The sequence below is a fragment of the Adiantum capillus-veneris genome, chromosome 8 (genome assembly GCF_014529385.1).
Source record: "Adiantum capillus-veneris isolate H3 chromosome 8, ASM1452938v2, whole genome shotgun sequence".
Lineage (NCBI taxonomy): Eukaryota > Viridiplantae > Streptophyta > Polypodiopsida > Polypodiales > Pteridaceae > Adiantum > Adiantum capillus-veneris.
In genome coordinates, this window is record NC_140938.1 from 49825592 (window position 1) to 49897680 (window position 72089).

General features: G+C 42.1%; 1 protein-coding gene across 3 annotated transcripts; it reads left to right on the top strand.

The window, feature by feature from the left end:
• Positions 1 to 8007: 8007 nt before the first annotated feature.
• Positions 8008 to 39030, top strand: LOC147452116 (digalactosyldiacylglycerol synthase 2, chloroplastic-like). Of its 3 annotated transcripts, none has more exons than XM_086517910.1 (8): positions 8008 to 8164; positions 8443 to 9201; positions 9311 to 9343; positions 9460 to 9547; positions 36334 to 36830; positions 36936 to 37202; positions 37297 to 37643; positions 37890 to 39030. In XM_086517910.1, exons 2-8 carry the CDS (start codon positions 8476 to 8478, stop codon positions 38425 to 38427), a joined length of 2496 nt encoding a protein of 831 aa, XP_086374036.1. In that variant the 5' UTR covers positions 8008 to 8164; positions 8443 to 8475; the 3' UTR covers positions 38428 to 39030. The 3 variants fall into 3 exon arrangements, with proteins under 3 accessions (XP_086374036.1, XP_086374038.1, XP_086374037.1); XM_086517912.1 differs by having other exon boundaries at positions 8018 to 8164; positions 8452 to 9201; XM_086517911.1 differs by lacking the exon at positions 8008 to 8164 and having other exon boundaries at positions 8171 to 9201.
• The last annotated feature ends 33059 nt before the right edge of the window (positions 39031 to 72089 follow it).

Sequence of the window (72089 nt, forward strand, 5' to 3'; positions counted from 1 at the left end):
AGCGTTGCGACCCTCCATGATTAATATGAACCATTGCACGTCGAACAAGTAGACAAAAAATCCTCTATAATCGATCCTCAAAATCTCTTGGAGCGTGCCGAAGTAAGTGAGTTCCGCCACCACAGGGTCTGCATCAAAGGACCGTTGTCGACTAGACTGTTCAAATTTTGCCATGATTCCACAATCTTGCTTTTTGTCGATCCGTTCCACCCTAAAATGTCGACCTTTACACCATGCTGCTCTGTATGACTTATACTACAACCAACAAAGATTATGAGTGGCCGTTCAAACATCTAGAAAGTCACTAGTCGTACATTGCAAACTTACCTTGGTCGCGCAACCCCAAAAGTACACCCACTCTTCTTCCTCAGTCACTTCTTCACCACACCGTTGTGCGCTTTTCAATTGGTTGTGCAACCATCTTAAGCTCATGAATGTTGGTAGGCTCTCCAGACCCGTCGGATAGTGCATTGGTGGTTGTCTTCCTCGTCTCCACTCGATTCGTGCCCTTTGTCGCTCTTGCTTTGCATCCTCATATTGTGAAATCCACTTCTGCATGACTGGATTGTAAAGCATGCAAAATCGGTTGATTTTAGCCTCTAGATCTTCCGTCATCTTCTTCTAACACCGAGATTGCACATGACAATTCCAGATATGCGCTCATCATCTATGGTTCGCCATAGCGTGTCCCGAGCTTTATCAAATCCGTCTAGCCACTCTCCAATGTACACTAGGGACTTTGATACCAGCCAACCTTCTGCCATGCTACCCTCCGAACGTGCCTTCTGACGCACATATCCCTTATGCCAGCTATTTCCACCTCATCAACTATGTGAACAAGAAGATGCACCTGAATGGTTAGCATGGTAGTAGGAAAATGTTTCTCAAACATGCACACAACCTCCGCAACGTTTAGTTTGGTGAATGGTATGGAGTCTACGTTGATCTCGTTTTGTGAGATCCATTGCACCAACTTCGCAAGTTTGTAGGATGTGTTACAGACGTCAAGAGACAAACATCCCTCAATGGCAACCGGTAAAATAAACTGCAAAACACGTGCAACAATGATTTTAAAGTCCACACACAAATTTGTTACACAATTCCCACTATGATATACTCCACTATGAACATACCTGACACATTTTATGTCAGTCGTGTGACTTCAAATCGGTAAGCTTTCCTTCTTTAGTAAAACACGTTCGGAGCGAGTGCATTACTCCAGTGGGGGTCCGCAAAGATCGAATGGTCTCTTTTACTTTGCGTTCTTGGGCTCTTGTGAAAATCCATGGTGCTTTAGGGAGTTTTATCGATCCATCGGACGCTATTTGCGGACAATATTGCTCCATACGATCCACATTTCTAAGGTCAACTCTGGCTCCCAAAGTATCTTTCTTGCCGATCAGATGATCCCATAGTAGATTACCCACATTCTTGAATATGTGCATTGGATCGAGCAAGTGATTGATCATGAGTCAGGGCCAATATGGTAACTCATACCATAGAGATAGTCTCTTCATCCCTGGGGGCAATTCGTCATCACACATCTCCTTCTGCTCTAAACATGCTTGTGCAGACATCCTCGGTGGCTCTCTTCCCAAAAATTCATCGCGTAACACATGATTCTCTGGAAGATATGCTTGATGACCTTTGTAGATTTGCTTCTTCAATGAGGGCGCCCTACGTGCATTCAGTCTAGGTCCACATGTGACACATGCTCTATATCCGCTTGTTTGAAGCCCTGCATGTATACACATGATAATAGATCATCTTGAGAAAAACCAAGATTTACAGTGTCTGAGTGAGGAGTGTAAATAGATCACCTGAGCATTCTGTTAATCCGGGATAGTCATGCATGGTCCACATTAGAATGCCTCTGATCAAAGCATTCCGTTGACCTGTGTGTCAGCTCATATCCACCACCTCTATGCCAATCCACAATTGTTGTAGCTCTTCAATAGTGGACGAAGATACACATCCATGTTCTTCACTTCATATCGCCCCGGCACAATCAAGCTTAGCCATATGTGCCCCTTCTTCGTAGTCAACCACGGGGGAATGCTGTAGTTGACGATGACAACGGGCCATGCACTGTAAGATGTTGATCTTTGACCAAATGGATTTACACCATCCATAGCCAAGCCTAAGCGCAAATTTCGAGCTTCCCTGGAAAAATCCGACCATGTTCCATCTATATGTTTCTAGGCTGCACAATCTGCAAGAATCTGTAGCACACCATCCGAAGATTTATTCTCCTCATGCCATGATGCTAGGGCGGCCATGGACTTACATTCGAAGAAATGCTTGATGCGAGGAAGCAGAGGAAAGTGTCGCAAATCTACTCGATATCTTTCGGAATCACATTTCGGACACTTCTTCATGTCTATGTATTCCCCTCTGAAAAGAATGCACTCATTAGGACAAGCGTGGATCGAATTGTAATCCATCCCCAAGTTTCGCAAAATCTTTCTTGCTTCCTCTCGGGAATCTGGCATCACATTATCAGCTAGTAGTATGTGCTCTTTGAGCAATCTACACAACATAAAAATACGGTACAATTGTGTAAAAATCTATCAGATCATTATACATTTAGAGTTTTATTAATTAAAGTAAACTAATTGTAATAGATGACTTGAAAAGCGCTGTGACGCTAGTGTCACTCCATCCAAACTTTGTCTGCATGTTGAGAAGAACCAGGAGCGCTTTCAATCTAAACACACATGCTCCATTATACAATGGCGTATCGGCTTCACTTTTCATATCATCATAGACAAGCCTTTCTGAGTCCATGATCGTCTCGATCATTTCATCAATCTCGGACTGAAACATTGCCTCGTTGGGAATGTGGTCTACATGATCATCCCCGAGCTGTCAGAGGCTACATCTTGTGGCCTCACATATGCTGCTTGACCAAAGCGCCTACGAGAACACGTCTATTGGGTTGCAAGATTGCTACCTGTTGGCCAGCGTCAGAGTCCGACGAGTTATAATTGGCAACAACTCGATCTATAATAGATGGATCGAACTCGCCAAATTCACGAACATGCTGCAAAGAAACACATCTTGTTCGTTGCACAACATGCTTGCAATGATTACAAGGACATAAGATCCTCGTTGAGAGATAGGTGTTTCGGTTGGACGGTCCCACATCCTCGTCACTACTCATAATGAGGGTAAAAATCTTATAACCTGGACAACAAATTTAATCTTCTATTGGCATTCTTCGTCTTTTACCCCGCACACCTCGGTCTAGAGGTGCACGGAGATCAGAACCACCGGGTTATAATCTCGTCTTTATTGGTCAATGCTTATATTTGTGGGTACAAGAAATCTACACACCCACGTTTACATGATAGTGCATGGTGGACAAAACCCCTTTGCCTCTTCTCTAGCTGTAGCATTTCACAGCATCTTAACATCCTTTCACAGTAGATCTTTGTTTGTAGCATGCAGGTACGCCATTCTTGCAATGTAGCTGATGTCTACTCAAGGCACTTAATTCTTACTCTAGATTTGACGGGATGTGGTGTGTGACCCTTGGAATCGTCATCTTGCATCACTAATTTCTGTGTAGGCTCAATTTGCTCTTCCATTAGCTGAACATGACGGCTTATTGTATGGTAGCAGCAGTCGAACATGCAGGTGGAATTGCTAGTCCGCATGGGCTATCGAGGCTGTGAGCGCAGGAAATTTTCTCGCCATTTCTTCTAACCTTATCTTAAACGATAAAAAGAAGAAAATGGTATAACCCTTTCTATCACCCAAGTGTGGTAGATTGGTTATGCCAATTCCCTCTTCAATAACAGGTAAATAACCTAAATCTAATCTAATATAACATAAATAAACCTATATTAATAAACCTAAATCTAATTTAATATAACGTAAATAAACCTAAATCTAATCTAATTTAAACTTAAATGAACGTAAATCTAATTTCACGTAAGTCTACATCTAACCTAATCTTTAACGTCTTTTGGGATAGTTTCCTGCGACGTTAAAACTCTCTTCTTCTTGTGTGTGTGTGTGTGCCAATAAAAAGTGAAAAATGGTATAACCTATCACCCAAGTGTGGTAGATTGGTTATGCCATTTTTCCTCTTCAATAACAGGTAAATAACCTAAATCTAATCTAATATAACGTAAATAAATCTAAATCTAATATAATATAACGTAAATCTATATCTAATGTAAATAAACCTAAATCTAACTAAAAATAAACCTAAATTTAATTTAATTTAACTTAAATAAACATAAATCTAATTTAACGTAAGTCTACATCTAACCTAACCTTTAACGTCTTTTGGGATAGTTTCCTACGACGTTAAAACTCTCTTCTTCTTGTGTGTGTGTGTGTGTGTGGGTGTGTGTGTGCCAATAGAAAGAGAAAAATGGTATAACCTTTCTATCACCCAAGTGTGGTAGATTGGTTATGCCATTTTCCTCTTGAATAACAGGTCTTGAGTTCAACTCCTCGTCGGCTAGATTTTTAGGTCTCTTTAATTAGTTTCCTACGACGTTAAATTAAACTCTTCTTCTCGGGTGTGTGTGTGGGTGTGTGTGCACGCCAATAAAAAAAGGAGAAAAATAGTATAACTTTTCTATCACCGAAGTGTGATAGATTGGTTATGTCATTTCCCTTATGAATAACAGGTCTTGAGTTCAACTCCTGTCGACTAGATCTTTAAGGTCTCTTGGTTAGTTTCCTACGATGTTAAGACTCTCTTCTTGTTCTTCTTTTCTCTCTCTCTCTCTCTCTCTTTGTTTTATCTCTCTCTCTCTCTCTCTTTTCCTCTCTCAATGTGTGTGTGCATTCTTTGTTTATGCATGTGTGTGTGCGTTTTTTGTTTATGCATGCTCTCTCTCTCTCTCTCTCTCTCTCTCTCTCTCTTTTCCTCTCTCAATGTGTGTGTGCTTTCTTTGTTTATGCATGTGTGTGTGCGTTTTTTGTTTATGCTTGTGCTCTCTCTCTCTCTCTCTCTCTCTCTCTCAAAAACACAATGTGTGTGTGTTTGTGTGTGTGTGTGAGAGAGAGAGAGAGAGAGAGGGAGAGAGAAAGAGGGGAAGGGAACATGAGAGTGAGGAGAGCGAAGGAGCATACTTGGCTCTCCTTCCTCTCCTCGTGTGTGTGTGTGTGTGTGTGTGTGTGGAGAAGAAAGAGAAAGAGAGAGAGAGAGAGAGAGAGAGAGAGAGAGAGAGAGAGAGAGAGAGCGTTACCTTGCTTGCTTGAGCGCGCGTCGAAAACTCAGATCTGAGATCTGAGTTTTCGGACGCTCTTAGTTATTTTTTAAAGCCCTGGTGGCATCGCTATAAGCGTCGCTATGTTACATAGCGACGCTTATAGCGACACCGCAAGTAACATAGCGATGCTTATAGCGACGCCGTGCTTTTTCATGTTTGAGCGTTGCACTATGAGCGTCGCTACTATTAAACACCTCTTGTAGTGTCATGTGTTGAACACCCTAGAAACAACGAATGGACAAGCCTAAAATTTCCTCTTGCCAAACTCAGTGAAAAGAAATTTGCATGCTCGAGAAAATGATTTTCCCCGAGCACTTGGAGGGAAAAGGATTTCCAAAAAGCAGTGCTCGTGGTAAATTGTGTCTCGTCTTAATAGCGTACCGGTTTCAATCTAAAAAATGCCAGTCGAGGGCACGATAGTGTTTGGAAAAAAGCATTTATTCAAACATACAAAACTTCCTTTCCTTGGATTTGTCGAGAGGAAATTTTAGAGAATCAAGTTAATTTTTCTGGTCTATACACTATTTTTCTCTATTTTGGAGCTTACTTTCTTAGCATTTCCTCTTGGCAAAATCAAGGTATTATTTAGTGCTCGAGAAAAATGTGTCCTTGCTTAATATCGTGCCGTTTTCAATTTCCAAAGCGCCGATTGGACCCAAGGGGAAAAGTAGAAATTCCGCCCCAAAGTAGAGGACAACAGTGTAAAAAACTTAAAAAACAACGTAACTTGTGAAAATCTCCTCTTGGCAAATTTAAGCAAAGGAATTCTGTATGCGTGAATAAATGCTTTTTCTCAAACATTGCTATTATTATAGCTTGCGTATGACGGCTGTGTCGAAGGTGACGTCGTGCTGCCTGCGGTGGGAAGCAAGGCTCAACTTTCAAGTCTGGACGCAAACTCGCAGAGGAGAGGAGTTTTCTTGTGCCATGAGCATTGTTCGGGGAAAATGTGTCTCAGCTTAATATCATGCTGTTTTCAATTTCAGAAATGTCGATTTAGGGCAAAGGAAAAAGGAGACATTATGCCACTAAATAGAGAAAAATAGTGTAAAAACCTTTTAAAAGTTTCCTTATCTTCTAAAATTTCCTCTTGGCAAATTCAAGAAAGGATTCAATTATTCAAGCAATCAGAAGTTGTTGTGTAGGCAAGCTGGAAAAGTCTATACCTAGCTTTTCATTTTAATATGGAGGATGGAGATTGGAGAAGAAAGATTTGACAGGTAGGCTATGTCGCTTTGTACGTGATCAGCAGTTTTCGAGGAAAATGTGTCTCAGCTTAATATCTTGCTCTTCTCAATTTCAAAAATGCCGATTGAGGGCACGGGAAAAAGAAGAAATGCCGCCTAGAATAGACAAAAATAGTGTAAAAATCTTTAAAAATGGCCTAATTTTCTAAAATTTCCTCTTGAAATAAACAAGGAAAGGTGCCAATATTGTTTTCGAGAACATCTATCGTGCGGAGTTGCGATTGGTCACATAGTGCCTTGATTTGTGTGCGTGAGAGTGTCGTGCAAAAGTAATGATTCTCTCTCTTTCTCTCACACACAACCACGTACAAATTAACATGAGGTAATGCAACACGCAAGGCAGTGTTCGAGAAAAATGTGTCTTAGCTTAATATCATGCCGTTTTCAATTTCCAAAATGCTGGTTGAGGGCAATGGGAAAAGGAGAAATTCCGCCCCAAAATAGAGAAAAATAGTGCAAAAACCGATAAAAACAATGTTATTTTTTAAAATTTCCTCTTGGCAAATTCAAGGAAAGGAATTTTGTATGATTGGAAAAATGAATTTTCTTGAACATTGACGCAAGGGACATCAGGCGACTGAGGACTCAGGCTTGAGCCTCGCACGCCCAACGCTAATTCGACCTCGCATCCTTCAAGGTGCAATCGTGGGAAACTGTGCCTTGACAACAATGTTCAGGAAAAATCATTTTTCCAAACATACAAACTTCCTTTCCTTGAATTTTCCAAGAGGAAAATTTGGAAAATTAGGCACTATTTTTTGGGTTTTTACACTATTTTTCTCTCTTTTGGGGTGGAATTTCTCCCTTTCCCCTTGCTCTCAACCGGCATTTTCGAAATTGAAAACGGCATGGTATTAAGTTGAGACACATTTTTCCCTTACACTGCTTGACAAGCTTGACTCTTGAGGCAATGAGACGTGCTGGCGACTCGCGAGTTCACCTGCACTATCCTGCAGTGAAACGCTACGCCATCAGTTCATGCACGATGGTTGGACGCCCTATGCCAGTACGGTCCAACGTGTTGCAATGCAAGCTTATGTAGCTATCAACTCACTCACCAGTGACGACGATAATTTCTCTCTGTGTCTCTCTCTCTCTCTCTCACACACACACACACACACACACACACATACACACACACTGTACAATGTACACACAGATGGCGTGCACGAAACAACAACGAGTACGACTTGCATTTACTACAAGGCTCCGTCAGCTCTGATCACGAGGGGCACTGCCATTGTGCAACATACGTGAACTGTTCTCTCTCTCTCTCTCTCTCTCTCTCTCTCTCAATGACACAGACATAAAGTCTATCGAAATCAGTACTGCAAGAACAAAATCACTGAGCTCACGAGTGCACCTGCAATGAAACGCTTAAATAAATAATACCCGTCCACGTGGACGCCATCGGTTAAAGAACGCCTAAGGTGACCCAATACTAGGGCCTTTCTTTAGAGGCCAAAAATTATAAAGGTCGAATGAGCGGCTACAAGCATTCAACCACGCGCCTACATTTAGGTGAACCAAATGAGGGCCTGCCACGTGGTAGCAAGCTGGCGAGGAAGCCGCTCGAACTTGGAGAGAGAGAGAGAGAGAGAGATAAATACACAAATCGCACCCATTGTGCCGTTCGGATTTTCCGAATATGCTTGCTTCGAAGTCCAATGGTGGTGTACGCAGGTACGCTCTTCCCTCCACCCTCCCCGCAATCTTTGCTCTCTGGCAGGCTGGGAACTTCCTAGTAGTGCATGCGGCATGTTCTGTGCTTGTTCATGTTTTGCTTGTTCAAACCGCCCTTCGCTTCTATGTCGCATCTGGTCTGGATTCAGTCATGATAATGATGTCCGTGTTGGGGTTGCGTCCTCCCATGTGCTCCTAGCATTTCTAGCTACATGCAACCACATCATTCTTTGCGAGATAGCCATTCATTACCTAAGAAAGGACTAATGCAATTTCAGTTTATAAAGGGTGAGTAGATTCTAGCTGCTGCCATGGCTCCTTGGGGCCCAGATTCAGAGGTCTCCACAGTGACAGCAGAGAAAGCAATCTCGTTCATATCCAAGAGTTGGCTGGATGTCCGGAAGAGTGCGGATGAGGACTTTAAGAGGATGAGGGCAAGGGCAAAGTCATTCACTGATTTAGCAAACTCATTCGACAGGGAGCTCGAGAATTTCAGAAAGGTTTCCCTTAATTTGGGCTCTGGAAGTAGCACCTCTGGAAGTTTTTTTAGGTCCTTCAAGGACAATGGAGGTCTATATACAGCTTTAAACAAGTCTCATTTGGAAGACTTGGAGTTTTTGAGGAAACCACTGTCTCAATTCCGGCGCTCTCACTCAAATCCAGATTTGGCAAATCAGCAGAATCAGCTTGTTGAGAGACGAGCGGGGGCTGGGAGCAAGCCTGACCTCTCTTTGTTGAAGCGAGCCTTGATTCCTCGAGTGAATGAAGAGGACTTCTATTTGAAGGGTGTTGAAGGAATGAAGAAACAGCGTGCTGTAAGAAATAGAAAGCCTATTGTCAGGGAGTGGCATGGAACCAAGAGTAGTCAACACTCGCCAAAAGAATCCAAGCCCTTGCCTGAAGAGTGGGAGCCCTTGAGACGCATGAAAGAGAGCTGGAGGGATTTGGAATCAACAGCTACTTCCAGCAAATCTCCTTCTGAGTTTTTTGATAATCTGAAAACAACTCAGCTGTTTGAAAATGTCAAGAAAAACTTGGTATGTGCTCTTGTGCTTATGTTTCCGGTACGCTTTTCGTGTGTAAACTTTTGGAGCTGTTTGTAAGTTTGACAACTTAGGGCACTTTGCTACTTATGTGTTTTTGTAGAGATTGTCGCTGACCAGTTATGAGGAGGGAAAGGTGCATTTTATGTTGCTAATTGTAGTTGTAAAAAAGTTTCTCTTGCAAAGCAATAGACTTTTGCGTTTCTTAGATTGTTTGAGTGGTCTCATTTTTTGAATTAATGTCCTTATCAGGATGTGGCTCCCTTGGATGTGCCAGAGCTGTTGGCATATCTTGTCAGGCAGTCAGAGCCTCTGCTAGATCAATTTGGTGTAAAAAAAGGTATGCTTTTTTGTAATCAATGAGTGTTGGATATGCTCTATGTTTGTGTATGCATGCATTTATAGAGGCTCACATAAATTAGAACATATATGTAGTAATAGTGAATGAGGATACATGCATAAAGTGTACCTCTATACAAATGATAACATACTGCCCATGTATGTAGATATTCATAGTTACGCACATATGTGTGTGTGTATGTATATACATGTGTGCATATAAGTACATTGCATTTCTCCATACGTTTGACAACACAAATATACACAAGAATATTTGTGTATATCTATGTACGCTGTGCGTGCGTGCGTGTGCATGCATGTTTTCTTGAGGATGTATTTTTGATGTCTCATTGGAGCAAAGTTTCGACACATGATCAGCTCACACGCACATCAGTGACACAAATTGCAGCCCTGATCGTCTCTATTTAGTGAATTTTCCTTGTCCTTGTGTCGAGTAGGCAAAGTGGTTATCTTTGGGAAAGATAAAAGAGTGTGCTTCAGAGACGACAAGACTATGATGGGGTCCATCCAACCCATACCAGTTGTAGTGTTTTTTTCCTTGTTGCATAAACTAATTGTGTAAGAGGCTGTGTCTCATGTAACGATGCATCTTCAATGATGCCCAAAGTGATGGTGACAATGGCATACCTGCTGTTTTCTCTTGAGGTCAAACCATATCAACCACAATGTCGCCTCTATGGGGCTCCCTATCAAAGGAGCTGCTGCAGATAAGTCTAGGGCTGGGGTTCGTAAAGCCACAAGGCCGTTGCTGTCAATGGAGATGAAAAAGAGAAGCATGTGATTCCTCTTAGGCTGATGATTGTTGGCTGCTTGTACTTGTATGTGGATCTCCACACACATGGATAAGGAATAAGCCAAGGGTCTCTTGTATAGCAATAGATGCACTAGGGCCGTCTTTAAAATACTTTAAATCACCATCTGACGTGGCTTTAGTTGTAATTGTTACCATTGAAGGAATATTTGAAGGTGGAACCTTAGTGCTCTGAAGACTCATTTGAGAGAGGAAACTCGGAAGTGTGTGTTGACACTCTCATGTGGAGGTCTATTTTGAGGTTGTTCCCAAGTGTTCAACTATTTGCCGCTTCCTCCCCTAGTATACTTGAACAGGGTTATTGATTGAGTGTATCTGTGTGGTTAACTTTGTCTCTGAGCTGTGCTTAATCTCGCTGTATCTACTACTCATGCCCTCTCTATCATACTGTTGTGTGGCTTTGCAATTGTCATTTGTGACAGGCTATAGGGTTAGTGTTTTCCTCTCTTACGTCAAAGAGGGGGTAGAGCAGTGCCTCCATGTAAGGGCAAGGGTCCTACGGTGGCTATGAGGGCAAGGCCTGCCACATGTTAGGCATGTATGCTAGGTGGGGCCCTATAAGAGGGCATGCTTGGGAGGTTACTAGCATGCGTGAACTCCCATGCAAGGCGTTCCTTTGGGGTTATTAATTAAGTGGCCTCTCTTTGGCCAAGCCCCCTCCAAAGAGCTCTTCCCGCGAAGCTGGAAGCCATGCGGCACCATGCAAAAGTTGCAGCTAGAACAACCCATGCATGCACATAAAATTCTATAAAAAGGAGAAATTTCCAAGGCCCTTGAGCCTCGTAGCGGACGTAAAAATTAATAAGCAAAGAAATCTCTCAAGCAAAGAAAGATCTCGCTTTTTGACTACAAGACGGGCAATTGGATGAAGCAAGGTGGTTTGGATATATTTTGTGGTTGATTCTGTTGATGAAAGTTGGCGATGGGCTGATGGCTGAAGACGTTGGGTGATGGGCTGAAAATGTTGAAGGTGCTTGTGCTGCGGGTGCTTGTACTTTGGTACCGGATGTTTGGAGAGGTGACGCCTAGGGTCTCCTATATAGGTGCAAAAATATGGGTCGAGCAGTGGCAGATTGAGCCCCCACTACTTCGTATGCAGTTATTACCTAGGCTTGGGATTGATGGTGCTATATGGGAATATTCCCCAGTGCCTACACCTAGCAGATTGTAATGTGCAGCGGAAGTGAATGATGGTGTAAGCTCAGGATGAGCTCTGATACTAGTGTAACGAGAACGGGCACTATGTGCCAACAAAAAAGAACAAACTAAATAACTTTAAGTACTTCAAATGAGAACGCAATTGAAAGAGATGCACGACACACGAGACAGGGAGTGGTAGAGTTCCACTGTAAGAGAGTACTGGCACCAAACTCTGGTGTTCCTTTCGGTATTTCTTTGTATTGCTTCAACTCACTACAAGCCGGTACTCTGTCCTCTGCACTCCCACGTGGAGACGTGCCTGAGACTGAGCCCACAACACACATTTGAAGGCCCTTGGCTTCTCAAAAGCAATTACATGGAAAGCTTCAATGTCTAGAAGCATTTGGCCCAAGGCAGACACTGAAACCAGCCAGCGCAGTACGCGGAAATCCGTACAATGCCACGTCAGCACAGTCAACACGATTTGCGGTAGTTCGTACAATGTCACGTCTGCATGTCAGCGCGAATGCCGGAATGTTTGTACAGTTCAACCACGTCATCAACTTCATAATGTAACAAACTTGGACACCCCAAGTCTAGATTCTGTCGCGACAATAGGGATTCACTTAAAATACTTCACAATTAAAGAGTCGACACGGCCTGGCATAGTTCCGTGCCAAGAGAGATTGGCCCCAAAGATTGGCGCCCCCTTTTGGTATTTCTTTTTATATCAATCTTTGAGCAAAGTATAACTCTCGCGGGTCCTCGCTGTAACAGACTTGGACACTCCAAGTCAAGAATCAACCGCGACAGCACCAAATAACCACTTCAAAACAAGTCACAGATCACAATAGATGTACACTAGCCCGACGGAGTTCCGTGCCTAGAGATATTGGCCCCAAAGGTTGGCGCCCCTTTCGGTATTTCTTTTTGTATTAATCAATCATCAAAGTACAAGAGAGCGGTTAGGGTTTCACTCTCAGACTCTCCGTCCAGATGCTCTGAGAAGTGAAGCCCTCACCACTTATTTAAAGATACAAGGGATGCCCAAAAGCAGAGCCCCAAAAGCTTTTAAAATAGAAAGCATCAGTTCTCTCTCTCTCTTAGAGAGTCTTTTCTCTTTTTTAAAAAAAAAAAAAGCAAAATTCGCGTCACTCATCATTTTCAAGTTTTTTTTTTCAGCCTCCTCGATTTCCGGAAATTAGGGTTTTTGGCAAAAATTAGGGTTTGTAGGAATTTTAGGGTTTCGGGCAGAAATTAGGGTTTCTGCTGTCCGCCACGTCATCACTTTGTGACATACCCCCCTCTTGAAAGCATATGGACATACCCTGTCATACGAGTTCATTGTATGGACAAAAGTGACTTACTCCACTCAAATGGACAGACCCTCTCATATGAGTTCAACCATCCAAAGAAATGTTGGATAAAATGACACTACTAACCGATCTTATACGACAGGATATTAAGATTGCTCAAGATAGATAGAAGAGTTATGCTGACCCAAGACGATCTGCCATACTTTTTGAAGAGAGCGATATGGTATTTTTGACAGTGAAACCCAAACGTAGTGATGGCTGATTTTTCAAAATCAAAGAAAAAGAAAAAAAAACATATTTTTCCTCTGTTGGAGCCTTGGCGACACTGTTGGAAGGCTCGGCACCGCCTGGTAAACCCCACGACACCTCTACGGGCATGGCACAACCCCCCCTTCGATTGGCCAGCCTTATCACCTCAGGCCCCCGCTTGTCTATACACCAGCCTAGCCGACCGCCCTCGGTTTCAGATACCCCTTCTCTCTTTCCCTCCCGTAGTTTATTCCCCCACGGCGGGCATCGGATGAAATAACCCCCCCCCCCCTCTCTCTCTCTCATTTTCCCTACATACCTTTCTCTCTCTCTCTCTCTCTCTCCATTCCCCCCCCCCCCCCTTACTGGCCACCCTCGGCCAGGTGCAAGCCTCGAATACTCACCCCGACCCCTCTCTGGTTTTTCCTCTCGCGCTCCCTTTGGGTCGAGCCGCATGTGAACCCCTCACTCTCTCTTTAACTAGACAAAATCAAAGTCATAGTATATCTGCCTAGGCCTACTAAAACGAAACAAGTGCAATCCTTCATGGGACACTGCGGATATTATTGAAGACTGATATATATGTATGTAGTCATCGCACAACCTCTGTATTGTTTGTTAGTCAGTTTTGACAGGACTGAGGAGTGTGAAACTTCATTCCAAAAGCTTAAGGAAAGCCTTGTATCAGCATCTATACTTAAAGTTTATTATATTGCTAGAGTTTGATTTCACAGTGGTGGTCAAAAAGGGTAAAACACATCTACAGGTGGATAATCTTTCAAGGCTACAAAACGGGGAAGCTTCTGAAGGAGTAGATGATGACATACCTGGCGCTTATCTTTTCAATATTGAAATGATACCCAAATGGTCTCAGGAAATTGTCAGCATTCTTTCCTTTGGAGGTAGGTTTGATAACAAGGAAGACAAATCCAAACAACAAACAATTTGACAAACAAAAAACTTTCAGTTGATTGCAGGAAGGCTGTATCATCTAGGCTCGGACCAAATTCTACGATTGTGTATAAATCCGGAGGAATTCGAGTGTTATCTTGAAGAAGCACACATCTAGGATTGTGCATTTCATTGTTCACCAATGACAACACATCAAAGACTGAAACAATTAGGGGTTTATTGTCCAACTATGTATGCTGTAATCGACCGCGATTACGCCTGCAAAACCGACAAAAGCCATAAACCGTCTTAGCAGACACTAACTGTTAGTACCTACGTACTAGGAACACACATCTAGCACATGTACAAAATCGACAGTCACATCACACGACATCACCGGACATCACCGGACATCACATGACATTCAACATTCATTCGGATCTTAGACCATGATTTATCGACAATGTAGCTAGCAATCACATCTAGGTCCAATCGGGACCTCATCGATGTCCGATTGACTAACCCCTATTGCAACCATGTCTATTCGAGATCAATTAGACCAAAATGCTGCAGTCATTTTGTCTATCAGTTCCTGCACTCACAAGAAGTCAAGAACAAATTAGAATCATAATCAGGAATTCCATTTCATAAAGTCATCCAGCAGAATACTGTCAGCTCTCAGTATCCCTAAAGCTCAAAGAGACATCAGTGACTTTAGTATCAAAATCGAGGCATCTATTGACAAGGGAGCGGAGTGACTCCCCTCTTGTGCATCCCACTGCACCAGATCTCCGGCCAAGCTGAATTCTGGGTTCCGTTTGGAGTAGACTATGCTAAACCAAAACATCAAGGTAAAGTTTCACAATCCGAGGAGTATCTGCTAGGTCCTCCTCCTCCATCCACTTCGCATCAAATGCAGGAAAGTTCTTGAACTTAACCAAGAACCGCCTTCGGACTTTACCTTTCTTTGTATCGTTATGTGCCAAAATCTGTTCATGAACAAGGATCTCCTCGTTTTCTTCCACTTTGGGTTGCTCATCAGGCTCCCCATCATCAGGCACATGACCCTTAACAGGTGTCAAGAGACTCACATGCAATGCATTGTGAATCCTCCAAGTATCTGGCAGTTTCAATCGGAAGGAGACATCATGTATCTTGTCAGTGATCTGGAAAGGTCCGTAGTATCGCATACTAAGCTTTGGAAAAAGCCTCTCCTTTCCCTTTTTCTTTCGTAGGCGTGCCTTCTCAAAAGTAAGAGCACCCAATCATCCTCCTTCAGTTTCAAGTCGCGACGACGGCGATCCGCTGCCTTTTTTTGTCGTTCTTGAGACTCTTGCAAAGTCTCGCGAACCTTGGCAAAAGCCGTATCCAAATCTCGCGAATATTCATCCGCTTCCAATATCTAATCTTTCGTGCTCAGGAAGGATGGAACCTTCGCAGCACTTTCAACAATCTCACATGGCGTCTTCCCCGTCGAAGAGTGTATCGTGTTATTGTAGACAAATTCCACCGAAGGTAAGTTCTTTTCCCATTGAGTCTTCTGATCCGAGATACAAGACTTCAATAAATCTAAAATCACTGAATTGGCAATCTCAAATTGCCCGTCAGTCTGCAAGTGGAACGATGACGAGAACTGCAACTGCGTGCCAATGTTCTCCCAAATTGCCTTCCAAAACAAACTCATAAATCTGGGGTCTCTGTCGGAGACAATCGTCTCAGACGTGCCATGTAATCGGAAAATCATCGTGATCATTCTGTGTAATTGGGAGATCAAAAATGAAATCCATTTCAATACTTTTCGAGGGGCCGGGTGGGTATGGGTAAAGGGTGTAACAATCCCTGTGCCTTATGCCTGTCAAACTTGACCCTCTGGCATACTAAGCAACTGCGCACAAACTCTTCCACATCCTTTTTGAGTCTCAGCCCAAAGAAGTATCTCTCTACCCCTTTCATGGTGGTAGCAATGCCGCGGTGACACATAAAAGGTGGATAGTGGCATTTAGTCATAACCTTATCCCTCAAAACAGCTGTGTAATGCACAACATAGTCTTTTTCATCAAGTAGCCTTCCCGAAGGGAGTATCCAACTACTGTCTCCCCATCCCGTATCCGTGTGAAAATATCTGCAAAATTTGTATCTGTGGCATACTGATCGACCATATCCTCGAAGCTCCTAGATGTATTGCGGAAATAGCCAGAACCAACGGTTTCCGAGACAAAGCATCTGCCACCACATTCTTCTGTCCCTACACATGGACAATCTGGAAGTGAAACTGTGACAAGATGTTCGTTTACCGCATCTGCTTTTCCGAAAGCTGCTTCTATGACAAGAAGTAGCGCAAACTCTGATGGTCTGTAAAGATAGTAAAATCCGCTTCGAGTAGGTAGTGCGGCCACTGAGTAAGAGCATGGATCACTGCCGAAAGCTCTTTCTCAGAGAACAATCGGCTCTCGTAAGCAATGACATGGCCTTCTTGCATCAAGACCGCACCCAGACTACGACCACAAGCATCACAATATACTTCAAATGACTTCTGCAAGTCCGACAAAGTCAAAATAGGTCCCGTAGTCAATTTCTCTTTCAATGTCCGAAAGGCAGTCACCTCTGTGGGTCCCCACGAAAAAAGTACTCCTTTCTGTGTCTAGGTATGCAAAGGGGAAGCAACCTCTGCAAACTTTCGTATGAACCGCCTGTAGTACGAACACAGTCCCAAGAAGCTTCTAACTTCATGGACATTCCTCAAATGGGGCCAATCACGGATCGTCTCTATCTTGGCCGGGTCCATTTGCACTCCTGCTGTTGACACAATGTGTCCCAAAAAGTGTATCTCTGGTAGGAAAAATTCACTTTTCTTTGCATTAATCACTAACTTGTGATCTCGTAATGCCTAAAAGACTTGAAGCAGATGATCTCTGTGTTCTGCCTCATTCTTGGAGAAAACAATGATGTCGTCAAAGAAAGTGCCAACAAATAGCCTGTACTCTCAAAAAATCCTGTCCATCATCCGGTTAAATGTCGCAGGAGCATTGGTTAAGCCAAAAGGCATCACCAAAAACTCAAAAAACCCAAAAGTCGTCCGAAAAGTTGTCTTGTAAACATCTTCCTGGCGCTATCCTGATCTGATGATATCCACTCTTCAAGTCAATCCTGCTAAAGCACGAGGATCCCTGTAACCTGTCCAGTATATCATCGATCCTAGGAATCGGAAATCTGTTCTTGATGGTGATTTTGTTGAGAGCGCTATAATCGATGCACATTCTCCAAGATTCGTCTTTCTTCAAAACCAACAACACTGGAGAGCAATACGGTGAAGTACTAGGCTGGACAAGACCCTTTTCCAAGAGGTCTTTCACTTGGTTCATAATCTCTTCATTCTGTACTCGGCTCACACGGTAGGGTGGCCGGTTCGATGACGTGCTTCCAGGTATCAGATCAATGGTATGATCTTCAGGCCCTCTGAAAAGCAATCGGCATGAGTGTGGAGAAAAATCTTGGCGTTCTTTTGCTCAGGTCAAAACATATTCATCGTTCAGTTCTCTCCCAAAAGAACGAGTAAGAAACTAAAGTTCATCAAGTACAATCTCTAAGCCCTTCATTTATCAAAGTCGCTTTCTCGGCCCGGTAGTCAACCACGGCGTAGTTCTTGTGGTACCAAGGGATCCTGAGTAGAACGTCACTCGCGTGCCCTGAACACCTCTGTCATTGCAAACAAAGTTTTCCAATGCTCGGTGTAATGGCAACATCCCATCCGGGTGCCAGTCGAACTACCTCTGCCTGTGGCGTCAGTCTGTCGGGCGTAATTCCAAATCAAGCCGGCAATTCCAAGTGAAAAGAAGTTGGCCTTGGCTCCTTCAAAAGAGCTTCCTGATCCTTCACTTTGCCCCAAAAGCGGCAAAGTTTGTACTTTCATTCATTAGATTCGGTGCAGGTTCCCCGCCATGTGGTACCAGTTCTGCTTTTCTATCTGCCTTTTCTGCCACGCTCCTCAGCTGCTCTCGAACTCTCAGGCCTGTCGTCATCTTTATCATTCTGTGCCTTTTTAGGGCACTTCGCGGAGATATGTTCATGTTCCGTGCATCCAATGCACTTCCCCTCTCTGATGAAGCGAGCTCTCTCCTCAGGAGTAAGCTTGGGTTGTGCATCCTTTTTCTCTGGGTTGCTCTTTTTCTTTCTATAAGCTTGGGTCGTGCATCCTTTTTCTTTGGGTTGCTCTTTTTCTTTCTACTTTCATTCCGAGAAGTCTGTTCTGCTCGTTGTGTCATGGCCTCATCTGTGGGGTAGGTCAGACTGCCAGAGTGAATGGCAAAGCCCCGCTTCGCATGACTCATCAAGTCTTAAATAGAAGCCGACTTCTTTTCCAAGCAGTGATCTCGGATCTCTGTAGGTAGACCCAAGGTAAACCGCTCAATCTGTTCTCTGAACGAGATCTTCTTGAATGAAGAGGCGGGTAGAAAAGAGCTCCAGAATCTTTCACAGTAAGAATTCACTGTATCGCTCTTGGTCATCCGGAGATGGTTCCATGCAGCTCGTATATCTCGCTCAAACTCTTGAGTCAACCAAGAAGAAATAAAAAGCTTCTTAAATTTCAGCCATTTAACTGGCGCACTCTTGTTAAAAGAAGGGTGGACCACCAAGTACGAGCATTCCCCTTAAGGTAAGAGGTAGCTCTCCGAATCTTGGAGTGCTTTGAATAGCGTCCTTCCGTGAAAGCGATGTCAAATTGCTGTATAAAAGACAAAGCCTTCCAAGCATCTGAGTTTTCTGAAAAGTATCAAACTTGATCGAGTGGCCACCTTCCTTAAACCGAGATCTCGGACTTTCTTGCTTTTATCTTCGAGAAAGTCATACTGGTTGGCTTTGTAAAAATTCTTCTTGTTCGCATAAAACTTTCCGTCATCGGAATCTGAGCTGTCTGTAGACGAGTCCTCAGTAGAACTGTCAGTCTCTGGGCGAGATGTAGCCTTCTTCTTGCCCTTTCCGAAGCTTTGTTTCTTGCTTCGCTTTTTACCTTTTCTGTCTTCTTCGCTCGAATCTGAAGGGCTAGAAGAACTGTCAAAAGAAGAAGAAGAAGAAGAAGAAGAACAAGAAGAAGAAGAAGAAGAAGAACTGGGTATTCCTTCAAATCAAACACGCTTCTTCTATTTCTTTGCCTTGTCAAATGTCGACTGACGACCCAAATAACCTGGAAAGTCAGTGCTTTTCTTCTTCTTTTTGCCGTGCTTTTTGGCTTTCTTTTGCGCGTCAAAAAGCTGAGCAATCCGTGCATCAACCACGTTCTCCAGTTCCTTCTCCGTATATTTCTTGGAGGCAGAAGGTTTCTTGAGAGCGGGTTTCGGGAGTGGTGTTGTGGTTCTTTGCCACTCTATCTGTACCTCTTCCAAAGAGGTCTGGTTCATATATTTTGCCATCTTTGGGTCCTTGGCAAAATTGAGCATCATCTTTGTTGCATCGCCAATCAATTGACGACGCTCCATCTCTCTTTGCTCCGCCTGAGTAGGCCGAGGCGGGCCATACTCTCTGTCTGAATCTTCGTTGTGATCCCAGCCCGCATCTCCATATGCAGAGGGAGTCGATTGATCATTGCCTGAAGCCATAGGTGCCGCGGATTTTTTTTTTTCGGGGATCGGATTTCCCGTAGAAGAGAAATCGGCCGTGCTCTGATACCACTGTAACAGACTTGGACACTCCAAGTCAAGAATCAACCGCGACAGCACCAAATAACCACTTCAAAACAAGTCACAGATTACAATAGATGTACACTGGCGCGACGGAGTTCCGTGCCTAGAGGTATTGGCCCCAAAGACTGGCGCCCCTTTCGGTATTTCTTTTTGTATTAATCAATCATCAAAGTACAAGAGAGCGGTTAGGGTTTCACTCTCAGACTCTACGTCCAGATGCTATGAGAAGTGAAGCCCTCACCACTTATTTAAAGATACAAGGGATGCCCAAAAGCAGAGCCCCAAAAGCTTTTAAAATAAAAAGCATCCATTCTCTCTCTCTTAGAGAGTCTTTTCTCTTTCTTTATAAAAAAAAAAGCAAAATTCGCGTCGCTCATCATTTTCATTTTTTTTTTCCAAAGCCTCCGCGATTTCCGAAAATTAGGGTTTCTGGCAGAAATTAGGATGTGCAAGAATTTTAGGGTTTTTGGCAGAAATTAGGGTTTGTGCTGTCCGCCACGTCATCACTTTGTGACACTCGCTCTCAGACTCTGTGTCCAGATGCTCTAAGAATTGTGGCCCTCAGGGTCCTTTTATTGTTACAAAGGGATGCTAAAAGCAAAGCCTCCAAAAGCAGTAAACTTAAAGGCAATGCTTCCAAAAGCAACTTGACCAAAATCTACCAGCAAAAAAGCTGTAGCGGCAAAAAGCGAAAATCTGTGCAACACTGTCAGTGCAAAAAGCGGCGTCCGTACAGTCAGGTTGTTAGTGCGTTTTGCGGCTCCGTACAGTCAGCCACGTCAACGTGAAATCCATGTAGTCAGCGTCCGTACGATCTATTTGTCACGTCAGCAGTCTGTTCGGGTTCTGCCACGTCATCAATTTGTGATATACTCTCCTCTTGAAAGAATTGTAATCGCCCTCGATTACGCCTGCAAAACAGACAGAGGCCATAAACTATTTCAGTAGACACTAACTCTTAAGTATCGACGCACTAGACATGACACATCTAGTACTTATACAAAGACAACAATCACATCAGTGCACATAACATCAAAGGACATCACATGACAAATTAATCACAGAAAAATTCATTCCAAATCTCAGACCATGATTGCGAGCGACGTATTAAGTAACCGCATCTAGGTCCATTCGGACTTCACCGATGTTGGATTAACTAATCCATATTGCGATCATGTCTAGAGATTTATGAGATAGTGCACTTAAACAAGTCAGGTGAGAGTGAAAATCACTCATGTTTAATTTCGGGAATTCCATTTCATAAAGTCATACAATAGAATACGGTCAACACAATAGTATCCTTGAAACCCAAAGAGATATCAATGACTCTATTCAATCCAAGTAATCCGTGACAAAGGAGCAGAGTGACTCCCCTCATGTGCAATCCCTCTGCACTAGATTCAACCCTGCTAATCTGCGGGATCTTTTGGAGTAGATGTAGCTACCTTGAATGCTTCAAGGTAAAGTTCCAAAATTTGAGGAGTATCTGCTAGGTCCTCCTCCTCCATCCACTTCGCATCCAAGTTCTTGAATTTAACTAAGAACCACCGAATCACTTTACCTTTCACTTTTCTTTCCTTGCGTGCCAAAATTCCTCGCTCTCTCCTACTTCGGGTTGCTAATCTGGATCCCAATCAACTGGCTCCTCACCTTTAAAAGGTTTTAAGAGACTCACATGGAATGCATTGTGAATCTTCCAAGTATCGAGCAGCTTGAGTCAAAGAAGACATCATTTATCTTTGCTTTAATTTGGAAAGGGTTATAATACCTCCACAACGTTGTTCTTATGGTACCAACTGTAACAGACTTGGACACTCCAAGTCGAGAATCTATCGCGACACCACAAATAATCACTTCAAAACAGTTCACAGTTCACAATTGTTTCGTCACTAGCCCGGCGGAGTTCCGTGCCTAGAGATATTGGCCCCAAAGACTGGCGCTCCTTTCGGTATTTCTTTTTGTATTAATCTGTGTTCAAAGTACGAGTGCATGCAAGTACTCACTCTCAGACTCTGCGTCCCTATGCTCTCAGTTGTGAGGCCCTGCCCACATATTTAAAGGGTTTACAAGGGATGCTAAAAGCAGAGCCCAAATGCTGAAAATCAAAAGCCCTCATAAAAATAAAGCAAAGGCTCTTTCTCTCTCTTGCTTGTAGAATTGAATCAACCCCCAAAAAGCTGCCAGCGTAAGTTTTTAGCGTAGCCAAAAGCAGCCCTCACCTTTCCGTAAAACGTGGAAGTCCGTACATGCTGCCACGTGTTAGCTTTTTCGTGAATGGCGCCGCAATTTTTGGACAGGTTCGGGGAGGGTGTGTGTATGAGTGTACATGGCAGCTAGCAGCCACGTCACCAGTTTGTGACATACCCCCCTCTTGAAAGCATTGTAATCGCCCTCGATTACGCTTGCAAAACAGAAAAAAGCCATAAAGTGCCTTAGCAGAAACTGACTGTTAGTACCGACGCAGTAGGAACACACATCTAGCACATGTACCAATCGACAGTCACATCATAGGACATCACTTGACATCACAGGACATCACATGACAAAGCACATTCAACATTCATTTGGATCTTAGACCATGATTTATCGGCAATGCAGTTAGCAATCGCATCTAGATACACTCAGGACCTAATAGATGGCCGATTGACTAACCCCTATTGCAACCATGTCTATTCGAGATCATTCTTACCAAAATGCTGCAGTCATTTCGTCTATCAGTTCCTACACTTAAACAAGTCAAGAATAAGTCAGTTTCATATTTTCCAGAATTCCATTTCATAAAGTTATACAGCAGAATACTGTCAGCTCTCGGTATCCCTGAAGCTCAAAGAGACATCAGTGACTACTTTTCAAGAATCGAGGCATCTGTTGACAAAGGAGCGGAGTAACTCCTCTCTTGTGCAAGCCACTGCACCAGATCTCCGGCCAAACTGAAATCGGGGTTCCATTTGGAGTAACTATGCTAAACCAAAAGCTTCAAGGTAAAGTTTCACAATCTGAGGAGTATCTGCTAGGTTCTCCTCCTCCATCCACTTCGCATCCAATGCAAGATAGTTCTTGAATTTAACCAAGAACCGCCTTCTGACTTTACCCTTAATTCTTTCTGTCCTTATGTGCCAAAATGTGTTTAGGAAGAAGGATCTCCTCGTTTTCTTCCACTTCGGGTTGCTCATCAGGCTCCCCGTCTTCGAGCACATCGCCTTTAAAAGGTTTCAAGAGACTCACATGAAATGCATTGTGAATCCTCCAAGTGTCAGGCAGTTTCAGTCTGAAGGGGACATCATTGATCTTTTCGGAGATCTGGAAAGGTTTGTAGTAATCTCGAGTTGAGCCGCCAATTCATGTAAAATGAAGTTGGCCTGGGTTCCTCCACCAAAGAAGATGAGGGCTTCCTGATCTTTTACTTTGTCCCATACCCGGCAAAGTTCCGTACTTTCATCTCTAATGGCTTGGGTTGGTTTCTTGCAATCCGGTACTAGGCCTGCTTTTATCTTGCCTTTTTTGCCACTTTCTTCCGCTGCTCTGGAACTCTCTGTCATGTCTTCAGTTTGTCCTCGTTGTCTTTTTGGGGCACTTTGCGGCGTTGTGCCCTCGTTCCTCGCAACCAAAACACTTCTCCTCTTTGAGATGGTCGGCTCTCTCTTGTGCAGTCAATCGGGGTTATGCATCTTTCTTTTCTTGGAAGGTCTTGTTCTTTCTATTATCGTTGGTCGAGGTCTGTCTAGTCTCTCAAAACTTCATCAGGGAGGTAGGTCAAATTACCCGAATGTATCGAGAATCCCCGTTTAGCATGTCCCATTAGTTGTTGTATTGACTCAGACTTTTGTTCTAGGCAGTAATCTCGGGTCTCTGTAGGGAGTCCGTAGCAAAATCGCTCAATTTGTTCTTTGAAAGCGACCTTCTTAAACGAGGAGGTGGGTCTAAAGCAATCTCAAAACCTTTCTCAACAGGCATCCAAAGTGTCACTCTTGGTCATTGAAGATGGTTTCAAGCGATTCTCACATCTCATTCGTACTCCTGGGTCAACCAAGAAGAAATAAAGAGCCGTTTGAACTTCAACCACTTGGTTGGAGCTTCTTTCCTCACAAGAAGAGTGGACCACCATCTTTGCTCATTTCCCTTCAAAAACGATGCTGCCCTCCTGATCTTAGAGTGCTCTGAGTAATGCCCTCCGGAGAAGGCTATACAAACTGTTGAATGAAAGCCAGAGCCTTCGGAGCATCTCAGAATCCAAAAAAAGATTCAAATTTCAATGGATGTTCGCCCTCTTTAAATTCCTTTGTCTTCTTGTTCTTATCATACTGGATGACTCTTCGTAGAATTGTTAGAAACCGGTCGGAATTTGATCTTCTTTGCCTTTTTCTTGTTCTTTCCAAAACTTTGCTTCTTGCTCTGCTTCTTGCCCTTTCTGTCCTCCTCGCTTGAGTATGAAGAGGAAGAGCTAGAAGAATTGTCGGAAGAAGAGGAAGGAGAATTGGGTAGTCTTTCAAAACGCACATGCTTCTTCTGTTCTCGTGCAATTGCAAAAGAAGATTGAAGGCCCAAGTAATTGGGGTAGGCGGTCCTCTTATTGCGCTTCTTCAATTGCTTCTTGGATGGTTTCTTCGATGGCTTTTTCGTGTTCAAAAGCTGATTGATTTGGATTTGGACCACATCATGGAGTTCTTCTTCAGTGAACATCCTTTTCAAACTGAAGCATTTGCTTTGCGCACTCGTCAACCTATTGTCGACGTTGCATCTCCATGAGTTCATACTGTGTGGGCTGGGGTGGCTTGTACTCATTTTTTGCTAGATCGCTTGAATTTTGCGTATTGCTTCCCGCCTCAAGGGTGGCAGATGGAGTCGTCTGATTCTTCTCGGAATCCATAAGTGCCTCAAGAAGAGGGATTGGATTTTCCGGTAGAAGAGAAATTGGCCGTGCTCTGATACCATTGTAACAACTTGGACACCCCAAGTCTAGATTCTATCGCGACACAGTAGAGATTCACTTAAAATACTTCATAATTAAAGAGTCGACACGGCCCGAGGTAGTTCCGTGCCAAGAGAGATTGGCCCCAAAGATTGGCGCCCCTTTTAGTATTTCTTTGTATATTAATCTTTGAGCAAAGTACAACTCTCGTGGGTCCTCGCCCCAAACTCTGCATCCAGATGCTCTGAGATCTGAGGCCCCTAGGGCCCTTTTATTGTTACAAAGGGATGCCTAAAGCATGCTCCCAAAAGCAATGCTTCCAAAAGCAACTTGGCCAAAATCGCAGCGCAAAAAGTGGAAATACATACAGCACTGTCAGTGAAAAAGCGGTGTTGCTACAGTCAGCCTGTCAACGCGTTTTGCGGAGTCCGTACAATCAGCCATGTCAGCCTGTCACCACGTTTTGCGGCTCCGTACAATCAGCCACGTGAGCAGGAAATCCGTATAGTGAGCTTACCTACGATCCGTGTGCCACGTCAACAGTCTGCTCGGGCTTTGCCATGTCATCAATTTGTGACACATACACGAGATTTGTATGTGTGGTCTTGCTTTATTTATCCCTAGTGTTACGTCCCCAGACATCAGGATGGGCGCTTGCAGTATGTCTGACAAGTGTGAACTTGGCTGTTTAGTTATCAAGTCCTATAGATAGGACTTGAGCCTCATTTGTGAGACATCTTGTGTGATCACCACACTTGCTCTAGGCCCTTGGTAGCACTGTCCGCACACCCATATTGGTGTGGGTTCGGTGGTAGGGACAGCGGCCCTTGTGGTAGAGGCTAGCCCGCTTGGCTGCAAGCTCCCAGGCTGGGAATGAGCCCGTATTGGCTCTATGGTTGGGAGGTGAGCTTGATGTCCGCTCACTATGTGTGTCTAGCTGTGCGTTTGTCTTGTGTCATGTCATGTGTGCAAGATGGATCCGGCGTCGGACTAACATTGGTATTAGAGCCACCTTCTTGCTCGTATACGACATAGCGATGTGCACAAAACCACTAGAGCTCATGGGGCCGTAATGGCCCAACCTGACAGGTTCTCCCAACTCTTGTATAGGGTGGTATGGGACGCTACTAGCGAGAGAGGAGGGCAACGGTAATCTCGTGAGTTTTTTTTTCACGAATTTTCGTGTGTAAAATGTTGAATTGCCTGTGGCAGTCACATGGATGCTTGGTATGTCTTTGTTTACCTCTTCGTAGCTAGTTTTGCATGAGCTACCACTCCAGGGACATGGCCAGCCCCTCTGTATGCAACTAATGAGAGGAATTGATTGAGTGGAGTCAGTTTGACGAATGAGTCTAGAGAAGAGTAGCAATTTTATCTTATTATGTGTTGGTTATGTCATTGCCGATGATGCTGGTCTTCCTTGGATTGCTAGCTGCCTGTGTGTAGCGGGTTAAGTTGTTTTAAGTGAGGCCCAAGCAGTATGGTGCAGAGTACCAAGGCTTCGGTAGCAAGGAACTGATATGCGGCAGCCGGCAGTACGCAGCGCTGTGCATAGGCAAAGGAGCGCAAGGTGTTGCAGGGCAGTACTGTGGCGTTGCACATAGTGTGGCTAGAGGCGGTGGACAGGTCGGCGCTAGTACTGGCTTGGGCGACACGTAGGCAAGGGGTCAAAGGTGGTTGCACCAAGCATGGTGCAAGGGGGCCTGTGATTCGGTTAGCAGCAGATGCAGGCGGCATCCGTTGAGGCGGCGCTGTTTGCTTGGCAATTTTTTGACTAAGGGTTTATTTTTTGACCCTTCTATACTTAAGTGACCAGTTCTTAGTGCGTGGCTATCAAACTCATTTTTTAAAACTTGTGTGAATAGGCCCTATAACAAATGGGTGGCCCATTGCACTTGGACTTTTTTCACTCAACAACCGAGCGAAAGTTGGAACCGCCCCGTAAAACCCTAGGACGGTTAGCCTCGTCCCCCCCACCTCTCTAATTCACTCACGCTGACGAGTATGGGCGTAACACTTTCGTTACCGCAATCCCATCTCGTGCGTGAAAGACAAAATCTCTCTCGTCCTATCTCCTACGCTCTTCCTTTCCGTTACTTGTTACTACTACTACTTGCTTACTATACTAAGCATCTTGGGTGTATTTCCCAAGCGAGCTTCTGCTAAATATTCCCGTAATTGCTTGCACATCCAAGCACCATGGCGTCACATGACGCTTCTTCGCATGAGAATGGCGCTGCCAACACGCATCAACCCACGGAGGAGGCGCCTCTTTCTCCTCTCGATTCCACACACACACACACACACACACACACATGCGCGCGGGCTTCGTCTTGAGGGTCTTTCTTCCCCGTCTTTTGACCTCCGATGCATCTCTCGTCGCTATATTGCAGCAACAATTAGCAGAGATGCAAAGGCAACTTGCCTTTTGTCCAGTTGCGTGCCATGCAGGTCTCGTTTTCGCCCGCGGCCATGAGCACTTTACCTCTTTAGTTCCATTCCGACCCCTTCGAAGAGAAAAAGAAGGAATGTGAAGAGACTGCTATTGACTTATGGCTGACAAGACGGTCGGGCAAGGCTTATGCGTGGTGGACTGGGTAAGACGACTTGGGTAGACTTCTAGACGGTCTTTTGCACTCGCTTTGTGCAAATTGATAAGATTGAGTGCTTCCTGTTCAAGTTGGAAATGGGCGAGAAAACCTTGGACGCTTACTCACAGGAATTCAAGGACTTTGTTCACAAGACGAAAGCCTTGGAAGACCCGTATGTCATGTTGGAGATGCTTTATCTGTTTGGATTGCTGCCGGCATACCAGAATGAGGTACTGTGGAATCCTGTTACTTCGCTAGAGGACATCTATAAGTTCGCCAAGAACTACGATAATACCTTGGCGGCCTTTGGAGGTGACCCGAGAGATGGGGAGACTCCTCGCCGTGTTCTCTCCACGTTAAAATACAAGCTTTCAAAGGCTTCGGCAGTCACAAGTTAGTCATTGGACCTTCCGCAAAAGAAATCGAAGCATGAAGGCAAGCTTGCATGGAGGATCAGAAGAAGAACCGCTGTTTCGATTGCCACCACACTGGCCGCTTCCGCAGCAACAAGGCGTGTCCAAAGCAAAAGAGGAAGCCGTCCACCTCCGTATCGGCGACTGATTTGGTAAATGTTGTTGACAATTCAGTTACTCTGTCTTTTATTGATTCAAAGATTTTTCATGTAAATGCACGTAGCTGCCTGGGTTGTCGCGTTAATAAGGTTGTATTTGGCCCGCACGACCTCCTCCGCGTTAAAGGAGAGATCAATGGCCAATCTCCTTCGCATTACATGAGAGATCAATGGCCACGTTGTGACAATGGCTCTACTCATAATTTTATTTCTTCTCGTGTGGTACAAGCACTTAAGCTCGGGACGTCACCCACAGACCATCCGTATGTGGTCCATTATGTAGAACATCGAAGCGATCAATGGATTGAGGTTGTGCAGCGACTCGACCCCTGAATTCAACGTTACCACAAAGTCTTGGACTTCCGTATCATGGGCCTTAGCATGTAAATGTTACTGTAGGCATGCCATCGTTTTATGAGAAGTCAGCTTCTCTGTCTATCGATTATGCATTGCCATACAATTTTCTTTGAATTTGTGGACGTCTCTTGTAACAGACTTGGACTCTCCAAGTCAAAAATCAACCGCGACAGCACCAAATAACCACTTCAAAACAATTCACAGATCACAACAGATTTGCACTGGCCTGGCGGAGTTCCTTGCCTAGAGATATTGGCCCCAAAGACTGGCGCCCCTTTTGGTATTTCTTTTTATATTAATCAGTTCAAAGTACAAGAGAGTGGGTCGGGATTCACTCTCAGGCTCTGCGTCCAGATGCTCTGAGAAGTGAGGCCCTCACCACTAATTTGAAGGTTACAAGGGATGCCCAAAAGCAGAGCCCCAAAAGCTTCAAATCAAAAGCAATTGCTCTCTCTCACAGAGAGTCAAAACTTGAAAGCAAAAGCATTCTCTCTCTCTTTCTCATATTGTAGAGAAAAGCAAAATTTGCGTTGCTATAATAGCCTCCGCGATTTTCGAAAATTAGGGTTTTTGGCAGAAATTAGGGTTTTTGCTGTCTGCCACGTCATCACTTTGTGACATACCCCCCTCTTGAAAGCATTGTAATCGACCACGATTATGCCTGCAAAACCGACAAAAGCCATAAACCGTCTTAGCAGACACTGACTGTTAGTACCTACGTACTAGGAACACACATCTAGCACATGTACAAAATCGACAGTCACATCACACGACATCACAAGACATCACCAGACATCACAGGACATCACATGACATTCAACATTCATTCGGATCTTAGAGCATGATTTATCGGCAATGTAGCTAGCAATCACATCTAGGTCCAATCGGGACCTCATCGATGTCCGATTGACTAACCCCTATTGCAACCATGTCTATTCGAGATCAAGTAGACCAAAATGCTGCAGTCATTTCGTCTATCAGTTCTTGCACTCACAAGAAGTCAAGAACAAATCATTATCATAATAAGGAATTCCATTTCATAAAGTCATCCAGCAGAATACTGTCAGCTCTCAGTATCCGTGAAGCTCAAAGAGACATCAGTGACTTTAGTATCAAAATCAAGGCATCTGTTGACAAAGGAGTGGAGTAACTCCCCTCTTGTGCATCCCACTGCACCAGATCGTCGGCCAAGCTGAATTTCTGTTCCGTTTGGAGTAGACTATGCTAAACCGAAACATCGAGGTAAAGTTTCACAATCCGAGGAGTATCTGCTAGGTCCTCCTCCTCCATCCACTTCGCATCAAACGCAGGAAAGTTCTTGAATTTAACCAAGAACCGCCTTTGGACTTTACCTTTCTTCGTATCCGTATGTGCCAAAATCTGTTCAGGAAGAAGGGTCTCCTCGTTTTCTTCCACTGCGGGTTGCTCATCAGGCTTCCCAATCATCAGGCACATCACCCTTAACGGAGTTCAAGAGATTCACATGCAATGCATTGTGAATCCTCCAAGTATCTGGCAGTTTCAATCGGAAGGAGACATCATTTATCTTGTCAGTGATCTGGAAAGGTTCGTAGTATCGCATACTAAGCTTTGGAAAAAGCCTCTCCTTTCCCTTTTTCTTTCGTAGGCGTGCCTTCTCAAAACGTAAGAGCACCCAATCATTCTCCTTCAATTTCAAGTCGCGACGATGGCGATCCGCTGTCTTTTTTTGTCGGTTCTTGAGACTCCTGCAAAGTCTCGCGAACCTTGGCAAAGCCGTATCCAAATCTTGCGAATATTCATCCGCTTCCAATATCTAATCTTTCGTGCTCAGGAAGGATGGAACCTTCGCAGCACTTTCAACAATCTCACATGGCGTCTTCCCCGTCGAAGAGTGTATCGTGTTACTGTAGGCAAATTCCACCAAAGGTAAGTTCTTTTTCCCCAATGAGTCTTCTGATCCGAGATACAAGACTTCAATAAATCTGAAACCACTGAATTGGCAATCTCAGACTGCCCGTCAGTTTGCAAGTGGAACGATGACGAGAACTGCAACCGCGTGCCAATGTTCTCCCAAATTGCCTTCCAAAACAAACTCATAAATCTTGGGGTCTATGTCGGAGACAATCGTCTTAGACGTGCCATGTAATCGGAAAATCATCGTGATCATTCTGTGTAATCGGGAGATAAAAAATGAAATCCATTTCAATACTTTCCGAGGGGCCGGGTGGGTATGGGTAAAGGGTGTAACAATCCCTGTGCCTTATACCTGTCAAACTTGACCTTCTGGCATACTGCGCACAACTCTCCCACTTCTTTTTTTGAGTCACGGCCAAAAGAAGTATCTCTCTACCCCTTTCATGGTGGTAGCAATGCCGCGGTGACCTGTAAAAGGTGGACAGTGGCATTCCGTCATAACCTTTTCCCTCAACGGCTGTGTAACGTACAACATAGTCTTTTTCATCAAGTAGCCTTCCCGAAGGGAGTATCCAGCTACTGTCTCCCCATCCCGTATCCGTGTGAAAATATCTGCAAAATCTGTATCTGTGGCATACTGATCGACCATATCCTCGAAGCTCCTATGATGTATCGTGGAAATAGCCAGAACCAACAGTTTCCGAGACAAAGCATCTGCCACCACATTCTTCTGTCCCTACACATGGACAATCTTGAAGTGGAATTGTGACAAGATGTTCGCCCACCGCATCTGCTTTTCCGAAAACTGCTTTTGTGACAAGAAGTAGCGCAAACTCTGATGGTCTGTAAAGACAGTAAATCTGCTTCGAGTAGGTAATGCCGCCACTGAGTAAGAGCATGGATAACCGCCAAAAGCTCTTTCTGATAAATCTGTGCTGTCATCTCCGGCTTAGAGAACAAACGCCTCTCGTAAGCTATGACATGGCCTTCTTGCATTAAGACCGTACCCAGACTACGACCACAAGCATCACAATATACTTCAAATGACTTTTGCAAGTCCGACAAAGTCAAAATAGGTCCCGTAGTCAATTTCTCTTTCAATGTCCGAAAGGCAGTCACCTGTGTGGGTCCCCACGAAAAAGGTACTCCTTTCTGTGTCAAGGTATGCAAAGGGGAAGCAACCTCTGCAAACTTTCGTATGAACCGCCTGTAGTACGAACACAGTCCCAAGAAGCTTCTAACTTCATGGACATTCCTCAAATCGGGCCAATCACGGATAGTCTCTATCTTGGCCGGGTCCATTTGCACTCCTACTGTTGACACAATGTGTCCCAAAAAGTGCATCTCTGGTAGGAAAAATTCACTTTTCTTTGCATTAATCACTAACTTGTGATCTCGTAATGCCTGAAAGACTTGAAGCAGATGATCTCTGTGTTCTGCCTCATTCTTGGAGAAAACAATGATTTCGTCAAAGAAAGTGCCAACAAATAGCCTGCACTCTCAAAAAATCCTGTCCATCATCCGGTTAAATGTCGCAGGAGCATTGGTTAAGCCAAAAGGCATCACCAAAAACTCAAATAACCCAAAAGTTGTCCGAAAAGCTGTCTTGTAGACATCTCCTAGCGCTATCCTGATTTGATGATATCCACTCTTCAAGTCAATCCTGCTAAAGCACGAGGATCCCTGTTACCTGTCGAGTATATCATCGATCCTAGGAATCGGAAATTTGTTCTTGATGGTGATTTCGTTGAGAGTGCTATAATCGATGCACATTCTCCAAGATCCGTCTTTCTTCAAAACCAACAACACTGGAGAGCAATACGGTGAAGTACTAGGTTGGACAAGACCCTTTTCCAAGAGGTCTTTCACTGGGTTCATAATCTTTTCATTCTGTACTCGGTTCACACGGTAAGGTGGCCGGTTCGGTGGCGTGCTTCTAGGTATCAGATCAATGGTATGATCTTCAGGCTCTCTAAAAAAAGCAATTGGCATGAGTGTGGAGAAAAATCTTGGCGTTCTTTTGTTCAGGTCAAAACATATTCATCGTTCAGTTCTCTCCCAAAAGAATGAGTAAGAAACTGAAGTTCATCAAGTACAATCTCTAAGCCCTTCATTTATCAAAGTCGCTTTCTCGGCCCGGTAGTCAACCACGGCGTAGTTCTTGTGGTACCAAGGGATCCTGAGTAGAACGTCACTCGCGTGCCCTAAACACCGCTGTCATTGCAAACGAAGTTTGCCAATGCTCGGTGTAATGGCAACATCCCATCCGGGGGCCAATCGAACTACCTCCGCTTGTGGCGTCAGTCTGTCGGGCGTAATTTCCAAATCGAGCCGCCAATTCCAAGTGAAAAGAAGTTGGCCTTGGCTCCTTCAAAAGAGCTTCCTAATCCTTCGCTTTGCTCCAAAAGTGGCAAAGTTTGTACTTTCATTCATTAGATTCGGTGCAGATCCCATGCCATGTGGTACCAGTTTTGCTTTTCTATCTGCCTTTTCTGCTGTTCCTCAGCTGCTCTCGATCTCTCAGGCCTGGCGTGGTCTTTATCATTCTGTTCTTTTTGTGCCTTTTTAGGACACTTCGCGGAGATATGTCCATGTTCCCCGCATCCAAAGCACTTCCCCTCTCTGATGAAGCGAGCTCTCTCCTCAGGAGTAAACTTGGGTGGTGCATCCTTTTTCTCTGGGTTGCTCTTTTTCTTTCTACTTTCATTCCCAGAAGTCTGTTCGGCTCGTTGTGTCATGGCCTCATCTGTGGGGTAGGTTAGACTGCCAGAGTGAATGGCAAAGCCCTGCTTCGCATGACTCATCAACTCCTGAATAGAAGCTGACTTCTGTTCCAAGCAGTGATCTCGGATCTCTGAAGGTAGACCCAAGGTAAACCGCTCAATCTGTTCTCTGAATGAGATCTTCTTGAATGAAGAGGCGGGTAGAAAAGAGCTCCAGAATCTTTCACAATAAGCATTGATTTTATCTTTCTTGGTCATCCGAAGATGGTTCCAAGCAGCTCGTACATCTCGTTCATATTCTTGCGTCAACCAAGAAGAAATAAAAAGCTTCTTAAATTTCAGCCATTTAACGGGCGCAGTCTTGTTTAAAAGAAGCGTGGACCACCAAGTACGAGCATTCCTCTTAAAGTAAGAGGTAGCTCTCCGAATCTTGGAGTGCTCTGAATAGCGTCCTCCCGCGAAAGCGATGTCAAACTGCTGTATAAAAGACAAAGCCTTCGAAGCATCTGAGTATCCTGAAAAAGTATCAAACTTGATCGAGTGGCCACCTTCCTTCAATTCTCGGACTTTCTTGCTTTTATCTTCGAGAAAGTCATACTGGTTGGCTTTGTAAAAATTCTTCTTGTTCGCATAAAAGTTTCCGTCATTGGAATCTGAGCTGTCTGTAGACGAGTCCTCAGTAGAACTGTCAGTCTCTGGGCGAGATTTAGCCTTCTTTGCCTTTCTCTTGCCTTTCCAAAGCGTTGCTTCTTGCTTCGCTTTTTACCTTTTTCTGTCTTCTTCGCTCGAGTCTGAAGAGCTAGAAGAACTGTCAGAAGAAGAAGAAGAACTAAGTAAGCCTTTAAACTTGACACGCTTCTTCTGTTTCTTTGCCTTGTCAAAAGTTGGTTGACGACCCAAATAACCTGGAAAGTTAGTGCTTTTCTTCTGCTTTTTGCCGTGCTTTTTGGCTTTCTTTTGCGCGTCAAAAAGCTGAGCAATCCGTGCATCAACCACCTCTTCTAATTCCTTCTCTGAATATTTCTTGTGAGCAGAAGGTTTCAGAGAGTGTAGTGGTTTTCTGTCACTGCTCATGCACTTCTTGAAAATAAGTCTTGCTCATATATTTTGCAAATTTTGGGTCCTTCGCAAAATTGAGCTTCATCTTCGTTGCATCACCAATCAATTGACGATGCTTCATCTCTCTTTGCTCCGTCTAAGTAGGCCGAGGCGGGCCATACTCTGTCTGAATCTTCGTTGTGATCCCAGCCTGCATCTCCAGATGCAGAGGGAGTCGACTGATCCTTGCGTGAAGCCATAGGTGCCGCGGGAAAAGAAATTCGGGGATCGGATTTCCCGTAGAAGAGAAAAAATCAACCGCGACAGCACCAAATAACCATTTCAAAACAATTCACAGATCACAATAGATTTGCACTGGCCCGGCAGAGTTCCGTGCCTAGAGATATTGGCCCCAAAGACTGGCACCCCTTTCGGTATTTCTTTTATATTAATGAGTTCAAAGTACAAGAGAGTGGGTCGGGATTCACTCTCAGGCTCTGCATCCAGATGCTCTGAGAAGTGAGGCCCTCACCACTAATTTAAAGGTTACAAGGGATGCCCAAAAGCAGAGCCCCAAAAGCTTCAAATCAAAAGCAATTGCTCTCGCTCTCTCTCTCTCACAGAGAGTCAAAACTTGAAAGCAAAAGCATTCTCTCTTCTCTTTCTCATATTGTAGAGAAAAAGCAAAATTTGTGTCGCTCTAATAGCCTCTGCGATTTCCGGAAATTAGGGTTTCTGGCAGAAATTAGGGTTCGCAGGAATTTTAGGGTTTCTGGCAGAAATTAGGGTTTCTGCTGTCCGCCACGTCATCACTTTGTGACATCTCTCTGCCGGAGTTACCAGATGGGCTTCCAACGAGTAGAGTCGAACTCAAGACTGGTTATTCAAGACGGAGAGAGAAAGAGGGAACAAAGAGAGATTGACAAGCCAAGTTCGAGATCACCCTAATGAATTGTGATGAGATGGATACAACGTGATAGCCCTTGGGGATCTTAAATACCTCCCAAAGAAAGTTGCTTGACTCAACCCAAATAAATTATGTCAAATAGATCAAATGATGAACTTAGTAAATAGGCTTTAGAGTGGGCATGTTTACACTAGATTGATAACTTTAACATTTGTGTGCCTGCCATACAAGGATCACCTGTGTGTCCCTTGCGATGCAAGGAGTGGGCATGTTTACACTAGATTGATAACTTTAACGTTTGTGTGCCTGCCATACAAGGATTACCTGTGTGTCCCTTGCGATGCAAGGAGTGCTTGTGTGTCCACTTGTTATGCAAGAAGGTCAGGCATGAAGGGGTCGTGTGCCGAGTCTGCCACATCATCAGTCTGCCGAAGCTCAGTGTACTTATTCAGCAGATAGTCACCAGAAACGACGTTTGAGGGCTCAAGAAATGGACCGGCTGTTTCTGGTTGTTTTAGACAGATAAAAATGCCGTTGTGCCTCTAATTTCTTATAACCCCTAAAATGTGTGCTGGCTGGGATTTTTAACGATTTCACAGTTTTGGCTTCGAAACTTTGCAACTGTGTGTTTATGCAGGAAATACAGAGTGAACACTAAAGGCTCAGGGTTTGAACTATCTTTGACGTCGTAACTTAAGCTTCCTGATCATGTCTTTCAGTTTAATGTCATCAGTGATTGATCTATGCTTCTACTACCTAGGCTTCTTCTTGTATTGGTTATGTTTCAGTCCTATAATAGCTTGTACATTTTGTTAATTTTTTGATCAAAAGAAACTCCATTTCTCAACTGTTTCGGTCTCGGTCAAAACTCCCAAACTCCGGTTTTTGGTTTCTGTTTTGCCGTTTCTGTTCTTGTTGTTACTATGGTTGCACGAATAACCACTTGGTTCTGTCATTGATGATCGTGAGGATCATGTCTACTTGTTGAAGAAGGCACAATATGGTCTCAAATAAGCACCTAGGGCGTGGTATCCAAAGAAGGACAATTATATCATTTATTTAGGTTTTGAGTGATCTCATGCTGATGCTAACCTTTATGTGATTGTCAAAGATGGCAATATTTGTATCATTATCTTGAGGGAAAGGTGAAAAGAAGCCCCATTGGAGAGTGAACAAAAGAATACGGAAGAAGCTAGATCTATTGGTGAGGTGAGTGGGGCGTTTGAGAGACAACCGATTCTCAACGAGCATTGATAAAATCCCCCCATGGTAGGTGAATTAGCACATTGAAGTGGCATAGCATTTGGAACTCTAGGTGAGTATCTAGGTGAATTGCCTTTTCTTGGCCCTCAAACTGTATTTACTGGAAAACCCTAAAATTAGAATGAGGTCTGTTTATCACATAGGTTTTGACACATTGATTTGACAACAGTTCGAGGCCTTCATAGTAGTTCGTATTTTAATTCTCATTTTTAAAAAAGTTCTTTGTATCCCTTGATTGCGTGTTTCGTGCAAGTTTTTAAGCCTTTCTTTTAGTTCATCATTGAAATCTGTCTGTATGGAGGTATATGGTCACTGCTCTTATGAGCTCATGCCATTTTGTGTATTTCTTTCTGCAAGTACTAGCATAAATGGAGAACTGGAAATTTCTTTTACGTACTCATCTCGTTGCTTTGTAATGATTGCCAGATGTAGCAGAAAAGGTCTGTGATATGTTGCAGAAATACAAACGTAAAGAACATCTTTGTGCTCTTCCCACATCTTCAAATCATGAAGATTCACATGCTGCAAGTGCTCTGGGAAGTGCTGCAGATGAGTTAGATTTCCGAATTTCTAGTGTCGTACAAAGCACAGGCTATCATTACAAAGGGGGTCTTTGGGGTGAACGGGCTGCAAAGAATGAAGGGGAAGGTCTTCGTAATGTTGCAATTGTAACAACAGCCAGCTTGCCATGGATGACAGGGACTGCAGTAAACCCCTTGTTTCGTGCTGCGTATCTTGCAAAGAATGGAAAACAGTCTGTAACCTTGTTAGTACCATGGCTTTGCAAAAATGATCAGGGCTTGGTTTATCCTAACAATCTATCCTTTGAATCCCCAGAAGAACAGGAGGTTTATATTCGTGAATGGTTAGAAGCAAGGGTAGGATTCAAGCCCAATTTCAAGCTGGTTTTCTATCCAGGAAAGGTGGGTTCCCTATGGTGGTTATATTCAACTTGCTTGGTGTAGGGAATTGCCTCTTTATTAAAGATTCATTTAAAAAAATGAGCCTTTCTACCATCTTGAGTGCAGTTTTCTCAAGAGAAGAGGAGCATATTGGCCGCAGGGGATATCTCTCGATTTATTCCGGATAAGGAGGCTGATATTGCAGTATTGGAGGAGCCGGAGCACCTGAATTGGTATTACCATGGCAAGCGCTGGACTGACAAGTTCCAGCATGTTGTTGGGGTAGTGCACACCAATTACCTTGAATATGTGAAGAGAGAAAAGAATGGTGCTCTTCAAGCTTTTCTGCTAGAGCATGTGAACAATTGGGTCACTCGAATATATTGTCACAAGGTAAAATAGCTATCCACTTCCCAATGATGAGTTTCCTCGTGGCATGTTACGCTACTGAGCTTCAATCCATTTCTTATGGTGATCAATCTTGTAGGTCCTGAGGTTGTCTGCTGCTACTCAAGAACTGCCAAAATCAATTGTATGCAATGTCCATGGAGTCAGCCCAAAGTTTCTTGATATTGGTCAACAAGTTGCCACAGAGCAATCTGGAGCTACAAATTTTCCGAAGGGTGCATACTTTTTGGGGAAGATGGTGTGGGGGAAAGGGTACAGGGAGCTAATAGACCTTTTAAAGAAGCACAAGCAGGATCTGAAAAATCTGTGTGTCGATATTTATGGTACTGGAGAGGATGCTACGGAAGTGAAGGCTGAAGCTGAGAAGCTTGGCTTGAGCCTAAAATTTCATCAGGGTAGAGATCATGCTGATACTTCACTTCATGGGTAAGTCATCGTGGTTCCGCACGCTGTTGGCATCTACTGCGCTATTTATTTTGAATAGTTTGTGTTCTCCTGAATGTCTTTGCAAAGACATTTTATTCCATGGGCAAGCATGAAAAGCACATATGGATGCGTCGATGCTTTCTCCTTAAAACATTGAGTGCATGGTGAAGGATGAGAAAAAGTACATAGTCATAAATTTTTCAGTAGCATGAGTCACTAATGGTTGTCCTTATTGATTTCAATCAGGTACAAAGTTTTTATTAATCCAAGCATCAGTGATGTTGTGTGCACAACCACAGCTGAGGCACTAGCAATGGGAAAAATTGTAGTGTGTGCGGACCATCCCTCTAATGAGTTTTTTCGGCCATTTCCAAACTGCCTAATGTACAAGAACTCACAAGAATTTGTGGCAAAGGTGAATCAAGCTTTGGCATCTAATCCAGTACCCCTTTCACCGGAGCAGCGCTACATGTTGTCATGGGAGGCTGCGACGGAACGATTTATTGAATATGCTGAACTAGATCAGCCTTTCAAGAAGGAGATAAAACTGTCTGGCCCTGAAGATCTTGTTCAAAAGAAGGGGATGAACCTTTCAACGTGTTTACCGAATTTGACAGAAGTCGTAGATAATGGGCTTGCCTTTTCACATTTTTGTGCGTCTGGGAATGAGGCTGCCAGAGTGATATCTGGGGCGTTACCAGGTACGATGAACTATAATCTACAGCAAAGCAAAGATCTCCATCTTCCTCCTCCAGCTGTGGAGTTTCCCATTTACACGTGGTAAATGTAGGTTTCCATCTATATGCCAAAAGCCATTTAAGGTGGCTGGCTATATATACTCTCCAGTAGAACTTCTGCAGGTATTCTTTGGGTGTAGTACGATTACATGTACCAATCATTAGCCCCCGTTCAGCCCGGAAAATTATGTACATTATGAGCTTTCATATCATGAGCACATTATTGTCTGTAAATTGGGTAGCTGTTGACAATGGCGGTGTGACATACTTAAAAGCTGCAAGGTGAAGGCATCTACATGCCTATGATGTGCACCGAGAACGGTGAGGAGTGAGACTTTCATCTGAGTTTGTAATTGATACGTCTCTGTGTAGATTGGGTATCAGGCCTTGAGTTCAAGACTCGTCGGGTAGATCTTTGAGGTCTCTTGGGATTGTTCCAACGACGTTAAAATCTCTCTTCTTGTTCAAGTGTGTCTAATTGATAGCAAAAGAAAACCAGTTTGATGGTAGCCTTATCTTGATACGTGGAATGAGGGGGCATTCATCCCTTCTACTCTATTTCTACTGCTCAGTCCCGACTGTGGTGTAATTAGCACCCATTCATGGGTAGCCTTGTATTTGACTTGTGAAAAAGCAAGATTGCTTCCTTATCGAAGTGTGTAACATTAGTTGAGCTCTGCAAAGTTGGTTTTAAATGTTTCAATCATATAGATTGTCTCGACCTTGTTTCTCTAAATCTGCTTTCCTTTTAGTTAGGTCTGCTGCGAGTATGAGCTGATATTTTTGTTAAGTGCAAACTAAACTTCTTTCCAAATGTTTAGTAATCTTGGCTGTTAATATGGTAAAAGCAGCTTCAAACTTATTACTCAGCTGAGTGGACCTTAATGCTGGTTTCATCGATTCTTCATTTGTATCTAAGAGTTTGTATGGAAGATGACACGGACAATATTTATGCCACCATGGATGTAGTAAGATTAAGGGTTGTATTTAGATGTGCAAGAGGGAGAGTATTGTTGATAGATGAGTATTGTTGCTTGAAATAACAGAAGTAACTATATAATCTCTCTCTCTCTCTCTCTCTCTCTCTCTCTCTCTCTCTCTCTTTGGGAACTCTTCCTGTGTCTGACTCTCTTTCTTCAATTGGAAGGCAGTGCCATTGTCTGCCTGTAGATGCCTTATTTTACACTGTTTTATTCAAGTTCTTTACATTGCAATTTCTCATTTTAAGTTATGACCAAGTTGAACAGTGAAGAAACTGCAATTTGCTACATCTTTGTGTGAATGCCTTTTGGTGTCTTGTGTTTAATGTTGGCGTTGCCTATGCTTCAATATGAGCATGAGCTACAACAAAAATGTGGCCATGTGCTTAAGAGTCGCTACGGGGAAAGTTTTCTTTCTTGACTCTTGTCTGAAAGAGCTAAACATAAAGAGGCCCACTATAGTGGGAAATCAGAGTTTCTTGCATTCTAGCAGCAAGCAGCGTTCGAGCCATTATTCTTGCGATATATATATTTTTTGTGTAATGATTTTATAGTAAAGGCATGAGGTTGTGTCATTATTTGCCTCTCCACATTGTGTAATTTGCAGAGAAGCTACATGTTGTGGGCTTTTACCTCATTTGAAGTGGGTTTTCATATTTCTCTCTAATAACTACAAACATACTCAGCTAGTCTAAGCTTGCAAGCATGTCCTTAATTGGGCTAAAACTTTAAGAATTGCAAACCATTGTCTTATCAATTTGTGGTAGTAGAATCGTCTTTGAACCAAATTGACCAAAATGTCGTATTGGTGCGATCTGAATAACAAAGACCGGAATTAATCTCGTGGTAGAAATCACCAATTTGAAATCATCGTACTCTGATCTTCCATTGTAAGATCATTGCCGATATCCTCTTTGGTACAATTGCAATCAATTACGGGTATTTTGAAAAACACAAGCTTTTAATCTTGCCTTTGCTTCTCTCTCCTTAGTTGACTCCCTTTCATGTGCTTGGCTCTTGAAACACCTCCTCTGGCACAAAAGTAGATGCTTCAAAGTAGCCTTTTAACACTAGGTTTGTATTTGAGCCACTTAAGTGGCTTGGTACCTCATCCTATGAAATTGGCTCAAGATTGGTTATTTTTGAAAAACAACAAGCATAGGATATCATTGAGGTGCTATTACATAGAGAACAAATTGATATACAAGAAAGTGCAAACTAAAATCAATTTTCTAACAATAGTAGAAAGCCACAAAATTGGCTTTTAAATTTGATAGCGTACATGTTTTTAAGGCTTGGAACAAGTTGGCAGTCTTTTCTTTAGGGATCTACATTGGATATGAAAACTTTTGAACAATTTTTGCTCAATTGTACTTAAAAAATGACCCTTGAATTATTTATTTTTATATTTTTCAACTCCCTACATGCCTCGAGAATAAGAATTTACAAAATAAGAATAAGAATTTACAAAATAGTTGCTTATAGCCACAAAAGTGGCTTGTGTACACATATCCCTAGTGTTAAAGAACTTCTCTTGCAAAAGGGAGTGTGTCCTCTACCTCAAATAAAAAATTGTACTTTGCTCTTTTTTCTCTAAGCTCAAATCATTTATAGTAGGGATGAATAGACAACAAGCTTGTGTGATTGCCTTAAAAACTTTATAGATTCTCTTTGGAGAGGCTTCTCCTATAAATTTCTAGTTGTAGCCTACAACTTTAGAGTTATTTGAGAGCATTTTCCTTTCTATTTCTCTAGGGATTTAGTTAGGAGGCAGCTTTATTTCTCTAATGACACTCACAAAGATCGTGGTTTCATGAACCACTTTGGACCTTAAGAGACATGATTATGTCTTTCTTGGTCACTTTCTTTCTTATAAATCTTTCTTCAATCTCTACAAGTCGGTGAATATGCCTAACAATATAACATTGCCATTGTTTGGTAATGATTCCTTGGTTACTCACATGAAACTTAATGTCGTCGGAATGTCTGACAATGATCAGTGTCTCACTTAGGCCTTGGAAGGAATGGCTAAAGACCACCCCAATGTTGAGCCTCAATGTCAAACCCTCAACTGGGCATTTCTTGATCTTTTGGTCAAATTTGAATAAAGCTTTGTATACATCATTGCATAATAAACTCATCTACTTCCTTTTGTAAAGGGTTCTAAAAACTATCCATACGGTTTATATTTGATAGGGCCACCCTATGAAATTTTGCATTAATTCTACCCCTTGTATTCAATTCAAAAATCGACCTGGTATGTCTTAAGGGGAAATAAGCAATTACTAATGGATTTTTATGATAGGAAAATCCGAAATAGCTCGCTTGTAGGTTATGGGTACCCAACCTTTGAGTCAAGAACACATGCCTTTGAGCCACTCTCGCTTTTGATGAGCTTGTGATCCATTCCTCCGTCCATGTTGTTCTTTATCTCCTCTGAAACACTTAAGATAATGCTATTCTTTAGGTCCTCTCCTTGAGTATCCATTTTTCCCACTTTATGTCTTATCCTATATGTTGATTTCACTTATCGATTGAAGTGGGGAAAGCCATCTTATCTAGAAATCCATCTCCATTCTACTATGTACACTCTCTCATTCGTCATGTAGACATCTCGATGGAGTAATGATCTCAACATGATCATGTGGTAAAATATGGATAAATTTTCTTTATCACTAGGTGCAAGGGACTTACACACTAATAGGAGTCATGCATGAGAGAGAGAGAGAGAGAGAGAGAGAGAGAGAGAGAGAGAGAGAGAGAGAGAGAGAGAGAGAGGCGTTTGTGTGTGTCCACATTGGCCAAACGATTACGTAACCTTTAACCCAATAATCCCTCGCTCAAAGGCCAATGTGCCTTCAAGTGAGGGCTACCATGAAAAATCTCATCCTATTCCCATCACCTCGTGGCTATGTAGTAGATGCCGCCAAAGACTACAAGTAGACAACATGATGTCTATGTCACTTATATATAACGATGTATAGATGCTCCATGTGTAGTAGAGAATATGAGCAATACCTAAGTATCACCCAAGTACCTAAACCTGTCAAGAACTATTGGGCCGTAGCCTCCTATCATGGCCAACCATGTGTTGATTTACTATAGAGGATGCCCTAATTGAATCATATCCATAATATTTTCCCATTGATGCCTAACCATGCAACATAGCCTCATCACTAGAAGACATGTACTAGTTGTCAAATAGGCATCATGATATATCCACAAACTTGCACGCCTACTACATCAAAACTTTGGCTTGCTCTCCATGCCTAGTCGCATCACATGAACCTACATCCAAAGGTCCAACATCACCATCCAATAGTTGACATGTGGAAAAACATCATTGGAATAATCACAGAACCAATATCCTTGTCACTCATCAATGGCTACCCATACTCATGTATTGTCACCCTATGTGTTTCATATGAGATACCATCATGACTACATGGATACCCAAGAGGAAACATCTCCTTGTATCATCGAGTACCCACATCACTGTCTCACAACGGAACATCCCAAGGTGACCACATGATGCAATCTCTTTTTCTATGAGACTTTGCATCGCTACCCCTTGCTACATGAGTAGATGTCTAACATCCTTCAACACCAATGAGGAACCATGAATAAATGTAAAATGGACTCTCCCACAGTGGAAATTTTGTGTGACTAATCACCTAATCTCAAGAAGTCCTCTCTCATGGAATCTTACGATATGAACTACTCCCGATGGAGAGTAACATGAAAGGATGCTCTAAGATCAAATATCCAATAGGAATCAAGCCATCACCCATGGCTAATAAGAAAGCATGTGAGTATGTAAATGCTTAAAGTGCATCTCCATCCAAAACATGAGAACCATCCTCATCTTTGCCATCACTCAAAATAACATGCATATGTCCATTCTTGACTTTTCTAATAGGTGTTGAAAAAACTGTGCTATGCTTCTAGTTTCTTACCAATGACCACAATGCTAGCATACTAGGTCTCCATGAGTCTGAGACTTACCTTTCATATAAACATATAGGGAGTATAGACTTGTTCACAGATCATGAGATGTCCTCTCATGCATAACGTCTAATCTTCCTCACATGCAATAACTAAGAGAGACAATAATGTAATATCATAGGATATTTATGACATTTGTTGCCTCTTTTTGATGGTGGAAACTTGAATGTAAATTTTAATGAGGCATATGTATAGCGTATTGGGGTTTCTGAAAATGTTATGGACCAGCCTATTACTAACACATATGAACATGATGTATTTGATGTGGAAAGGGCTCAAAATGAGGAGGCTAGAGGTATGCCAAAATGGCTGGTGCATACTTTGCTGACAGTAAATTGGATGCACCTATGTCTAGTTGTACTCGTTCAGGTTCTTGCCATGCATCTTATGCATAGGATTGTTATGCTTTGGCTGTTTCTAGTTTATGTGATGAGGAGAAACCTCTTTCTTTTGATGGAGCAAAAAAATTAGAAAATTGGATGGCTACCGTGTAATTAGAATATGATGCGCTTATAGAAAATGACACATGGACTTTATGTGATTTGCCTCATGGCAAAAAGGCCGTTGGTACGAAATGCGTCTACAAGTTGAAACATAAGTCGGATGGTGAGATTGATCTCTACAAGGCTAGACTTGGTGCAAAATGTTATGCACAACAGAAAGGCATTGATTATGAAGAGACTTTTGCTAACACATGTCATATGACTACTCTTCGTTTTCTATGTGCATTGACAATTCATTTTGGATGGAACATACATCAATCGGACATTGTTCGTGCTCTCTTGAATGATCATATAATTAAGGAAGTTTATGTTATGTAGCTTGACAAGAAAATAAAGTGTGAAAATGTAAGAAAGCTTTGTATGGATTGAAGCAGTCTCCTCGTGCTTGGTATGAGAAAGATGACACTCATTTGGTTAAACAAGGTTTTTCTAACACTCCAACAACTGAAAGCACTTTGTATGTCAAGCATGATGGTGATGTATTTCTCATGGTCGTTCTATATGTAGATGATATGTTGATTATTGGTCTCAATGAGACACAACTAAATTCAAGGCTGATTTGAGTGCTACTTTCAAGATGAAATACTTGGGGCTTTTGTATCATTACTTGGGCATACACTTTAAGGAGTGTGATGGAGGTATTGCCTTGTGTCAAACAAGCTACATAGAGACATTACTATTGTACTTTTGCCTTGAGGATTGCAACCTATTGCTACTCCAATGGAAGTAGGTTTGAAATTAAGTCGTCATGATGCTGGTGATCTTGTCGATGTCATTCTTTATCAAGATGCCTTATTTTTGTATAATACAAGGCTAGATATTCGATTTGCAATTTCAAAGGTATTGCCTTGTGTCAAACAAGCTACATAGAGACAATACTATTGTATTTTTGCCTTGAGGACTGCAAACCTATTGCTATTCCAATGGAAATAGGTTTGAAATTAAGTCTTCATGATGCTAATGATCTTGCCGATGTCACTCTTTATCAAGATGCCTTATTTTTGTATACAATACAAGGCTAGATACTCACTTTGCAGTTTTAGAGGTTAGAAGATTTATGCAGAGCCCAGGGTCTAAGCATTGGCAAGCTGACAAGAGGATCTTTTGCTACTTGAGTGGCACTTTACATCTTGGGTTGTTTTATACCCAAGGGGCATCATGCCTTTTCTGACTCAGATTATTGGGCCGGTTGTTATGACACATGAGTGTCTGCAAGCAGTTTTTGTTTCATGCTTGACAATTCATGCATATCATGGTTAAGCAAGAGGAAACCTATTGTGGCCACTTCTAGTTACAAAGCTAAGTATGATGTTCAATAGGTTGTATAGCTATGTTGCTTATTTGTTAGCTTTACCGTGGGCTCTTGCCACTTGTTAAGGAAATCAGTTTGTGACTGTTTTTTGTTCCTTTCAGCACAACAAGCTCGGAAAATTCACTTCACAACTATGCTTCAGCGTGTATGGCTTAAATGCCTTATTGCTAATTTGGGTGTTGGACAAGACACTGCCAACATCATCTACATTGAAAATTAAGCACATTGGCAGTTGCAAGGAGCCCAATTTTCCATGCTCGCACAAAGGACATTGAGGTGCATTATCACTATGTCAGAGATTGACTCTTAGCAGGAGAGATCAACTGGCTTATGTGCCAACATAGGACAATCTTGTAGATCTGTTCACAAAGGCATTGCCTTGTGAGAAGTTTGAAGATTTTGGCAAAGTTTTGGGATTGTTTCCCTTTGTGGATTGATCATGTCCTTAGGGCATGGCACTTCCCTATGCACTATGTGCCGGCTCTTGTTCACCGCATCACTCCCAGGGGAGATTGGTTATTATATATGTGGTAGTGATGTGTTTGAACACACTTAGGACTGCCGAGGTATTTTTTCCCTTGCTAGGAGGTCCCCCCCCCCCCCCCCCCCCGCCCTTTCCTTGTGCATTGTATATATGTCCATCATTATAGGGCTATCTGATCTTTCCATTGTGTACTGAGCAATACACTCTTTGTTGTGTGCCTTGAGCAACTTCATCTTCTCCAAGCTGTGTGTGCATTCCTGTAACTCCAATTCCAACAATTAGATTGTAAATTCCAACAATTAGATAGTAGTGCCACCATCTTAGCTACCATCAAGCATGTGCTAGAAGCCACATGCCACGCTCTTGGTGCATGGGGGTCTATTCTCATTTCATCAATGCCTCTTGTTTGTGTGTGTGTTGTTGGTAATGAAAAACTAGATATACCCTTCTACAACTCTAGATGGATTATCATCAATTGAGGGATACTTGAGGCATCCTCAAAATGATGGAGGAAGTATCCCAAATTGTACATTTGCAAGAGAATCATTAATGAACTAAGCACATCTTTGTGTGTTTCTCTACTAGTCCACCTAGTGTACGAGTGCTTGTTGCTCGTATTTGAAGTATCTATGTGATGGTAGTTTAACATGAAACCATCATGAGCACACATGAATTATTAGTGCATCTTGGCACCTACCTATGTGACTGTGTGTGCTTTTAAGTAAGCACTTTTCATCAAAAGGTTGTGTGTATCAATGTATATTCAAAAAAATGTATTCACTACCTACATAGTGGAAGGACACTCTAAAGAGAACAAAAATATAAATGTATCAATGTGCATTTTGAACTCAACCACCTCTTTATAAGGACACGAAAGGTCTTTTGAATTTCCACTTTCATGGGTCTTCTCAATTCCTAAACTCACCCTTCACATATGCACTTAAGATGTTTTGAAAGGCTATTTGCTTTTCTTAGATCGGGGAGACCTAAGTGTATCATAATTAAGTTTTTAAGCAGAACTCTACCAATTGTTGTGTAGAGAACATGTCCAGTAGGGAAATTGTAAAAACATTTGGTAGATTCTTTGAAAGCAAGATAGCCCCCACATCCACTTTAGGTGGATGCTATCCTATTGTGGGGATGACTATGGAAAATGATGTAATTTTCATGGAAAGATTAGCTATATTTGGAGAAAGGTGCTCCCTTTGATACTACCCTTCATTGAGAATTTGGTGGAACAATGTGGCAAGGTGAAAGGGACAGGAGTACAAGGTAATCTATTTCTATCAAGCATGCCCCTCATGCATCCCTTCCTGAAAGGGAGAGGATACAAGGTAATCTATTTCTATCAAGCATGCCCTCGTGCATCCCTTCCTCCACAAATGTCTTTTTTGAATGAATGTTTGCTTCTAGGTGCTGATTTTCTCCCAACAAACAAAGGTTTTGGACATTTTTAAACATTAATTGCAAGAAAGATGACCCAATTCTTCCAAAATTGATGGGTGTGTGCCCCAAGTATAGCGACAACTTTAGGTCAATGACATGTTTGAATCAATGAAGCAATTTTTAGTTAAAAGATGTGCCATGAGAGATTGTTGATGTCTATATGATTTTCTTTTCACTATAGATCCAAGTATTCAACTAGAAGGATAGTAAGAACTTTGTATTTGTATTGTCTACCCATGGTGGTGGGCTAGGAATCAACTTGACATTTGCAAATACAACTATCATATATGATACCGACTATGTACGAAATGGATCTATGCTTACTTGCTGCTGTTCTCATGTTTATATTTTCTGTCATTTACAAAATTTGACTGCGAACCTTGCTTTGAGAAATCCCTATATGGATTTGTACGCTACGGACCAATGTCACAAAATAGGACAACCACAACGTGTCCATGTCTATGGGCTTGCAACCTATCACTCTGTTGAGGAGGTAAACAAGCTTGTCCATGCCCATCATAGTTGTAGTTTGCAATTTGTGTTGAGTATCTTTGTAAGATGGGTTCAAAGTGCAAAAATTAGGGACGAAAACCTCATGAAGCTGATGGATTGCAGTCACCTAGTGAACAAGCAATCTCAAGCTGCAGCTGGCAGACTGCCAGTGGTGCCAATTACCTGGAGACTTTTCCCCTCAAAGGTCCAAAATGGGAGGTAGTCAATATCTGGTCTGCAAAGAGAAATCTCCTATCCTCCACTGAAGGCTACATGAATCCTTAATGTTGAGCTCAGTCTTCAACTTACACTCGATATGTGACCAACCCCTTAAGCCAAGAATACCAACCATGCACCATTATGTGCACGTATGCATATCACTATATAGATTTTTCTAATCATATGTTTATTTATAGTCACATGCTATTCACTATAGCCACATGGTATTTGACCTTTCTCCCACATGTGATCCAAATCACTTTCTAGCATTAAATGCCACTTCCCCTTTTTCGAGCCTATAAATGGGCACTATGCAAAGCATGTAACTCTCTCTTGAAGTCTAATACAATCATTATGTTCATTCCAATATGAATGCTTTGTTTGTACACACACATTGCCCATTGTACTCATACACCATGCTACTGTGGAGCCTCTGCAAATACCTTTTTCAGAAACCAAGGAGAATTTTTCCAATTTCCCAAGCTTTACAATCTTTCACCTTGGCCCTATTTCCCACGTTGGAGCTTTCCCCAAAGGGGTCCTTGTGTCTAGTCCTTAACAAGCACTCCTTTCGCATGCTTAAGAGCCAAAAACAACCCAAGGGCACTTTTTCGAGTCGATCTCCCAAAGGCCTCCAAGGCTCAAAATAGCACCAAGTGCTCACTTCGCTAAGGGCACTCTCTCGTGCATTTTTTGAGCTTCAAGATCTTCAAGCATTGTGAAGAGGTGCTTCTTCATGAAAGTGAAGAGTGACGTCACATTCAACCAATATTTTTCTTTTTGCAAATTCCCTTGAGGATTCACTTGCACAAATCCCACCTTTCTTTGTACAAGCCATTGCATCTGCACTCTTGAGCTAAAAGGCTCCACCATGTTTTTTTTGGCACTCTCAAAGCTATAAAAGGGTTCAAGCACTACCGACTAAAATCGCTCTACATGCACAATGTCCATAAAAAATAGTGACAAGCTCAATGGCGTCCTCTTTCATCCCCAGCAAAAAAAAGTGAAGGGAGTACTCATGAAAAAGAATCCCTAGAGTAGTGTTGAACTGCCGTCTAGTTTGGGCAAAGCCTCAACCCAAACCTGGAATGCTCAACAATAAGCCAAATTATTATCATAGCTATAAAAGGGTTCAAACACTACCGACAAAAATTGCCCTACATGCACGATGTCCACCAAAAATAGTGACAAGTTCAATGGCGTCGGCTTTCATACCTAGAATTATTATCACCGCACTCGAAGACAACTTCATCCACCACATAGATGAAGCTATATTTGCGCTTTATGCATGGCAAACCCTAGAGTGTCAATTTGGTGCTCGAGGGGTGAGTATTCTGAAATAAGACTTAGAATTCAAGTTTATGGTCTCACTATGCACAAATAAGATGATGTTGCTAGTTTTTTCCAAAAACTTAAGAGTATCTCAATTCAACTTGTCTATGCCGAGGTGCAAGGGACATGCACCAACCAATGTTTCTTCAAAGATAATGCTAGGAACCAAAAGAATTCTAGAGATTCCAAAGGTAAAGTACACATTATGGAAGAAGAAGACGAAGAAGAAGAAGAAGGGGAAATCAACATTGTCTATTATGAGGATTAACTATAATGGGTTTTAGACACTACCCCAAACCCAAAGTTTGAAGGTAAGACCTACCCTCTTTTGCATTAGATTCACTTTATAAGCCTTATGCAGTTACCCTAAAAGTAACCCATATTAGCCTATTAGATTAGAACTTATGCACTTCATGTAAGCTTTAGCTCACGAGGGCGTTGATAAACCGCTTTTGGTGTGTACAAAGTAGCACGTATATGCATGTGCATATATACAAGAAGATGCAAATACATGCATTTGGGAGATTTACAAAGTGGTTTCAAGTCTCAAAAATGACGCAACGTGTACACATTTTAAATAGTCATGCTTGCGTGCTAGTGGGCACCCTCGTCCCACCTGTGAAGTTTGGCTCATGCAATAACTGTCTATTTGCGGCGCTTAATATGTAGCGATGCATGCACCGCCATAGGAGTGGTCAAAAATGAAAAGTGGATATGTGGAATTTTTTTTGGGTATCAAGGACCAACCCTACAAAATTTGGTGGATTTTGAAGTCCGTTTGGGGTTTTTTCCGCAAAAAATCCCCGTCAGGGGTAAAAACTGGCCAAAATTGGGGCTAAAAAGGTCAAAAAATGGTGTGAAAAAGCTTCAAATTGACACATCACTCATGGTTCCGTGATGGTTCATGTTGAGGGATTACTTTCTAAGCCAATAAGCACCACTTTCACTCCTCTGTGTGTGGGAGGAAGCAGGGTTTCCACAGGTGGTTTGGTGCAGTCCCGTCGCGTTCACGTCTTGTTTTCAAGTGTGTGGAGGTTTGAATGAGAGGTTCTTCACTTAAATTTTGCACTTGGGAGAGTCTATTGAAGTTTTGATGTTTCCATGGATGTGTGTGTGTGTGAGGAATTGAGGGAAGAAGGGTCAGCTTTCGGCAAGACTATGTGACCCTGTATCGGTGCCATTAGGGTTGGGGCTACTCCAAAGAGTCCAACAAAGTGGAGTTTGGTGAAGCTTTTGCAATGGTTTGAGAGAGGCCTTTTGTGGTTGGATGTTTTAGTTTTTGATGGTTTTTCTTGTAAATTTGGGTCTCCATCAAGTGCGATTTCAAGTGTTGATCAACTCGACTCATCTTGTAGTGTCGGTGGGCAGGCAAGGGCTTGTAGGTCGAGGTGTTTGGAGTTTGAATAGGGATTGTGGGGAGAGTTTTCATTGAGATCTTTATTGGTGGTGTGTGTGGGGTGATATTTAGGTAAATTCCTTGTGTTGAGTTGTCTGGGTGTGTGAGTGTGCGCACGACGTCTTTTGCTCCATCATCCTTTGGCGATGCCGTGGGAAGCGGAAATTTGCCGATTGAATTTGGATTTTGAGTAGTGATGTATGCACATTTTGATTGTTGAAGGGAGTTTCATGATGGTGGGGCAATTCCAACCATCAATTTTCACAGGTTGTGAAGATGTAGACGATTGTCTTGCATCTTATGAGTTTGATTTGACATGTTTATGCCATGTAGTTCCAACCTTCCATTTTCACAGGTTGTGAGGATGTAGATGATTGGCTTGCATCTTATGAATTTGATTTGACATGTTTATGCCATGCATTTCCAAGTGAGGTGCAAAAGCTTTCAGGTATCAAGTTGGTGGTCAGAGGGAATGCAAGAGATTGGTATTTGGACTTGTCACACGATGACAAAGTGATTGGGACAGGTTTAAGAGGTGCTTTTTGAAGCGGTTCAAGAAGGTGATCCCTCACCAAGATGCATGGAAGCAGGTCACTAGTTTGTTTATGTGAGAGTACGAGTCTATTGCAGAATTTTGGTCAAGATTTGGAGAGTTTGGAAAGATGCTATATGGCATGTGGAAGCCATTTCTAAAGAGGAGTTTTATTCTGGTTTTACGAATATCCAAAGAATGCAGGTATTCACAAGTTTGTTGCAGCCAATTCTTAAAATGAAAGTGCAAGAGAAAGAGCCCAAATCCATGTGTGAAGCATTGAAGATAGCGTTACGAAAAGAGAGAAAGTTGTGTGTTGCTACAGGCATGAAGTGCCCTTTGTCTATACCCGACATGGATAGTGTGGATGATTTTTATGTGCATAAAGTCATGATTATGGATGTTCATGCTGGCAAGGACAAAAGTTTGGAGACACGTGCAAATGCGCATATGCACAAAGTCAATGAAAATGAAGTATGTGAAGCAACTTTGGATCCCATACACATGCCTATGGTGCAAAATGGCAAGGACATAGTAGATGAATGCAAAAGTTTGAGCACTAGCATGGGAAGTGAAGATGATGAGAGTGAAATTGAAGAGGATGAGAGAGCCTATGATGGATACAGCTGATGCTAATGAGAGTTGTTGTAACGATGTATGCAATGATGGTATAGAGTTGCTAGATCCATTGGAGGATATGGTAGATTTGGAGAAAGAGAAATGTATATTTTGGGAGGGGGCTTTGCAGCAACAGGGCGTAGATGGTTGCATTGACAATGAGATGGTGGGATATGGACAAGGAATTTCTACACCGAGTGAAGATGATGAAGGAGAAAGTGGTGTTATGCTAGATAATTTGGCCTTGGGTACATGTGCTTTACAAGAGCTGGGGGTTGGGCAACCCTCTAGTGGTTGTGATGCAAAGGTATTGTGTCATGAAGGTGATAGAGATAAGATCTATGTATACACGGATTTGATGGTAGTGCCATCTCCAAGGGATGTCTGTGACAATATACGACATGCGGTTGTTAAGTATAAACTTCTTGAGGATGGGGTAGACATGGAGGTTAGAGTGATCTTTTGCTTGCATAATGATTTGATGGATGCATTTCACATGCTTCAATGTATGTTTGGGTCAAGATCTTGATTGGCAGTTGTTGGCGAGTCTTGTGGCTAGTTGGCATGATGAAGATTGGGTAATGATGTTTTATGTGGCCTTGTATGCACGTCTTTGGCTTTTCAAGTGGCAAAAGTCTTATGTGGAAGAAGAAGATGCTGATGATAGTGTTTTTAAAGAGAGTTTTCAATTTTGGAATGGAGCTGTTAATGCTTGGATTGATGATCTCTTGGCCATAGGAAATCAAGAGCAGTTGATGCGTCAGGAAGATGATGTGCAATTTATGGTTGTCAATTGAATGGGATCTAATTATGAGATGCATTTTGAGGTATGTATGGTTTTAAATGATTGTGATAGCTTGTGGTGTGAGATGGCATGTAGCAACCTTCGAGGTGGTCCATATCATGCTTGGGATCCAGGTGGGCAATGGCATTTTGGTAGGAAAAAATATGCTTTTCCCTTTCATGTGAGTGGCATGCTTGAGCGTATGGATGGTGTTATGCAAGTGGATGAGTTTCCATATGATCTAGGAGGAATGTTGGGGTCACTTTTGTAATTTTTTGTCACAGTTTGATGCAAGTGTTGAGCATAAATGCTAAACTTGGGGTTGGGCAATGATGATAAACCGCTTTTGGCGTGTACAAAGTAGCATGTATATGGGAATATGTACAAAAAGATGCAAATACATGCATTTGGGAGCTTTACAAAGTGGTTTCAAGTCTCAAAATTGGTGCAACATATACACATTGTAAATAGTCATGCTTGCGTGCCAGCAGTCGGGCACACGTACATGCCTGAATAGGGTATCAAAGCCTTAAATGTGGTCCCAAGTGCCTTCTTTTGGCTCTAGGGAAAATTTTGGAGCTTTTTAGAATGTAAATAATACAAGTGGGAGGTGTGGGCACCTCGTCTCGCCCGAGAAGTTTGGCACATGCAGTAAGTGTCTATTTGCGACGCCTGATATGTAGCGATGCGTGCACCGCCATAGAAGTGATAAAAAATGGAAAGTGGGTATGTGGAAATATGTTTTGGGTATCAAGGACCATGCCAAAAAAATTTGGTGGATTTTGGAGTCTGTTTGGGGTTTTTCCCGCAAGAAATGCCCGTCAGGGGTCAAAACTGGCCAAAACTGGGGCTAAAAAGGTCAAAAAAAGATAAACAATGGTGTGAAAAGGCTTCAAAATTGACACATCACTCATGGTGCCATGATGTTTCAGACTGAGGGAGTACTTTTGAAGCCAAGAATCAGCACTTTCACCCCTCTGTGTGTGGGAGGAAGCGGGTTTCCACAGGTGGTCTGGTGCAGTCCCATCGCGTTCGTGTCCTGTTTTCGAGTGTGTGGAGGAGAGGTTCTTCACTTCAACTTTTCACTTGGGAGATTCTATGGAATTTTTGAGGTTTCCATGGATGTGTGTGTGCGAGGAATTGAGGGAAGAAGAGGTGGCTTTCTGCAAGACTATGTGACCCTGTTGGGCTACTCCACAGAGTCCAACAGAGTGGAGTTTGGTGAAGCTTTTGCAATGGTTTGAGAGAGGCCTTTTGTGGCTGGATTTTTTGAGTTTTTGATGGTTTTTGTTGTAAATTTGGGTCTCCATCAAATGCTATTTCAAGTGTTGATCAACTTGACTCACCTTGTAGTGTCTGCGGGTAGGCAAGGGCTTGTAGGTCGAGGTGTTTGGAGTTTGAGTAGGGATTGTGGGGAGAATTTTCATTAAGCTCTTTAGTGGTGGTGTGTGTGGGGTGGAATTTAAGTAAATTCCTTGTGTTGTGTTGAGTTGTTTGGGTGTGTGAGTGTGCACACGGTGTCTTTTGCTCCATTAGCGTCTGTTGGGGTAAGTCTTTAGCTTACACTCGATACATGACCAACCCCTAAAGCCAAGCATACTAACCATGCACCATTATGTGTATGTATACATCCCATATATAGATTTTCCTAATCATATGCTTTATTATACTCACATGCTATTCACTGTAGCCACACGGTATTGGGCCTTTCTCCCACATGTGATCCAAATCACTTTTAGCATTAAATGCCACCTCCCCTTTTTTCAGCCTATAAATGCCCACTATGCAAAGCATGTACTCTCTCTCTAAGTCTAATACAATCATTATGTTCAATTCAATATGAATTCTTTGTTTGTCTATCCACCATAGATTTTATATTAACACGATGCTTTATAACATAGTTTACATCACTCTAAGGATTTAGGGGTCTAGAAACCATAACCATGCAACAATGCTCAAAAGCCAAGGTACTGGGGCTGATGGTCGGTCACTCACAAAAGTTTTGTGCCTCCAAGAAATAAGTCAAAGCTATAGGTGGGGACATTAATAGGTATAAGTAGGGGTGAAAGGTGTTGGAATAGCCTGCTTCCCAATGCCCCTCATAAGTGCAGCTCCTCCCACTCGCCAAAGTGAGAAACAAAGAAGCTTGAGGTGAGGTAATTCCATCCTTAATGTAGCCTAGAATCAACAAAAACGCTTGTTTGCCTATTGTTATTTGCAATGAATTGAGCTATTGTATGAGTATGGAGTTTGCAGAATAGGCTCGTGTGGGTGAACTCCTTTGTATGCTCTCTCTCTCTCTCTCTCTCTCTCTCTCTCTCTCTCTCTCTCTCTCTCTCTCTCTAGTGTGGTAGATTGGCTATACCTATCGAGATAGATCTTTGAGATCTCCCCTTAACTTCAACATGCCTTTGTGACTCCTCACCTTGCTCTCCTTATTTATTTGAGGGAATAGTATTAAATGTCATGAACTATTTCACTATAAGAGTTGTTTGATTGATACATATAAAGCGAGAATTTGACTAAAGTTCTAAACTTGGTGCTATGTGTGTCACTTATTGTATGTGTGTGTGTGTGTGTGTGTATGAGAGAGAGAGAGAGAGAGAGAGAGAGAGAGAGAGAAGATTATTTGGTCTGTACATTGATTTCGTATTACATGCTATATGTCAAGATTTATGGGTTGTTAAAAGCCATAGGGAAGAAGCATCAAAGGTCGTTCATCTCTTAATTTTTGACGTGTCCCTCAAGGAGACTTCAAAGTATTGAAAACTTAAAGTATTTAATTTTTGAGGGTAAGGTGTTCACTTTAAGAGTTCCCAAGGCTTAGGGTTGTGGGAGTCGCTTTGCTTTTGCTTTGCAACCTACGAGGCCACGGAGTCGAGGCGCTCAAGGGTGGCTTTGCGATAGGACAGGGTGGAGGCGTAGTCATTGGAGGACGAGGTCAGAGAGTTTGGGAGGGTGGTTGGCTTTTGTGTGAGCCGTCAGGTGGCTCCGCTCTTCTCGCTCTTATTCTTCCTATGCTCTAACCCTCTATTTTTGAAGCAAGTGGAGGCTGCCTAGCCTAGCTCTGCAAAGAGATGAAATGGCGGCTGTAATTTGACATGCAGACCATGTGGGGTTTGGCCGGAGGGGATAGGGTTTTTGGTGGCAGATGTAACTCATACCGTGGCAACCTCGAGCCCTCATTGGATGGTGTGTGGCCCGCCTAGAATGGCCTATCTTGTGGAGTGCTTCATTCAGAAGGTGAAAGATTGGATATGCTCGCTTCTTTTATGACTTGATGGTCGAGGGCATGGCCTTGCTTGGTGGCAGAAACCGGGTCCATGGTGGCACCCTCTCCATTCTCGGCCGCCTTTCTTAGATGGTGATGGAGCTCCGGGCTCTCCCCATAGGCGGTGGTATGTCTCTTTTCGGTCTTGCTGTGATGATGAGGATGTTTGTTTTGGAGGGTGATGCCCTTAGCATCCTGTTATCTCTGATTTGTACTACGGGTAGAGGCCCCTATAAAGCATGCTTGGTCACATGACCATGCTTGGTTATGGGACTATGTTAGCATGCTCGATCACATAACCATGCTTGGCCACATGACCATGCCCAACTTCACAAGGTGATAATAGTCCCAAGAACATCTTGAGGTAGTAGTTGTTTTAAAGCATGCTTGGTCATGCGCCTATGTTAGAATTCTTAGTCACATGACCATGCCCAAATTCAAAAAGTGAGCATGGTCCCAAGACATCCATTGTAATTGGTCATACATCCTTTCTACCATGCTTGGTGTAGGGACCATGATTGAATTCTAAAATAATGCACATGGTCGCAAAGTGAGCATGGTCCCAAAGACCATCCTTATAGTAGTAGTTGTTCAAAAGCATCCTTGCTTACATGACCATGCCCAAATTCACAAAGTGAGCATGGTCCCAAGACCATCCTTGTAGTAAAGATCTTTTATAAGAATGTTTGGTCATGGGAATATGTTAGCATGCTTCGTCTCAAGTCCATGGATGAGTAATTGGACTTGCAACCAAGATATAAAGCTTGATCACTACTAGTGGGAATCTTAAGCTTTCTTTTGAGACACTACTAACCAGATCAATACTGCCTGGAAACTTAAGCTTTATTTTGGCTGGCATCTTTCAATCTCTAAGATAAAAAATGGATGCAATACAAGTCTCAATATAACATGTGCATCCAATGTATGAATTTTTTATAACCCCCTATTGATGGATTCACTAAATAGGTGCCCACCTAGTCGGACACCACAATTTTAATGAAACTGTACTATGTTATTTTTTCATGCTAGTGTAGCTACATTGTGTGTAAATATGATCCTAGAGTAGCAGATTGATTCTGTGAGTTGTAATTTTGTCATGACATCTATAATGGCTCATGTGAGCCGACCACTGGCCACTTAGAAAGCTCTAGGTATAAAAATCAATAACTTTAATGTGAAAAGAGGCTTACCTTTTGGAGATAAAAGAGCTTTGTTATACATACACTCAAGTGGCCAAGTAGCTACAACTTGTAATCATTATACCTAATGACTAGGTAACCCTTTTTCAATTCCAAAAGATGCATTGTGTTCCTCTTCTCTTGCTCAATCAAGTGTAAGCATTTCAAGTTTTTTTGTGGTTCGTGACCATGCATCTACAAGCTTAATCTTCAATTTTGAGTGTTTAAATCACTGTTTTTTGATGTTTTGACCATAGGAGAGTGTTCCTAGACCATAGAGCAACCTTTTTGGATATTTTTTTGCAGTTTCTTTGCCTTGGGTGATGATGGATTGCAATTCATGTACCTTGTTAGATGTGACAAGACTTTGTAGACTTGTCCTTTGGGCCTAGTGAAGCTTCTCTTAAAGATTCGTGAATCTGAGTTCATTTAGTCGATGAAATGGTGTGATGACCTAGAGCGGTGAGAAAGGACATATGCAGATTTTCTAGTCATTGAGTTGTGATTTGCTTTTTGAGTCGATGTGTTTGCTTGTTAGGTTCACTTCTTGAGGATTGACAACCTCAAAGAGTCTCCATGTCCCATCCCAATCACTTCCTTGAGTATTGACATATTATGTTAGTGCCAGATAACTATGCTACACATGTCCATCATGATGACCCTAACACCCCCTTCAAGCAAGATGATGGTTGAGTTTTGAAATGGACCAAAATGCTTAGATAGAGCTCTCAAGTTCTTTTTTGAAGTACATATAAGTGAGCATGGTCACAAGGTCATGCTACCATCAAGGATTATAGGATGCCACACAAAATAAATTTGAAGATCCCAATTCGTACTGATATGGTTAATGTAGACCCCTTCTAGTTAATATGGGTCTACGATGCTCTTGGTATGGATAATTAGTGCAAGGCTACCTCTATTTCTAGTTAACTTTATACCGTATCCAAATAGATGGAATTGAGCTTGGTCATAGGAGTATGTTAGCATGATTAGTCACACGATCATGCCCAAATTTTCCAAAAGGATGCGTGTTCATTTGGACTATGCTAACATGCTTCATGTCAAATCTACATAACAATAATTAGGAACAAAATAGAGCCATGACAACACAATGACTCTCCCCAATAGCATGCTTCAATGTAAATCATGATATTAAAACACAATAACTCCCCCCAAGAGCATGTTGCAATCCCTAAACTTGCACGGGTAATTGGTTGCAAAACAATGCCGTGATGGTTGGTCGCAAGACCATGCTACCATCGAGGAAGCAATATCAAGATGGATTTTTTTGCCCAAATCCTCATCCCAAGATCACACTTTTGTTTCTCAATAGAGACCCCACTTGCAATGTTATTCCTAAATGCTTAAGTGTGGAGTGTCTATGCCACACACACACACACACACACACACACACACAAAGAAGTGAGCATAATATTACAACTCAATAAATCTCTCCAAACTTGTGCATGATTCAATACATAGAATATTTATGCTTCAAAAGTGAAATGCTCAAGTCCTCCTGTTTTCTCAAATTCCACTGGGGCTGTTTGTTCGGGCTTACTTGTGTTGCCCTTAGAGCATCCAAATATCCCCGTGCCTCTGCCAGCTACTTTCTCAAATTTTCAATCTCTTCGTCTTTAGCTTTCTGCAATGCTTTATGCCCTGTTGTCATAAATGGAAGCCATTTACATAAACGCTTACATAGGGATGACAATATTTCCGATCAAGATGTCCTTATTGATTTCTTTGAACCACCAGCTACACAACCACATAAACCTCAATGTATTCTTAACTATCATGATTTACATACTCGTTATCATGTACATCAACAAGCATTGATGAAGTGGAAAGATGGACTTGCGGAAGGTGCCACTTGGGAAAACATTAGTGTTCTTAAGAAGAAATATCCCACTTTTTTTTTTTGAGGATGAAAACGCTTCACCAAGAAGGAAGTAATGCCAAACCAATGATATATATGGCCCACTTCGAAGCTAAAATGCCTCATAAAACTCGTCTCCTTCCTTATCTCATTAGAGATTGCAAAGCTAAAGGGGATCCAAATGTTTTTGTCCCTTGTAAAGGAAACCATCGCTGAACATATGAGTAGCTTCACATTTCTTATTTTATCTTTGAAAGAATTTTAGTTGGGTGACATCTATGACATGTGGAATACCCATGCATCACCGGCATACGATGCCAATGCTAACGAAAAGTTGTGTTGTTTCCACGGGTGCAGGTGAGGGTTACCTTCTCAACTATGGTTTTCAAAGTTCCTTGGAGTGAAGATGGTGGATTTTTATATCTCCAGGCTCTTAAATCTCTTGTACTTATGTACAAAGACCGTTTTATAGTATGAATGGGAATTATACCTCCTTTTCACTAACATAGTTTCTAGCGTCTTTTGTAATTTGAAAGAATTCTTTGGTGTTTTATATGTTATATTATTACTCGAACACACACACACACACACACACACACACACACACACACACACACACACACACAAATGTAGTTGACAATTCTTTGGCTAACCCTTGGCTGACGGTTTCCCTCTTTGGTGATCTCGCTCTCGCTATCTAGATGTCAGTAACTGTGTTAAACCTTAGCTGGAAATAGATAAAGCTTGAATGCATTGGTATACTTTATCCATAATCTGTTCAGTTTGGAAAATAATGACCCATGATGCCATGATGCACACACATGCACACATTATCGGGTTAACAAACAATGGCCGAATTTTGAATGATGGGATCTAAAAAAAACTAATACCCATTCTCTCAGACATAATGACATGCCCATTCTTTCACACACACACACACACACACACACACACACACACACACACACACACACATATCTACATGGCCAGAAGATAAGGTCCCATTTTCTCATACTTACTGACGTGTCACATTATTCTCTGCAACTTCGGACTTGGCATTTACCTAGCTTGCTCTGGCTCATAGTATCCATAACACACATCAGGTTATCTGAGTCCCCACTGGCTGATTCGAAGGTACATTAATGCCCTCACACAAAAAACTGCATCCCAATTGGTGTACACAGACCCTACCATTGTCACATTGTTCGACTGGAAGGTTATTAGAGGTTGTCACTGGAGTTTGGTTCATTCAATAAATCTATGCGGCTTCCTATTCACGAATTTATGCCTACCGTGTATATACACATGGCTTGATACTGGTCAATAACGTACTTTGTAATCTTGTTCTAATTTGACTGATCCCTACTTGGTTTACAACCTGTCTAATGGGACCGATGCAAGGTGGCCAACTTTATGTACAAAGGGATTCTCCGACCTAATTTTGGACTCCTTTGTTATGGCTTACCAAACTTGTTGTGGTGGCGAGTAAGTCAAATGCCAATTGTGCACCTTTCATAATCTCGCGAGCCTTGAATACATATCCTAATACTATTTATACATACATTGAAGTTTCTACAGTAATGCGTTTGTCACTACCTTCATCATCCTGTCTAGGAGGGTTTTCCTTTGTTGGTTGTACGTATGCGGTGTCTCATTTCCCTGCTCGCCATCCCTGATCTAGAACAAGTGATGATCCCCTCTCTCTCTCTCTCTCTCTCTCTCTCTCTCTCTCTCTCTCTCGCAACGCGGGCATGGTATGAAGGGTTGCTATCATATGCAGCTTTGAGTTTCTTAACCTTCTCAGTTACTCAGAGTATGGGACGTGGGTTTCTATTCCTGGCTTGCCACAGCTCTCGGATTTCATACATGATACATGGAGCTCGGATTTCATACATCCGCTACAATCAAATCCACATGCGTCATCGTATACAAACGGAAGGGAATCATCATCATACAGGTAGGTGCATCTGCACCTACTCAGGAGTTTTGGGAAGTATAAATACTTGCAAATATCTCTTAAAATACATCTTTTTCTTGCAATTTTCTATATCTAAGTTTAGATGAATAGAGTAATAGAGACAAAAATACACAGAAACATAAATTTGTTTGGTACCCAATTGCCGGCATTTCTGCCTATAATGTCAGTTATCTCAGGTGAAGATCTTGTAAAAGATAACTATGAAACCTTAGATAAAGTTCTATGTGGAAAAAAAGTAAATGGAGTTGTGGAAAATTGGATCAAAATCCAGCAAAATATGGTTTTTTTTTGAAATTATGTTGTACAAATATAAACTCACTCTATGGTGAAAAATTGTGTGTCCGTTAGATGTAAATCCTTTTGCGAATGTGGGTTTAAAACCTAAAATCCTCATGTGAGGTGCTTGAATGAGTTGACCTGCTTTGGAATACTGAAATATAACTGGAAAGCTAGGGAAATGATGTCAAAGTTTTGCAAAAATTAAGATTTATAAAACTAAATTCTTGCCATTGTTACACTTGGCATAATATCAACTTGCTGGATTTCTGGCTGCTCCTGGTGTTTTAGCAGTTCAACTTACTAGCATTTCAGGTTATGAAGTGTTATTACTTTGTTTTTGGAACATAACTTTCTTGGCTTTTGAAGGATCAGATTAATCCATATGTCATAACTAGGGATGCTAATCATATGAGTAATTTCAGGAAGAAAATTCTTGAGCATTATAGTATAGCTTCCTCACAACATGGTTTTGATAAATTGGATTTGGGGATCCATTGGCACTCGTATCTGCCTATTTGATAACTAAAGTAGTCATTTGTTTAAATCTTGAGCAAGATGCTCAAACTTCGTATTACTACATGGTTTTTTGCAGGTGATACTGGCCTTTTTCACATTTATGGTGACATGTGTTTGACTATAGTTGTATGGCTAGAGCTGAGTATAGTCACTTTAGTAAATTCAGTAATGGGAACTGCTTTTCAACACTTCTCTCTTTGATGAATAAATGCATAGTTTTTGAAATTAGTGTTAAGATTTTACTTTGAACATACTCCAAAGGTTTTTTTTAAAAATAGAGCCTTAATCGTCACGTGAGGGTCTCGAATGAGATGGCATTGGATTGGACTTTTGAAAACTGATTCAAATTACAAAGGAGATGCTGTCCAATTTTTTTGGAACTAAATGATGTAAACATTATCATAAATAAATAGCTCATTACTTAAACTTAATAGTTGATCTATGTTATGGTGTTAGTTTTTGTTGTAATTTTTGACACCAATAACAAGGGGAGGGAGTCGTTGACACCTGTCTTCCCAAGTAATGCCAGTTCTGATAGGCTTGTGTTTCTTGGATGGTGAAAGGTAAGAGATTCTTTCCTTGGGATTACAACAAAAACTGTAGCAGTAATAGAAGATCTTTCAATGTACCAGCTGGATCCTTCTTCATGTAGATGTAGTGGAAGCCCATCCCAAAGGGTGGGCACATAGAGATACAACACTAAGACACTATATTGTAGTAATCATAGATTAAATTTTTGATGTAAATGACTGTATTATCCATTAGATACAGAATTTTGTATTGGTGTATATGAAATTCTAATTGAGGTTGATGACATCTGGTTTTAAAATATTGTTATTTAATATATTATTAATACAATTGTCTAAGTATGGTTCAATTATGAGGGGATTTTCATACTTAAACACACACTCCTTTTCCCTACTAGTCTTTGGTCGGACTAGTGCCATACTTAACAATTGGAATTAGATAAATATATTAGATGATAATATAGCTACTCCAATTTATCATGACTTCAATCAAACGGTCTTTGTCAAGATATGGGTATTTATACCCTCAGAATTGAATTTCCTACTCTCTAACATAATTTGAAAGAATTCTTTGGTGTTTATGTTATATTATTACTTGAACACACACACACACACACACACACACACACACACACACACACACACACACACACACAAACATAGCACATTGAACATGTACATGATGTCAAGAGAATGAGGAAGAAACACATGAAGTTTCATTAGCAATGTTTACGTGTACAAAGAGTAGTGAGCCTGCAAGCGTAGGCGTACTCTTCACTACATGAGCTCCAAAGTAAATTCTTTCATAATTACAATTTTTGGCTTGGTGTTTGTTGTGTCTACAAATGTATAAAACTATGGAGATATTGTATGGTATGTGGATTTGGGTGCATTAAATCACATCACTAGCCATTGTGAATGGTTTAAGGACTAGTAAACTAGATGGCCAAAGTTGAGAATGGTGATGATATGATGCATTCTATTGTGCATGTATGGAATGTGCAACCATTGTGAATGGTTTAAGGAGTAGTAAACCAACCTGGCCAAGTTGAGATTGTTCCTCATGCATTTTGTAAATTGTAATGGATAAAAATTTAATGGACGACCTAAAACAGTTTTGTACAATGTCTCCACAGGTCTCCCTTTATTTGTATCTCAAATCTTTATTTATACTCCCTTTCTTCTTTACTGATAGCAAGCCCAACCAAGCAAGACTACTTGTGTGTGTGTGAGTGTGTGTGTGTGCACGTGTGTCTTTGAGAGAGAGAGAGAGAGAAGAAGAAGAATAAGAAGAAGAAAAAAAAGAATATGAGGAGGAGGAGATAGATTTGAATGGTGGAGGAACAATCTGAATAGATTTCGACAAGCCTAATTGAGCGAAACACCTACTGCTATGAGAGAGACTCAAGACATCAAAGACTTGTCGTAATGTCTGTAGCCAAAGGGGTTGCCTAATAATTTGGTTGCATCCTGGGTGAAGAGGAACAACACATTCACAATAGTTATGGTAGACATGATAACAAAAGTGAGCATGACAATCCAGACGAGGAAAAAATCACAAAAGAAATGATGATGGAGATCGTAGTAGACATGATCGACAAACCGATGGAGATCGTGGTAGACATGATTGGCATGAGAGAAGCTATAAAAGAAAAAAATACAAAGAGAACACGATTGAAAGGATGAATATAGAAGGGATCTTAGCCATAAAAATGTGGTGATCTAAGGACTCACAGAGAGCATGATGATTGTAGCAATTCATAAAATGGATATGCTAGTAGTGGCTATGATGGATGGATGTAGAAACCAGGTCAGGATGAAGGAATATGATAGAAACACTAGCTCTTCTCAGAAAGGGCATTGACCACATGAACTTAAGTTGTTCAATGTTTATCAAGGTATTGTTTCAGTACGTGGCATAGATCATGGTTGCTTTATACAGCTTGTTCGTGACCAAAAGGAAGGGATTGTGCGTGTCGCAAATTGCCACACGTTTTTTGATTGCTAATACATGAGTAATACAGGAGATGAATAGAACATCAAAGAGAGGATGGATATTTTGTAGCCACAAATTAGGTGATCAAAGGACTCATAGAGAGCATGACGATCGCAAGGATAAATACACTGGATATGCTGGTAGTGATGGCGATGTTGAATGCAGAGATGAGATTAAGAGGATCAAGATGATAGAACCCTAGCTCTTCAAAAGGGCATCACCCATAAGAATTTGAGTTGTTCAATGTTTACAGAGGTAGGGTTCCAAGTGTCATGGAGAGGTCATGGATCATAGATGCTTTGTGTAGCTTGCAAGATTTTGTGATTAAAAGGAAGGGATTGTGCATGTGTCACAAATTTCCACACATATGATTGGTGATGCAAAGTATTGAGAAGAGAGATTAAAGTGGTATAAGTTAGGGTCATTTCCATGACTGGGAATACAATTAGCCTTTCCATGAGGTGGATAAGGAATCTAATCTCTCTAATATGGATCGGCCTTCAACATGTTGCAAAGAGATTTTTGGGGTTGTCATCACAAAGGAGGATGAAAATGGCTCTTCTAAGTGACCACTAAAGAGAATGAGTTCACTTTAAAGATGGGAAGCTATACGGCTAGGTCTTGACTGTGAGAGATCACATGCTCATTGATCTAGAATGTTGTATCAAGACCAAGTTGCTGAAGAGAAGCTTGCCTCAATGTGAATGAACTAGCCTTCTTAAGATGACAAACAAGGTACTCCATTGATGTGTCATATGTGAGAATCCTAAGAAATCCAGATGGTTCATATAAGAACGATGCAACGACACAATATGCTTTAGCCAACGAGAGAAGAGAGTTGCGAGAGTGGCTACAAAGGATCATGCTTGATTCTATCCCAAAGGATCTGAATTGGCTTGGGAAGAGCCGCATCTCGCTCAAGAACTTGTATCCTCCTTGAGTCTCCCTTTATTTGTATCTCAAAATCTTTATTTATACTCTAAAATTTTCTTCTTTACTGATAGCAAGGCCAACCAAGCAAGACTAGTCTGCTCCACCCCTCTCCTCATCCCATGCTCTCAAAAAGGGAGGGCACTGTTTGGCACGTCCAAATGTTTCAAAAAAAGGGGGACCCTTTAGGTGAAAGCCTCCAAAATTTTCAAAAGGAGGAACCCTATAGGTAAAAGCCTCCTACTACTCTAAGAGTGCCTTCCCATACACCTCCAAAATCTCACCTTTATTTGGCCTAGCTATAACTTGCGTGCACATACACTTGATAGTGGCACTGTCAATTGATGTTGCTACTTGCATTCACCTCCAAGCTGGAAGGCTTCAGCCACCCTTCAACCTCAAGATACACCACTTGACCAGGGTGAGCAGGTAAAAATCGTCCACATCGATATGCTTACGTTTCATATATGGAGCAACATGCCATCTGCTAGTAGTAATGGCTACTTTTATCCTGTGTATGTGGCTATGTCACTGCTTTTGAAGGGCCCCCCTTTTTGAAAGACCCTCCATTTTGTACTTCTCTGCCCTGTACATCCTATGGGTGGCATGCCTTAAGAGCATCTCTGGAGGTCATAGTATACAACCACTCTTTGTGCAGAGAGAGAGAGAGAGAGAGAGAGAGAGAGAGAGAGAGAGAGTCTTGTGCCTTCCTCCTGCTTCATCATCGCCATTGCCACACCTTTTTCACATCAGCTCCTCTGGGAGAGTTGAGCTATGTCTTCTCCCCTCTCTTTGAAGCTCTCTTAGAAGAGCTCATGGGTGAAGTATACTCCACAAAAAAGAGGTGTTCTTCCCTCGGCATTGAAGCTGCTGCATCTTCCTTGGATTTGAGGTAGAGAGTGTAGAGAATTGAAAGAGAGAGCCACTCACCAAAATCCACTCTCAGAGAGAAGAGAGAGATCTGCCCGAAGCTGAGTAGTGGTAGAACATAGACGCCATCAGACTTGCTACGCACAGTGATTTCCCTCTTCCCATCTACAGCCGTATCATCTCTCCTCTCGCTCTTTGTCCTTCTTCCCTGGAGTCGTCAATGGTTGCCGCTACTCTCCCATTAACCCAACAACTGCGACATGCAGAGAAAGAAAGAGAGGTTCCTTTGCGAGCACCTACTTACCTGCTCCATAATTTGCAAAAGAGAGCCTCCTGCTTTTCCGTTGAAGTGGCACGTGCATACACAAGAGATGGCCTGCACTGAATGGGTTTTCTACTACGCAATAGTGAAGAGACATCTCTGGGGCATGGCCTGGACAGGCACCTGTGTACAGCAGCATGACCAAGAGGGCAGCCAGGTATTGCTTCACCCTGATTCGAGGCAGCCAGGTATTGCTTCACCCTGATTCGAGGTCCTCATGCCTGGGCCACCTTTGCAACGGGCTCAGTGAGAGAACTTTCCAAATCAGTCTTGCCCTTCGCTTCGCACTCCTACTGCTAGCTGTCTGGTGTGCGGTGCCCATTGTCCATCCTCGTGTATATCTCACACGGGCGTGGGAGGAGATGGGATCTATGCTGGGATGATTAGGCACCCAGATCTCGGGCTTTCGAGGACAATGTACAATGTAAACTCGGGTACCCGAGTTTACTCCCCCCCCCTTCGAGGCCTGAACCCACAACTTGGGGTATGGGAGCCATTTGGCCTAACCACATCGTCCGCGCATGTCACTTGTGGAATGCAGACGTTTCCATGGAGTTTTGACGTGCAAATGTATCGGCGTGAGAAAAAGTAAACTTGGACCCGAGTTTACTTTTACGACAAGATCTACGGCGGGTGCCTAATGTCGGGGCCCAAAATTGATGGGAGCCTTTGATCCCATCTCCTATGCCCGTGTTAGATATAGCCGAGGATTGTCCATGTTTACTTTTTGCCTTTGTTTTCCACAGGTATTTAATACACCCATTAGTCAACCCCGATTTTAAAATTAGAGACTTGTCGGTCTAAACACCAACTATATGTCTTGCTTTATCACCTCATCAGTCCTTGGTTTTAGCTTTGTCGGTCTAAACACTACTGCAATCTCTTTAATCGTGACTATTTGAAGAATTTTTGTAGACCCGTAAAAAAAAAAACCCAATGTAAGCTCGGAATTGAATTAGAAGAGAACAAAAAGCTTACAATTGTCTGCTCACAAAAGGAGCAAAGGGATACACCGTAAACCAGGAATAGCATTGCTCAATGCGGGATATATAGAAAAAAGCAAAAAATGATGGACATGGCTGGGAGACTTTTTCATGCTACTAGTATGGATGGTGAGCTTTTCTATGTGAGGGATTGCATGGAGGAACAATTGGTGGATGACATTGGCATTCTGGAAGACACTTGGAAACAGGCTAAAGATCTACTAACTAAAATTAGGACTGAGCTGGATGGTGTTAATGGATAGATGTATGGTTTATCCCTGACCAGATGTATGGTTTTCTACTTGATGTATGGGTCATCCCTGATATATGGTGCATCCCATTTTTAATATGGTTCTTAATAGTGACTATTTAAAGAATTTTTGTAGACCCGTTTTTACTTGGTAACCCCAAGGTGCTTTTTTACTTACTTGACTCTACAGTAGGCTGCTTGGCATGATCTAGGCCATTTTCCTATATCCAAATCGCACGGCTAGGATCTTTCTATACAATTTTTAAATTTCATATTATTGCATATGGTGCAACAATATAAAGCAGCTACACCAAATTACTGAACGCTGGTGCTACACAGGAGATGCTCCCTAGAAGCAAGGGCAGAGAGAGAGAGAGAGAGAGAGAGAGAGAGAGAGAGAGAGAGAGAGAGAGAGAGAGCCACAACCCTCACGGTTACAGAGGGAAAGGCATGGGAACTCATGAGTCTCTTCAAAAGGGCATGAAGCATAGAAACTTTGGCACTTATATTCACAATAGTGGATGTTTCGATTGTACAAGCACGACTCCAGCTTGAAAACATTGCAAAATCTGTTATCTGCATCCAATTCCCTATGCCTATTTGTTTGCTTGGCGCAACACATAAATGATACGAGGGCAGGACATGGCTTCCGTTTCTTATTATTTTTGGAGAGACCACAATGCCAACTCTCCACCATACTTTTGTATGGCACTTCTGCATGCCGCGCTCCATATACTTAGCATTTTCATTATGTGATGCTTCATTGCAAGACAAAACGTTTAACTATTCACATTGCTTTTATGTAGCATGACACACATTGTCCTTCGACTTGCACAAATGGATGACATCCATACACAATGATCAGGTCAGTAGTGCAATTTAACTTTTTTATAGCCCGTTGATGCTCTCTGTATTCTTTGGGTCTATCGATGATTTTTTAAGTTTAGTTTAGTTACATATTTTCCGCATTAGTGCATGCTCAATCTCGATCATCGTATCTATATATCAAATAGACACACACTTCTTTTCTCACAGCTGGGCAATTTAACTTATGTATTGCAAGGTAGTAGCAAAGATGAGTCTCCGATGTAGAGACGAAATGGCTAATATTACCAGGCCGAATGAAAATCTGCAAACAACAAGATGGACCCCAGTCTAGAGATTAAATGGTTGATATTACCATGCTAAATAGAAATCTGCAAACAACTACCAAAGTAGATTAAGGAGTAGCATTTAAGCAGAATGATTAAGTTGCAATCCTTTGCTTGATTCAATTATCTCCTTTAGCCCTCTGTTCTATATTGAGTGGTATGGGACACAACTTGCTTCTTTTCAATGCTCATCAAGTCCCAAGCTGAGCTATTGTTGTTGCATATCAATTGGTTCTACTCATCTGCTCATATTCCACAACAAAAGACGACGCGACCGCAATCACAACCAAGTAAACAATTGCGCTCCAAAATCTAAGAGAACATATATGTCAAATAGCAGCACTTTGGTCTCACTGTTCAAATAGTTCTAGAAAAAGCCGTGAAATTGGACCATTTTATAAACAACTACATAGGTAATCAATCATCATATATGTTTAATCATCATATATGTTTAATTAATACACATGCAATTCTTTAAAAAAAATTCTCCAATGCACTTTGTACTTGTTGACTTCAGTGCTAGATGCTTGATATCAATTTACACATGTCCTGATATGTTTTATAGATGTTCTATAGCAAGGCCCACCAAGCAAGACCAGCTAATATGGGTCTCACATACATACATATTTTCGAATTGCATCTTGGCAAAGGAAAACCTAGCTATCTAGGAAAAAAGACTTTCCCAAACACTAATGGGCTCTTTTAATTGTGACTATTTAAGGATTTTTGTAGACCCATTTCTTATTTGGGTCTTATGTGATGTCAGGTCCAATAATGTGCCCTCTTTGATCGTGACTATTTAAAGGATTTTTCTAGACTTGTTCCTAATATGGGTCTAATTGTGAACCTATGTGAGGCCAAAAGTAGCACACACCAGCAAGAATCGAACCTACAACGTTTGCATTAGCTAACAGTATGTCCTTGGGACATAAAACATCACTCCCTACAATCTCCCACCGCGTCCATCCATCATCCACTTGCTTGATTGGTCTGCTGTAGGCTATGCTATCCTGCTTGTTGTCCACGACTATTCTCCAGCTCTTCCCCTTCCAAAATGAAGGCATCTCCTAAGATTCTAACGAATTTTTAAAGATCGTACCTCCATTGCTTCGCTCGATAGGATGATCAAGTGTAAGAGGGTGATGTCCCATGACTCTATCACGTCCATTTGAACTTTTGCAATGATCCCGATATGTATGTATGTTTACTCGTGTCCTTGAATGTATGATTTTTTGGGTGTCAAGCCTCAATACTAAAAGGCACGGGGTCTTCAATGAAGCCCCAACCATGGAATCCAAGGCGGGAAGCATGAGACACGCATGCGTGTTCGATTTCAAAACAAGTGAAAGGGTCACAGTGGCTTTCTAAAACAATAAGAAAGTGATAAAATCATTAAGTTGAGCTAGCTAGAATTATATAAGATGAAGCATTGTTTGGGAATGTCTCTTTTATTATACGAGTGGGTTTCCTCCTTGCAAAGAAGCAAACCGGGAATAATAGTAGAAATTTTGAATTTGCAAGATTTTTGAACTAAGTTCTCACATATTTCACGGGTATTTCTTTGCTTTACCATGATTTTTTCATATATATATATATATATATATATATATATATATATATATATATATATATATATGTGTGTGTGTGTGTGTGTGTGTGTGTGTGTGTGTGTATCTATACTATTATAAAAGGGGGAGGGATTTTGACTCCGTCCTCCGAACACGTGTCACTCCCTCCTCAATCCGGCCAATGTGCTATGAAACCACTAGGTTGAGAGAGAGAGAGAGAGAGAACCAAAGGCTCGTAATACTAGTCTATACTCTTTATAATGCAACATAAAAATTTCAAGCTCAAATAGCCCCTCCACGTGTCGCATGCTGGAACTGTCTTGGTGTGGACTTTTTTTTTTTTTTTGGTGCTTTACAAATCCCTCGCTGACTTGAGTCGCCAATCGAAAGTATGATGCCTTTGATGCATCCGGCGATGACGCCTGGGTCAGCAAGCGAACATGTGTGTGTTGTGTCAGGCCTACCCGCCGTACATGTGATGCCCAATCAAGCATCAAGCATGGATAGTGTAGAGTTTCAATGTTGCCTTTAATGCAACCGACGAACCTGATTGAGTTAGTGCGTGTGTGTGTGTGAGAGAGAGAGAGGCCTGCCCGCCATGCATGCACTGCCCAATCAAGGCTGCGATGGAGAGCCCAATCAAGGCAAGCCTGGTCTTCCTGCGTGTGTGTGTGTGTGCACGAGAGAGAGAGAGAGAGAGAGAGAGAGAGAGAGAGAGAGAAAAGCTCGCCTGCTGTTGCTGCTGCTATGTGTGTGTGAGAGAGTGAGATAGAGAAGATAAGCTTGGTCGTCCTGCATGTGTGCATGTGAAAGTGAGACAGAGAAGACAAGCCTTGTCGTCCTGCGTGTGTGCATGTGTGAGTGAGAGAAGATCGCATGTTGCAGTGCTATTACGTGTGTGTGTGTGTGTGAGAGAGAGAGAGAGAGAGAGAGAGAGAGAGAGAAGATATTGCCTGCTGCTGCACTCTAAGACTGTGCATGCGTGAGAGAGATAAGATCCGAGATTGCCTACTCAACTTGTGTATGTGTGTGTGTGTGAGAGAGAGAGAGAGAGAGAGAGAGAGAGAGAGAGAGAGAGAGAGTTGGTCTCTCTCTCTCTCTCTCTCTTGGCATCCAGCATGGCGAGCCTCGTGCGGTTGGGAAAAACTGTCAGCCATGGCAAGAACGGTTAGCATGCCTTCGAGAGGCTTCAAGGGTAGTGAAATTTTAACACTACCCCAGCCAACCTAGGGGCGGCAAGGCGCTATGCTATCCGATGAAGGAGAGGGAGAAGAAGGGTGCTGCAGGAGAGGGTGGCCTTCTTGGGCTACATGATGTCATTCCCTGCTCCACACATTGCTGCTCCATCCCATGTACGTCCCTGTCAGCTTGTGTTCGGGAAAAACCGTTTTCAATTTGCCAAGGGGAAATTTTAAAAAAAGTTTATTTTTGATTTTTTACACTATTTTTCTGTATTTTGAGGTGGAATTTCTCCTTTTCCCCTTGTCCTCATTCGGAATTTTTAAGATTGAGAATGACACAATATTAAAAAATGGTTGTTATTTAGGGTTTTGCACTATTTTTCTCCATTTTGGGGTGGAATTTCGCCTTCTCCTTGACCTAAAACGACATTTTTTATTGTCAAGCTGAAAATTTGGAAAATAGGTTGTTTTGAAAATTGAAAGTTTGGACATTAGGGTATAAAAACCGTTTTTCAAAAAACCAAAATTCCTTTCCTTATATTTGCCAAGGGAATTTTTTTAAAAAATATGTTTATTTTTTGAATTTTTACACTATTTTTCTCTATTTTGGGGTAGAATTTCTCCTTTTCCCATTGCTCTCAACCAACATTTTTGAAATCGAGACGACGCAATATTAAGTTGTAACACATAATTTTTCTCGAACATTGCAAGCCATGCGAGGCAAACC

Coding starts and splice junctions, on each gene's coding strand:
- LOC147452116 (XM_086517910.1), top strand. CDS start 8,476: ATGGCTCCTTGGGGCCCAGATTCAGAGGTCTCCACAGTGACAGCAGAG. Junction 9,202..9,310: donor AAAATGTCAAGAAAAACTTG/GTATGTGCTCTT, acceptor GTGTTTTTGTAG/AGATTGTCGCTGACCAGTTA. Junction 37,644..37,889: donor GCTGATACTTCACTTCATGG/GTAAGTCATCGT, acceptor GATTTCAATCAG/GTACAAAGTTTTTATTAATC.